At 42.3% G+C, this 72,089-nt stretch overlaps 1 protein-coding gene across 3 annotated transcripts; it reads right to left on the bottom strand.

The window, feature by feature from the left end:
• Positions 1-37,841: 37,841 nt before the first annotated feature.
• LOC148028049 (RNA-binding protein) lies at positions 37,842-62,926 on the bottom strand. Of its 3 annotated transcripts, none has more exons than XM_087689743.1 (5): positions 62,750-62,926; positions 62,559-62,652; positions 62,249-62,480; positions 61,651-61,767; positions 37,842-38,669 (listed from the first exon to the last, which is right to left on the bottom strand). In XM_087689743.1, exons 1-5 carry the CDS (start codon positions 62,800-62,802, stop codon positions 38,545-38,547), a joined length of 621 nt encoding a protein of 206 aa, XP_087545869.1. In that variant the 5' UTR covers positions 62,803-62,926; the 3' UTR covers positions 37,842-38,544. The 3 variants fall into 3 exon arrangements, with proteins under 3 accessions (XP_087545869.1, XP_087545870.1, XP_087545871.1); XM_087689744.1 differs by having other exon boundaries at positions 61,651-61,764; XM_087689745.1 differs by lacking the exon at positions 61,651-61,767.
• Between the last annotated feature and the right edge of the window lie 9,163 nt (positions 62,927-72,089).

Genomic DNA, 72,089 nt, shown 5'->3' with positions numbered 1-72,089 from the left:
GAGAGAGAGAGAGAGAGAGAGAGAGAGAGAGAGAGAGAGAGAGAGAGAGAGAGAGAGAGAGAGAGAGAGAGAGAGAGAGAGAGAGAGAGAGAGAGGGAATTAGGAATTTTGGAAAGTAGAGAGAGGGAAAGGAAAAGGAAAGAGAGATGGATGGGAGATAAAGAGAGGGGAGGGGAGACATAGAGGGCAAAAGGGACGGGGAAGAGGAGAGGGAGTTGGGAAGAGAGAGATGGAGAGGGATATAGAAAATCTTGGAGAGAGAGAGAGAGAGAGAGAGAGAGAGAGGAGGGAACATGTAGATGGAAAAGGGAAGAAGAGAGAAAAATATATAAATTAAATTGTAATTTTAAAAAAAGATTATGTTCAATTTAAAAAGTAAGTAGTTGATTAAAAGTATTCATTTGTTTGATATAAGGGACAAAAAATGTTATGTAGATTTTTACGCATATATTCAATATATGAGAGAGAAAGAGAAGTGGAGAGAGAGTAAGTGAGTGAGAGTGAAATAAATAAATAAATAAATATAGAGAGGGGGGAAGAGAGAGACAGGGGGCTTAGGAGAATAAAAGAGAGAGTGAGGAAGAAAGAGAAATGGAGAGAGAGAGAGAGAGAGAGAAAAGAAAAGAGGGAGAAATATAAATTAAGAGACTACCAAGAGAGATAGAGAGATTATAACATGGCATTATGGATAATCTATTGTTTGTACTATAGCAAAAACTAAAAGTGATGGCGATTGAGGTGCTAGAGATCAAGAGATATATCTCAATTAGCATGTCTCTTATCATTTTAGTTAGTGCAAGTGGGAAATTAATTGAAAATGTCATTTGTCCATAGACCATGTGGCGACGCTATGGTGATTGTCAACCAAAAATCATTGACCATGTGGCGACACTATGGTGATTGTCAACCAAAAATCATTGATCAAGAGATTTCAAACTATGAGTTAGTGATAAGTAAAGTGTATAAAGATGTGCACTAATTGTGGTGCATAGAGAAGCTCTAAGTGTAATATTGTACACTTTATTATTTGTATATGGAAATCTTTATAGGGAGATGATGATTCATCACAAGCAACAAATCTTTTGTACTTGGTAAAAAGAGTCCATGGGCATACCATGCAAAGAGCACTTGAGTAGACATATCTTCTAAAATGCACTTTCTCTGGTGCCAAGGCAAGCATTGCAAAAACTAGGCATGGATTACAGTAGCATACATGTGTATCTCTATTCATTGATTGATGAGCTTAAGATATTGTGGGAGGGAATTATAATGGGAGGCTTGAGCAAGCATTCTAACTGGTGATCCACTAATATAAGGGTCATTCTTATGTGGACCATGCATAACTTTTTTGGGTTTAAATGAGGGAGAGAAAACATTGTGTCTTGTCTAGGGGGATGTCATGCCGTGATAAGTGTCATAACTCCATCGAACTCCCCTATGACAAGGCACACCCCTCCCCCCCCCAAAAGAAAACTATGATCCACCCAACTCCCCTATGATATGGCATACCCTCCCCTCCCCTAGGAAAAAACCCCACTTTTTCCCACCCGCCCTTCCAAAAAACCCCACCCCACTCAACTTCCCTACGTCATGGCACCCCCCCTTCAAAAGTTCCCACTCTACCTAACTCCCCTATAACAAACCCCTCCCCCCCCCCCCCCCCCCCCTTCCCCACCAAAACAAACCCCACTCCTCCACTTAACTCCTACTATATGTCACACCCTCCCCCCTCCCAAAGAAAACTTTGATCCACCCAACTCCCCTATGACATGGCACACCCTCCCCCTCCCCCTCCCCCTCCCCGCTCCCTGCTCCCTGCTCCCTGCTCCCTGCTCCCCACTTTCCCCTCCTCAACACAAAAAACCCCACCCCAACCCTCCTTTTCTTCCAAAAAACCCCACTCTACTCAACCTCCTTGCATCATGGCACACCCCCTTCAAAGACCCCACTCCACCCAACTCCCCTATGGTATAGTGCACACATATCTATTATTGTTTCTTTCTCTAATATCGTGCTTTGATGATCATGTTGATTATATATAGTGGTTGTCGCAGGCTATCACTTCAAGTTACCATGCATGTCATGTGTGTGCACACATATCCATTATTGTTTCTTTATCTAATATCATGCTTTGACGATCATGTTGATTACATACAGTGGTTGTTACAAGCTAGGACTTGAAAAGGTTAGGTAAGATGGAGGCATATTGGCCACAAACAATTGTATAAAACTATGTCATGCACCCTGGTTCCTATCCACTAAAGATAAGTGCACAATGACACAAATCATTAAGTCTATTTTCATGCCAATGAGTGTGATATGCTCTCTCAGATTTTGTTTACTAAAGATAACCAACTAGTAGGATTCAAATCCCACAACTGGCATAACAGATGCCAAGTTTATACCAACCAAGATAGTCACTAACTTGATTAATTCCTTATCATATTTTCTATTTTGCTTTGATCTATAATAGATAATGTGTTTGAATTGGGATAATTCATACTATCAATTGCAATCACAAGTTGTCTCACTCAAAAAATATGTTTGGCCATTTATAAGTTATTGAACTTAGTGTAATGGATCTCATGGAAGGAGGTAATGACATCCTTAATTCAATTGACAAGGAAAGGAGCAATGGAAAAATTTTATCTTTTTGGGAAAGTATTTAGTATTGTGATCTTTGAGAGAGAAGAGGAGGCTTCAAGAGTAAGAGATGAAAAATATTTTTCAACAGTAGTAGCATACATGTCCTCAAGAAACAATAACCACAATTTTGTGGGTGTAAGGGTTGTCAATGTAATGACAACATGAAACCATGATTGATGATTGCATGCTTGTAAGTAGATTTCCACAAGTGGAGAAGAGATGAAAGTATCCACATATGAACATTGATCCTATTTTGCAGCCACTTGGAAGCTTTGAAAGGTGGTGTTGAGAATTTTTGTCCCCCCCTCTCTCTCTCTAAATTCTAGAGGTATTAGAGCTTTCCACTCAATCTTGTCAGGAGGAGGAGATGGTATTCAAAATTAAGAATTCTTATTGGCCTTGAAACATAGAGCATGATTGGAAGCACACAAATAGAAGCAAGAGATACGGGGAATGGAGCAAGAGAGCAACAAATAGAGACAGAGTATGTGGAAACTCCAATAGTCACAATATGTGACCGGCATTTTCCTTATTCTATTGTCACTAAAAGAATAAAGAACAAAGTGATAGTGATAAGCGTCCTCCACTTTGTAGTGTATAGGTGTGCAAGTATAGTGTATCGTAAGTAAATATGAGCAGCTAGGTACATGTGTCTTTAACCCCAACAACCTCCCACTTAAAGGAAAATATGCCTAAGTAAGAATTAAAAGAAAAAAGAGAAAAATACATGTACATAGAGTACAACAAGTTGACAAAATGTATCATCTCATCATATGCCCATCAATCTCCTAAAAGAAAGGCATATCATTCAACTGGGAGACTTTTAGTGAGCAGATTTGTAGGATTCTCTAAGTAGCTTGACAAGCTCAATGGACTTGTCCTCTACCACCTCCCTAATGAAGTGATAGCGCATCTCAATGTGCTTTGTCTTTGCATGGAAGACATGATTACGGGCCAATTGAATGGCACTCATTGAATCCAAATGCAATGTAGGAGTAGTAGTGATAACAAGATCTATAACCAGATGGCTAACCAGAGGGCCTTCTTGTAAGACTCACTCCAACAATATACTCAACCCGAGTAGTAGAAATGCCATGTATTTTTCCACCCTATATATCCAAGAAATATTATCTCCCAACATAGTTAAAGACATACCCAAAGGTGAACTTCCTAATTTGAATCAGTGTAACCCATGACTCCTGTATCCTGGCTACCATAGCAAATGCACATATTTGTTGTGCCTTTCAGGTGTCTCATGATACCTTTCACAGCATCCCAATGTTGCATGCTAGGTGTAGCCATATAACCTGCCACAACTCCCACTATAAATGCTATAGATATATATGAAATGTTAGCCACATTGACCCTCTCATCATTTGACTACAGATAATTGGCCTAACTAACCTTCACATAAGAAGGTAAAGGACAACCAATAGGCTTATTGCCTTGCATATGGAATCACTTTAGTACTTTATGTATGTACTCTTTCTAGGATAAGAAGAGAATTCTCTTGGAGCAATTGCACATAATGCACATACTTAGTATATGTGAGGCTCATCCCATGTCCTTCATCTCAAATATGTTCTTCAGTTGAGTCTTTAAAACATCAAGCTTAACATCATGCGCACTTCCAGCTATAAGAATATCATCAGCATAAAGCACCCAAATAATAAGGCTGCTGTCATGATCCTTTTTCGTGTATAAACATGGATCCATATTAATGTAGGAGTATCTCTATGAATACATAAAAGCATCAAATTTATGGTACCACTCCCCACGTGCTTGCTTAAGCCCATAAAGACTCTTCTTCAATTTGCACACTAGGTGTTCCCTACCTTTCTCCATAAAGCCCTTAGGTTGTTACATATAAATCTCATCATGCAAGTATCAATGTAAGAATGCCATCTTAACATCTAGTTGATAAAGCTCAATATCTAATTGAGCAACCAAGGCCAATACTAATTGTAGGGTAGTCATCTTGGCTATAGGAGAAAAGACTTTATCGAAGTCAACACCATGCTACTTAAAACCCTTTATGACCAATCCAACCTTATGTGCTAGCTTAGGTTGACTAGGGATACTCTTCTATTTGCACACCCACTTGCATGGTAATGCATGCTTTCCATTAGGTAAGAATACTAAATCCCATGTATGGTTCTTTTGCAATGAATTAAACTTAGATTGCATAGCTCTCTCCTAAGAATGAAAATCACTTTTGTGCATAGCCTCATTATAGGTAAGTGGCTCAGTAGAGTCTGTCACCATGACATAATCCATAGAGGGCTCATAGCAATTCAGGAGGACGAGAAGCTCTAGCAAAGCATCTCAAAATTGGTTGTGGAGCCTATATGGCCAATCCTCTCTGTCCAACATCATGATCTTGCACAACATGCGGATCCTGGGTCATTATATCATCAACTCTATGTTGTCTAGCTGGTTGTACTATAATAAGAGGCCGCTCCTAAAATATTACCTTGCATACCTCAACTACCTTCTCAATTACTTAGTAGATTCTCTTCATGAAACACAACCTCATAGTTGGATAACCTTTCAAGCTAGTGGATCCCAAAGACAATAGCCCATCTCACTTGTATTACTATAGCTAAGAAAGATGCATTTGACGAACTTTGGATCTAGCTTGCTATGCTTATCCTTGGAGACATGGCAAAAATCCTTACATTCAAAGGCCCATAAATAAGAATATAATGGAGGTTTTTAAGACCACACCTCCTCACAGTGCATGGGGATTTGTTTATCAAATGAATAGTAGTAATAACTGCTTTAGTCCAAAAGTATTGTGATAGGCCTGCTTGACTAAGCATACTATAGACTCTTTCTTGAATAGTCATGTTCATGCACTCTACAACACCATTCTAGGGTGGAGTGTAAGGAGTGGTCAACTAATACTTAATACCTTTCTCATCACAAAACTACTCAAATGCTTTAGAGGCATATTCACCCCCATTGTCAAACCTTAGGCATTTCAATCTATTCCCAGGCTAGCTCTCAACAAGAGCAACAAAGCACTAAAATATAGGAAAAATATATTATTATTTTCTTAATAGAATAAGCCCAGACCTTATGCAAATAATCATCAATAAATGTCACAAAGTACTTCATGCCACCCAATGACTAACAGGGCATGGGACCACATACATTAGAATGCACAAAAGCTATAGGCTCACCCATGTGCATAGAGCTAGACTTTTATGAGTGTTATATGTATTCCTTTCATAAAGATAATGATCACATCATGATCAAAATGTGAGTAATCAAGAGATAGAAGATACTCCAAATGAATAAGTACTTTCATTTCTTTCAAAGACATGTGCCCAAGGCACTTCATGCAAAGGACCATAAGTTGTTTCAACTAATACATCTATGATGCAAAACTTTGCTTGTCATAAAGATTGCATATTTTCTCCCATAACTACCAGGCATTATCTTTAGGTGCAACAATTGTTTAGACAATGACAGTATAATGGTGAATTTACATAGCTCATCCAACTCATCCCAATCTTCCTGATCAATGCCTTCAAGCTTTACACCCTTGGGTTTTAATGGCTTAATCTGAAGCTTTTATGCTAACACATGTAATATCTACACCTTTCAATAGCTAAAACTTATGCCATCAAGCTTCTCAATATTGAAGATAGCATTGTCATGAGAACTGCTAGCCATTATGATAGAAGATAAGTGCAAAGTACAAGAGCATGGGTTGCTGTATCATTGTAAAATAGCCCCAATAACTAAGCCAAAAACAAGTGTAAACAAGGCAGAATACATGAGTATATAGCTATCCACCAACTGCAACCAATAGACCATCAGATCAAAGTGTCTAATCTCCAAACGAATGCATAAAATAGTAATTACAACAATGTTGAAATAAATACAGTAGTGTATGACAACAACTATGGGAAAACAGACGAAATAACAAGCTCCACTTCCAAGAATATCCAAATAATAATCGAGATATATGACTATAACTAGGAGTGAATAGGAATAAGTGACTAGTACCAAAGATTGTCATGAACTCAAAGTGTCAATAATAGTACATCCCATAGGCATAGACATAGTTATGTAAGAGATCTCAAGGGCAACTATAGAGATTTGTCAAATACACAATTGGCTAAGCAATGAGTAGTGAGGCTTAGTACATAGCCAATACACATGTATACATCATGACAAATTGCTGATGGAGGTAGGTGCCAGTGTCCAAAGCATATGAAGTCAAAGCTACCCACAAGCGGGAGTAACTACATCCAATATCATACAGGAGAGCACATACATGAAGCCAAAGTCCCACAATCTCAAAGAACCAAGGTTTGCATAAAAGATCCAAGGTGCTTCCATTGGAAGTAAATCCAAAATATAAAAGAGCACAACAAGGCTCAATGCATCAAGTACATAACATTGAGGCAATCAAGATACATTGTGTATATATCTAGGAGCATGTGATCCAATCAGCCTCAAACCTACAAGTGAATAAGCATGGAATCAAGTGGCAAAGTGCCCAAATACATCCAATGTAGCTCAAAGCCAAGCTTGAAATGCCACCCTAGATATATCTAAGTACATACATTAGTGCCAAGTATTTACTTAAGCATGTGACATACCCAAGAAGCATGTAAGCCTTCAATACATAGAGCTTTTCCAATTAAATGCTCATTGCCCAAATAGTGCACGATAGTAAACCCTTGCACAAACTAAGCTATTTGAGCTTAAAGAAATCCAATAGGCACCTCAAGGCATTACCATAATATCTAGGCATCAAACCCAAGCTCCAAAGGCATTACATAAGCAATGGGGAGCTCAATACATGCTATCCTAGAGTGTTTATAGTAGGTTTGCATTATTCTCTAGTCAATAGTAGTTGAAGTATTTTACTTCTAAGAAGTGACCAAATGCAACCAATCAATGCCAGGATGAGTTTCAAGTGTTTATCCAAGTGTCCAAGAGTTGGATCAAATGTGAAATCTGATACAAAAAAGGGGGGGCAAGAGGCTGCCCTCATGCTAGATGTGGCTAAAGTCCTTGCTAACTGGTTGAAGCTTAGGGAGCACATTGTAGTGCTTGATGCATCCCCATTGAGGTCCTAAGCAAGCACATAAAAGTTGGAAGAGGGTGGAGCATCAATGGTTACCTTGGAAAGAAGAGGATTGAGCTACCACCAACCTCAAGCTATAGGTCTTTGTGGGTTGAAGCAAGACTAATGAAGAAGCTCCTCTAATGGTAGGCTTTGATACCAGTTTGAAAGGTAGAGCATCAGTGGAAGCAAGAGATACGGCAAATGGAGCAAGAGACAGAGACACACACAATATGGGGAAAATCCAATTGTCACAATGTGAGACTTGGCATTTTCCTTATTCTATTGTCATTGAAAGAATAAATAATAAAGTGACAATGATAGGCACTCACTACATGTAGTGTGTAGGTGTGCATGTACAATGTATAATGAGTAAATAGAGTTGATGTATGGAAGTACTCCCCTTATACAAAGATCAATAGAATTCTTTGGAGTTGATGTATGGGAGTACTCCCTTTATACAAAGATCAAGGGTGGGGAGAGTCAAAAAGCATTCCCAAGGTCCATCAATTCAATAATCATTTCACTACTTTCTACTAAAAGGGAGCGACGGATCGAAGGTTGGACTCGAGAGCTATGGCAGGAGAGTAAGAGCAAGCAAGGGAGAGACTAGAAATGGGAACTCCAACGGTCACAATGTGTGACCGGGCCTTCCTTTATTCAAATTGTCACTAAAAGAATAAAGAATAAAGTGATGGTGACGAGTGCCCGCCACCTCCAATGTGCAGTGGCAGTGATTGTCAGTGTAATAATACACGGGCGGCTAAGCAGAGGCACATTTACTCCCAACAACCCCCCACTTAAAGGCGAATTTGCCCTAGTGAGGAGTGAAAAGAAAAAGAATTAAGATAGTACAACATGTACACATGTACAATAGGATGAGGAAAGACGTCATCTCATCCCACGCCCATCAACCTCTTGAGGAAGGCAAAGCGCTCTGTAGAGAGGCTTTTCGTGAGCAGATCTGCAGGATTCTGGTCAGTCGAGATCTTGACAAGATTAACAGACTTGTCCTCAACGACCCCACGTATGAAGTGATACCTCACCTCAATGTGTTTTGTCTTTGCATGGAAGGCCGGATTCTTGGCTAACTCAATAGCACTCATAGAATCCGAATACAGTGTAGGGATAGCATCAATACCAAGGTCAGCAACTAAATGACCCAACCAAATGGCCTCCTTGCAAGCCTCAGTGGTTGCAACATACTCGGCCTCTGTAATAGAAAGGGCTGTGCATTTCGGCACCCTAGACATCCAAGAAATAGCACCTCCAGTATAGGTGAATACATAGTCGGAAGTGGACTTCCTACTATCTGCATGTCCTGCATAATCAGAGTCAGTGTACCCCACGACTCCTGTATCCTGGCTTCCATAGCATATGCACATATCTGCAGTGCCCTTCAGGTACCTCATGATACCCTTCACGACATCCCAATGCTTCTTGCCAAGTGTAGCCATATAGCGTGTCACAGTACCAATTGCAAAGGCAATATCTGGACGAGTGGCTATCATGGCATACATAAGACTGCCCACTGCGAATGCATAGGGAATCTTAGCCATCTCGGTCCTCTGCTCATCTGTCTGTGCACAATCAGTCTGTGATTACTACCTCTATGACAAGTAGAGGAGTCCCTGATGCCTATCGTGTCTAATGCGCATACCAAGTATGTGAGCGGCCTGTCCCAGATCTTTCATCTCAAAGCTCTTCTTGAGCTGAGCCTTAAGAGCATCTAGCTCATCATGAGCTTTCCCTGTTATCAACATATCATCCACATAGAGTACCAAAATCAATAAAGAACCATCACGGGCTTTCTTCTTGTAAAGACACGGATCCATAGCACTCATGCTGTAGCCCTGTGACTGCATAAAGGCATCAAACTCATGATACCACTCCCTAGGTGCCTATTTCAAGCCATAAAGACTTTTCTTCAATTTGCACACTACGTGCTGCCAGGTTCTGCAAAGCCCTTAGGCTGCTTCATATAAATCTCATCATGCAAGTCCCCATGTAAGAAAGCCGTCTTGACATCCATCTGGTATAAATCCAAGTCAAGCTGAGCAACCAAAGCCAAGACTAAGCGCAGCGTGGTCATCTTAACCACAAGAGAAAAGACCTCATCAAAGTCCACACCATGCTCCTGCTTAAAACCCTTTGCTACCAATCTAGCCTTGTATGCCGGCTTGGGGTGTCCAAGGGTACTTTTTAGCTTGTACACCCACTTGCATGGCAAAGCCTTCTTGCCCGTAGGCAAGGAAACCAAATCCTAAGTGTCATTCTTATGTAGGGAGTCTATCTCAGACTGCATAGTCCTCTCCCAGGAGTGACTGTCATCCCTACCGCGCATAGCCTCATCATAGGTAAAAGGCTCTCCTGCATCTGTAACCAAGACATAATGCATTGAGGGCTGAAATCTATCAGGTGGACGTCTGTCTCTAGTAGACCGGTCTCACGGCAAGCTATGTTGCGTGCCGAGCTACCTGTCCAACACTCTGACAATGAGCATCTGCTGTAGCTGTAGGCTATTCAACTAGCTGTGCGGGAGCTCTCGGCTCCTCCTGAAATATGACCCTGCGGATCTCAACAACTCTCTCAGGCTACCTATGCATTTTGTCTTCATGGAAGACTACATCATGACTGCGGATGACTTTCCGTGCCTGCGAATCCCAGAGACGGTAACCCATCTCGCCTGCATCCCAATAACCAAGGAAAATGCATTTGACACTCTTGGGATCGAGCTTACTTCTCTTGTCCATGGGCACATGGAAAAATGCCTCACATCCAAAGACATGGAGATGTGCATAAGAGAGAGGTTTTCCAGTCCATACCTCCTCTGCAACCTGAAAATCTAAACCACTAGAGGGTGATCTGCTTATGACATGCACAGCTGTACTAACTGCCTCAGCCCAAAAGCTCTGTGGTAGGCCTGCATGGCTAAGCATACTGCGTACACGCTCGTGGATGGTTCTATTCATCTGCTTAGCCAAACCATTCTGGGGGGGGGTAGGGGGCGGTCAACTGATGCTTAATACCCCTCACATCAAATAACTGCTTAAAAGCACGTGAGACATACTCACCCCCATTATCTGTCCTTAGGCATTTTAGCCTATACCTAGACTGGTTCTCAACCAATGTAAGCCATCTCTGAAACACAGCCAAGACATCGGATTTCAGCTTAATGGGATAAGCCCAAACTTTTCGTGAAAAATCATCTATGAACGTAACAAAATACTTTGCACCACCCATAGACTGACAAGGCATGGGCCCACAGACATCCTAATGTACCAATGCCAAGGGCTCACTCATGCCTGGCCTACCAGACTTCTTATGCGTAGACCTAGTCTGCCTGCCATAAAGATAATGCTCACATGAATCAAAACATGCATAATCAAGGGGCGGTAAGTACTACAAACCAGAAAGCATTTTCATTCCCTTCAAAGACATATGGCCCAAACGCGCATGCCAAAGAGATACATGTGGGATAGAACCCACAGACAAAACATGATCAAGGGAAGAAGCTAATACAATTAAGGGGTAGAGACTGCCAGCCTTGGCACCTCTCGCAATCACAAGTTTGCCACGAGTGATCTTCCATGCAAAGTCTCCAAAACATACATGATATCCTACGTCATCAAGCTATCTAGCTGACATGAGACAGCGTGTCAAAGCAGGTACATGACGTACATCCTACATAACAAAACTGCTGCCAGAAGGACATTGCAGCCTAACATCACCAATGCCCACAATATCAAGAGAGCTGTCATCACCCAAGCGCACAGAACTGGAAATAGTATGGTATGAATGAAACCACTCTCGGCAATGTGTCACATGAAAGGATGCACATGAGTCCAAGAGCCAACACTATGCATACTTAGAGTGTTTCTCTGTCATCTGCGAAGCACTAGAAGAGGCTGCTAGGATATAATCATCATCATCAACATTCTCAGGCTGCATAACATTGATCTCTTCAATTTTAACACTGGACTTTGCAGGTACTATGCTGCGATCAGAAGACTTATCCTGCACTTTGTCTTTCTCCTTATCTTTGCGCCTTTCATTGCGCAATTCATGGCATTCTGGCCTAATATGGCCCTTTTTCCCACAATGGTGACAAGTAACATCTGCATTCCTGCCACGGGATTTGCTACGTGACTTCCCACGAGACTTGGACTAAGATTTCTCAGAATCTCGTCCACGGCTACTACCACTGCCATGCTTTCCATATCCATCATTCCTACCTCTAACTGTCATAGCATGAGACACACGAGAGGCATCCAAATTCTTACGGTTAACCTCTTCCTGCAGAAGAGCACTCTCAACATCAGATAATTTCAAGATAGTAGTAGAGGCACATAATGCAGTGCGGAATACATCCCATGACTCATTAAGAGTACCAAGCAAGAAAAGAATGACATCCTCTGCAAAAGTGATGTCCTGCGAAGTCAAGTTCTTGAGTATAGCATGGAACTGGCTCAAGTAAGCAGACATAGTCACATTCTCCTTCATGCACAGATCCATAAGCTGCTTCAGCCAATACGTCTGACTCGCTGGACTTTTCTTGTCATAGAGATTTTTTATATTTTCCCACAACTGCCATGCAATCTGTTCTTCCTCAAAGACATTATAGTGAGCCTGTTCTGTGAGAGACAATACAATAGTGGACTTGCATAACTCATCAAGCTCAAGCCATTCCTCATCTGGCATAGTTGCAGGCGGATGCCCGCTTAACCTCAAAGGTTTGATCTGCAATTTCTCCACCAACACCTGCCAAATCTAGCTCTTCCAATAAGAGTAATTCGTACTATCAAGCTTAGTGATGTTGAAAATAGCATGATCAGTGGACAAACTCGCCATGATGCAGGCTGGAAGACTATAGACAGTTTACTGTAGAAAATGACCAAAAAATCACCAAAATCAAGGAAAAATGGCGAAGAAAGTGGAACCAAAGCTGCTGCCCACCAAGTACTAGTGAAAGTACATCATTTCAGAGTGTTTCAGCATGAAAAATCCATGTCAGTCCATATATATATGCTTGTTGTAATAAATTTCAGATTTCAGTAAAAGACAGCTAATAGTGCCAAAATCAGATCCTAAGGCAATCAGATACTGCCAAGACCAAAGCCGGCATCATGCGGGCATAGCATAAGCATATGACAGTCGATAAGCATGAATCCAACACCCAAGTATGTCATACAAACATATGCCAGTGAGTAGGCATACCCCCCAGGCAACGGGGCAAATGTTCCTGCTACTACCAAAACTTGACACAAGTAGGTGTCAGTTCACAAAGATACGGATCCAAAACTGAGACTTAGCTCATAAGCATACAGTGAACCAAGACATATGATGTATCATCCCAAAAGGTAAGAAGTCCCAAAGTCTCAAGTGTCTGTAAATAACTGCTCAATAGCATGTAACGGCTCAATGCATAAAAGCACCACCTACTCAATGTCTGATAAGCATTCAAGAATGCTCCCACTGGCACAAAAGCCATATGTACGAGCTTAAGAGCTCAAGCCAAGGCAAGACATAGTGCCAATGACATAAGTCCAAGACAATACATCAATAGTACATCCCGAACATGTAGGCGGTAGAGCATCCGTATGTAGCATCCATAAGCATGTAAGACATCAAGTACATCCCAAGATACAACTATGGCAAGCCAATAAATAGCTCAAGTAAGCTCCAAGAATCCAAGGTCAAGCTCAAGCTCAACCAACAATCCCGAATCAAAACCAAGCTCTATGTCGAACCCCAAGTGTCAATACATCACCATATATGTCCGAAACATAGCCCAAAAAGCATAGGCATAAGTATACATGAGTAAAATGACTTCAGCCCAACTATGTACATCAATGATTTACTATTCAAAACTGAGAATTTCAGCACTAAAATCAGCTCCAAATGGTTGCCAAAAAATAGGCATACATTCCCCTAACATCCGAGCATTAAACGGGACCAACCGGGCATTAAATGACAATGTCAAACAAGCTATAGTAGCAAATGTCAGTGTAACACTGTCATAAACTGCCTATGGACTATTATGATAGTCCCAAACCAATGTTAAATCAATCCAAATGCTATGACAACACATCAACCATCAAAACCAAGTATTAAAGCATGTTCATATGCCCGAAATAGAGCCTTTCCAAGTGCCAATGGAGGGGGAGAGCTGATGTCGTGGCTGTCAATGCTAAAGACACATATGGGAGGGCTGCATGATTCCGCCAACTGTAAATGCTAGTCCTGGGGCTGCAAAAAGTGGTGGCCAAGCTTCGGAGGGGTCCGATTAAAGCCAAGGAAGGCCTCAAACAAGCTCCAGCAAGTCTTGTTCAAAGGCAAGTGAGATATGAAGCAAGGGAGCTTCAATGGTGGCTGCCCCAATCTTGTTTACAGCATGAGAAACCTGAGAACTAAAGTAAACCCTGAAGAAAATGATCAAATGCCTTTGATCTAATGCCCTGAAGGTGCCCAACAATGCCGAGAAGGTGCTTGGGAAGCCGGGGAGTAACGGGAGCTCGAAGGAGTCGGATATGGCTACTTAAGTCTCACTAAGGCTTAAAGATTTAATCTTTAATCTCCTACATAGAGGAAGTTCACACTGAGCTCTTCTTTGAATCAGATCTGAACTCGTTTCAACCTCTCTGCAAGCCCTTGTTTGCACCTGTGCTCTGACAGAGCCAAATTCCAGCACACAAATTGCTATACGCAGTCTACACAGATGAAGTATCCTCTTGGAAGAAGACCGACATCAATTTCCATAGCCGTGAAGAAGAAAGATCATTAAAAACCACTTTTTTTAAAAAAAATCAAGCCTTGTAATCCCGAACTTGAGCTACACACATCCCGCTAACAGGATTTTGAGTGTGTGAGGTTGTTTGAAATTTTGCAAGATGATCGATCAAAATATGGAAGATTTTATGGCCAAAAGTGATCTACCGGAACCAACTATGGAACAAAAACTGGACCTAATTATGATGCAACTTCAAGAGGAGCGAAGAGCACGTCAAACTTTGCAAGCTCAATTGGCCAGTCTTCAACGAACTACTACAGATCAAGATGGACTGACACTTGAAGATATTATACGATGTACAATTGATGCAATACTTGAAGCACAATCTATTCGGAAATAAACCAAGATACGTAAAAGAAATTTCAAATTTCATACTTTCAATGGGTCACGCAATGGAAAGACTGTACTTGCTTTTATCAATCATTTTGATGATTATTTCCATGAAGAATGGTATGCCGAAAAAGACAAAATTAAGTGTGTCACTAATCATTTAGTGGATAGAGCATTCTTATGGTGGACTGTTGTCCGCAAAAGCATTGATTGTCCTACTACTTGGGAGACTTTCCAAAAGAAATTTTTGCAAAATCTTTTTCCACCCCAATTCCACGAAAAAGCAATCAAACAGTGGGATCTTCTGCAACAAAGAGATCGCGAGCCTATTTTCCAATATACAGAGCGTTTTGGAATGCTTTATTGCAACTTTGGATGCTCGAAGATGTACTTGAGGTGACCCATAAGCACAAGTTTATGTTTGGGTTACTTGGTCACTTCTATGTGGAAGTGAACATGTTCAAGCCAACGACTCTCGAAGATGCAATTTCCTTGGCCCATGATGCTAAAGACAATTCAAGGACGAGAGAAGCGTCCACAATAATTCTCAAACAATGGTAACTTCAGTATAAAACAATTCAATTCTAATTTTCGAAGATTCAATCAAAATCGTTTCCTTCCATCTTCATTCCGTAAATCTTGGACATGACCCCCTACTTTACCATCAAACACAAATCCAAATCCTAAGCCATCACTTCAGCCAAATCCCAACATTTCTAAACCTCTCGCTATTACCAATAATGTGTCTAAAGCCAAATCCATAGTCTGTTATAAATGCCATCAACCTGGACATCTAGCGGCGAATTGCCAATCCAAAAAACCAACTGTTCACATCAACTATTTGGGAGCGACTAAAGATAAAGACCATGAAGAAATGCCAGATTTTACAGAAGACGATGACGATAAGGGCACTACTTCAGATACTTTACCATGTGTACCAAATCCCCATTCTTTATTAATGATGAAATGTCTTGTGTATGGTAAAGAAAAGATTGTGTTTTTACATGATTATGGAAGTACACACGACTTCATTTCTGTAAAATTGATCAAAGAATTGAAATTACATATTGTTTTCACTCATTATCGCATCAAGGTTGTATTCTTAGGCACTAGATACAATGAAACATAAGAAGTGCGTGACTTAGAAATTAAAATTGGTGATTATGTTGAACGTAAAAATTTCTAGTTGTGCCTCTGCAATCTAGTGACATTATTTTAGGAATGCCTTGGCGTCATCAGTATAATCCCGATATAGATTATTCCACACATATTCAGATGAAATAATTTGAAATAATTTAAAATAATATATCCTAAGTAATTCATGAACATATTATTTCATCTGAATGTATTAAAGTTGATTCTAAAAAGATAGAAGACATTTTGAATTGGCAAATACCTAAAAATGTGCATGAATTATGTTCTTTCTTAGGTCTTGCTAGCTTTTACAGAAAAATTGTGAGAAATTTTTCATTACTTGCATTACCTTTGACAAAATTATTAAAAAAAGGTATTGTGTATCATTGGTCTGAAAATCAACAAAAGTCCTTTGATTTACTGAAACATGCTTTAACTCGTGCTCTTGTATTGTAACTTCCTGACTTTACTAGAACATTTTTCCTAGTAGTCACTGACGCTAGTGGATTTGGAATAGGAGCTGTCCTTATGCAAGATTCCCATCCCATAGCTTACTCCAGTTGCAAGCTTAAACCCTCTAAACTTAAGTATTCTATCTACGATAAAGACTTGCTAGTTGTAGTACGAGCTTTACGTCAATGGAAACACTATTTAATGGGATCTGAATTCATGATTAAAACTAACCAACAAAGTATTAAATATCTCCTTAGTCAGCCACACAAATATCTGATTGACACATTAAATGGGCTGCTTTTATTCAAAATTTTCATCCACTTATCAAATATCAACCCGGAAAAGAAAATGTTGTTGCCGATGCATTGAGTAGAATACCAACTATTCATAATATCTCTGTGATATCTTTAGATTCTCTTATCCCTATGAAAGATACCTATGATCAAGATCCCAGTTTTCAAGCTGATTGGAATAAATTAATTGCCAATAACCGGATTCCAATTGATTCATTGTCTTATGCTGATGGATTTATGCTTTATGAGAAAAGGTTATGTGTAAATATTCTATTTAGATCATTCGTGTTGCACGAAATTCACTGTCCCCCATATCAAGGCCATAGAGGTATTATTTCCACATTATGTACTTTGATTGAAGATTTTTATTGGCCACAGATGGAATCTGATGTTTCTAAATTTGTATTTGAGTATTTAATTTGTCAAAGAGTTAAGAGACACCATGGCAAGCAGTATGGTTTGTTAGTGCCTTTACCAATCTCTGAAAAACCATGGGAGCATATTTCAATGGATTTAATTACTAGTCGCCGAACACTCAAGCTAATCATGATATGATATGGACTATTATAGATCGATTTAGCAAACATGCATATTTTATTCCATGCAAGAAAACATTAACTGCATCTCAAGCTGCTCAATTGTTTTTTAAAACTGTTTTCACTAACCATGGTTTACCAAAAGTTATTATTTCTGATCATGATTCTAGATTCTACAATAATTTTTGAACTACTTTGTTTGCTAACTTAGGAACAAAGATTGATTTTTCATCTGCATTTCATCCTGAAACAAATGGACAAACAGAAGCTACAAACAGCATAATATTAGATCTTTTACGTGCATACACAATTTCAAAACCACAAACCTAGGATACACACTTGCATTTACTTCAATTTGCATACAATAATACACCACATACAGCTACACGAAAAGCATCTTTTGAAATCATTTATGGAAATAGATTGCATATACCTCTTACTTCATGGTCAAACAAAGTTAAAGCTACTGATGATATTGCCCACATGCATGCTACTATTTTTGATGAAGTTAAAGATATGATTGTGAAAGCCCAACAATCATATACTAAACAAGCAAACAAGAAAAGAAAAGCTATGAATTTCACAGTTGATGATTACGTATGGTTATGAATTGAAAAGCGAAGACTACAAAGTGTTGAGAAACACCATGTTGTAAAGTTAGCTCCTAGATTTTATGGACCCTTCAAAATCATTCACAAAATCAATGACAATGCCTTTAAATTAAAACTACCCCAACACTAGAAAATCCATAACACTTTTCACATCAGTTTGTTACGACCTTTCAAAGGCCAATTACCTGTCCATCCTGTTTATGAAAATCCTCCTTTATTAGAAGAAGAAACTGAAATCCTTGAACCTGAGACTATTGTAGATACCGACTTTATGACCACTAGAATCGGCCGTAGATATTCTAGATATTTTGTGAAATTTAAAATCATCCTATTAAAGAGGCTCAATGGATGCACGCTCGTGACCTAAGTGCTTACCCCTCACTGCTCGCTCCACATTGAGCTAATAGCAATTGAGGACAATTGCTATCCCACCCTGAGGGTATGATGCTAGGAGGCATATTCCACGATGGATTCCATGAGGTTTTGCGGTGGACTCCGTAAAATTATATTTATTTGCCGAGGCTCGTACACAAGGTGGATTCCTTGTGCGAAAAGTCGATGGGGGCACCTGTCCTTTTTGGGCGTCTCATTAATTTAATGTGCAAGTGGGTGATTTCATAGCGGGTGATCCCGCAAAACACCTGCAAAATACATATTTAAATTAATGGACATTTATGAGTTTAGAGTGCACACTCGTATTAAATTAAGGTTAGGACAGGGTTCCAACCTATTTATTTATTTTATAGCTGAAGACTGCTAGCTATTCACTTTTGTCGATTTAATTTTATTATTTTCTAACAATTGTGAATGCTTCAGTTGATGTGTAGAGCAGGTGGCGGTGGCACTGGGAGGCACTGGGCGATAGCGTGTATTCAAGTTATTTAGAAGAAATTATCATTTTTTATGGGCGCGCATCTTAGGCGTGGCGCCAATATTTATTTTGACGCGCTTATTTATTAAAGCGCTTGACATATATTTATTATTTTTTATGTGCATGATGGGCGCACAATTTAAATATTCATTATTGGTCATTATATTTTGGCACAGTCCGACTCTTGGGGTGCCAAACCGCTTTATTCTTTATTTGGACAAAAGCAAACACAAAAGCTAAACCGTACTAATTGTGGATTTGGGCTATTTTTGAGCTTGGAGATGAATAATATATGAAATACATGCTTTGTGGAGCGCTCACACAAGGCATGGGGGGAGATTGTACCCAATTGGTCTTCTTGCTTCATGTCATACAAGCCTTCTCTCTTGGTTTTTGAGCAAAAAGTAGAGTTCTTTGTTCTTGGGGACCTTCCGGCGCTCGGTATGTACGCATACAGCATCCGATTTTCGCACCACAAACTCTCCCTCTACATTTTTACATGACAATCCTACTCATATTGGACGTTTGTCTATAGCTAATCTAAGGCTTCCCATCTATAGGCAAAAACTAATTCCTCCTCCCCCATACGATATTGAATAGCCCCTAACAACTCATCTCTCTCACTCCCTAAATTGGTTTTAACTTAATAATCCAAGATGCTTTCTACACACATTCCCTAGATTGGTGTTAGCAACTCTAGGTAGCTTTCTAATGACGGCCATCCTTCTATCTAATATGGTGCTAGTACATTGCATGTCGACTTTCCTTCATGGATCTATTGACATCATTAGGACTTTCAAATTGATGCTCACAATTAACACCTTGGCTAGCTTGGTTAGAAACATTGAAAAAGTGGGGTGGAGCCCTACAAAAACTAATGCTAGTATATCACATATTGGCTTTCCTTCATGGATCCGTTAAAAGCATTAGGACTTTCAAATTGATGCTCACAGTTGGCACCTTTGTTGGTCTAGTTAGAAATGTTGAAAAAGTGGGGTGGAGCCCTATAAAAAATGACGAGCTTTCTACTCAAACCTTGCAAAGTCTCTCATCTAGCAATGAGAGTGAAACCCTAGCAATTAATTCATTGCCTTGACAATTAGTCTCAAGAAGTATTATCATGCTAAGGGGATGGTTGGAATTGTGCTGAGAAGCATTAGGATCTCACAACTATTATACTCTAACAACTTTGCTTCTCTCGACTCTTTCTCTATACAACTTGACACCTCTTTCACTCAACATTGTATCCCCTCGACATGAGAAATATATTGGTAGTATGGAATGTAAGGAGATTATTTTGAAGACAAGGCTATTGAAAGGTTGTCACTTGCTCTTCATGATGCCCCAAGTTAGTTGAGATCATAACAATATTGCAATCCCCTTTTTTAATCCTAGAGTACATTATTTCTTCTTGAGGTTGGAGACACACTTCATGTTACCTTCCTCATTCATGAACATAAGCAAGGGTTAGCCTAGAAGAGTTCTTAACATGATCCTTTTTCCTTACTGGACAATCGTTGTACGTGCAAGGGTAGAAAAAAATACATCGCATTAAAGGATTGCACAAAAAAATCAACATCTTTTACGGTATCTTTGATAGTCAAGGCTCATTGTTCTAGTTGATGTGCAATAAGCAATGAGGAGGTTAGTATTCAATTAATGTGCTAGTTGTAAGATCTTGGCAATATGGTGGGTTGCTTACAGCTTTCATGGCTCACTAGATTTGCTTACATGATGGAGATTAGGGCATACCTAGCTTTATCAACATTGTGTATTGATGACATTTTTAGCTTGGCATATGGATCTACCACCCCTTATCTAATAGATTGCAATGAGATTTTCCGCTCCCTATCTAATTTATCACCTGTAAAACTAAGCCACATGTCACAAAAAGATGATACTACTCCTATGTTGTTACATTGAAGATATCCTTCTCTTTGATTGTAGTTAAGGTCTTATGATCAAGATGACCATGTGTCACCTTGGCAACTAGAATAAGGCACTTAACTAGATATGGTGAGAAAGGGATGGCAAAAAGGTCATGCCTTTAACATCTACAACCGTTAACCAATCCCCTTGCAGTGCTACTGATTACTAAGTTGTAAAGGAGGTATGGACTAGGAAACCTTCATCCTATGCTCATTTGTGCATCTTTGGTTGTGAGGCATTTAACCATGTTCCCAAGGAAATGCACAATAAGCTAGATCCTCATTCCTTGAAATGCATCTTTCTTGGTTATGGGGTGTCAAGATTGTGGGAGAGAAGGAAGGAGTCTCACTTGTAGCTTTCTTGCTTGCACAATGGGGGAATACACACAAGGGTGGAGGCTGAAAACAATTTTCCTCTTCTTAGTTGTGTAAGCCAAAGAAGGGTCTCAAACCAAACTCAACTAACTAAGGTGGCATACTAACTGAGCCACGAACTAGAGTAGATAAGGATAGCTGTCATCTAGCTATTATTCATGGGCGGTGTACCAACCGCATTTGCAACTGACAAATCGGTGACATAAATGCACAACGGTCACCCTGGCATATCACGAGTGGAGCTCGATATCTCAACACTCCCCCTCGAGCTCAATCCCAATTCCTGCACACCAAGCAGGTCTCTGAACTTGCGCAGCTTCTCTGCGCCTAATGCCTTCGTAAATATGTCAGCTACCTGATCCTCTGTGCTGACATAAACTAGATCAATAAGACCTAGTAAAACCCTCTCCCGCACATAGTGATAATGCACCTCAATGTGCTTTGTTCTAGCATGATAGACTGGGTTATTTGCCAAGTGTATACTGCTCATGTTGTCACAATAAATGACAACTGGCCCATCTGTAGACTGATGCATATCATAAAGCAGCTTATGTAACCAAGCTACCTCACATGCAGCCATTGCTGCACCCCTGTACTCAGCCTCTGTGCTCGACAAGGCAACTGTAGGCTGTTTCTTGCTGCTCCAAGTGACTGCAGCACTCCCAAAAGAGAACACATATCCACTGGTAGATCGTCTATCAGAAATGCTACCAGCCCAATCAGCATCAGTGTATCCCTGCAACTGTATCTGAACCCCAGTCTCATAAAATAGTCCATACTGCAATGTGGACTTCACATACCTGAGTATACGTCTAGCCGCATCCAAATGCGGTTTCCTTGGAGCCTGCATAAACTGACTTACCAATCCAACAGCATAGCTCAAATCTGGCCTGGTAATAGTCATATAAATCAAGCTTCCTACTATGCATCTGTACATAGTAGGGTCTTCCAGAAGCTCACCTGCATCTGCGCTCAGCTTCACATTCTGCTCCAAAGGAATTGAAATAGGCTTACAGCCTGTCATCCCATATTTGAACAGCATGTCCAATCCATACTGCCTCTGCAAGAGCTGTATCCCACTTGGTGATCTAATCACCTCAATGCCCAAGAAATAACGCAGCTCTCCCAAATCCTTCATCTCAAACTTCTGCTTCAATAGCATTTTCACATGAAGAATATCTTCATCACTATCACCTGTCATAATCAGATCATCAACATAAATGACAAGTAGCATAATACCTTTCTCTGTTTTTCTCACATAAAGTGAGAAATCTGCCTTGGAAATCTGAAAGCCAATAGTGACAAGATACTGTCCTATCTTGTCAGACCATGCTCTAGGTGCTTGCTTCAAGCCATACAAGGCTTTCTTCAACCTACGAACAAACTCAGGATGAACATCATGCACATAACCTGGTGGCTGCTCCATATATACCTCTTCTTGCAAATCACCATGCAAGAAGGCATTCTTTACATCCATCTGATGTAAAGACCATCTCTTTGATGTAGCCATAGCAATGACTGCTCTTACGGTTGCCATCCTTGCAACCGGACTGAATGTTTCTTCATAGTCAATGCCATATGTTTGTGCATATCCCTTGACTACTAATCTTGCCTTGTATCTGTTCACAGAACCATCTGCATTGTGCTTCACCTTATAAACCCACTTATAGCCAATTGCATTCTTACCTTTAGGCAAAGGTACCAATTCCCATGTAGCATTTGCTTCCAAGGCATCCATTTCTTCATCCATGGCTTTCTCCCATTTTTCTTTTCCCATGGCTTGCTCAAAAGAAGTGGGTTCTGGTTCCTGTATCACTTTGACCATATATGCATAGTGAATGGCTGTAAATCCATCATATTTCAGCCTATCCACAGGATACCTAGCTCTCGTAGACCTGCGCAAAATAGGTTCACTCCCAGGTACTCTCAAAACATCCCTAGTCTTCCTTACTCCATGTGTAACAATAGAATGAATACCCAACTCATCATCAATGCTCTGTTCTGAGCCACTGGATTCACCATCCACATAAGAGTGACCTGCATTCACATCAAACATGGGCTGATCTACCTTCTATTTTCCTTTTCGTGAGACCTGCATACCACTATTTGCACTGCCTTGAGAAGATTCTCTTGATCTCAATCTGCCTGTCCATGGCGAAGAATGTGAACCACTGCTAGAGGACGCTCCAGGTCCACTAATATTTTGTGACTGCTGCTGTAAATTCTGTGCAGCATTACCATTTTGTGCATCTACATCATCTATCACATTTACTGGTTTATACCAACTACTCATCTCATCAAAAATGACATCTCTACTCACTGTAAACTTACGAGTAGAAGGGTTATAGCATCTATACCCTTTTTGCTGCAGAGAGTAACCAATAAAGATGCACTTCTCAGCTTTTGGATCCAACTTGGATCTCAACTCATCTGGCACATGTACATAGGAAATGCAACCAAAAATTTTCAAATGAGAAATATCTGGTTTTCTACCAGTATACCTCTCCTCTGGAGTCATCCCATGGATTGCTACAGTGGGAGTCCTGTTCATTATATAGACTGCTGTAGCAACTGCTTCAGCCCAATAAAAATCTGGCAGATCTTTTTCATTGAGCATGGCACGAGATACCTCTCCAATATGCCTGTTTCTCCTTTCTGCAACTCCATTTTGTTGTGGGGTATGACTGCATGAATATTGCTGCTTTATGCCATGCTCCTGCAGGAACCTTGCAAACTCATTTGAGATGTACTCTCCCCCTCTATCTGACCTTAGGCATTTTATTTGCAGGAATATTTCTTTTTCAACCATAGCTTTAAGAGTTTTGAAATGCCCAAAAACTTCACTTTTCTTTTTCATAAAATACACCCAAACTTTTCTGCTATAGTCATCAATAAAACTGACAAAATAATGACAGCCTCCAAGAGATGCAGCTTTAGTAGTCCACACATCAGAGTGGATTAATTCCAATGGCTTCTTACTCTCTTGAACATGTCTAGGAAATGGTTTCCTTGTGTTTTCCAAACTGACAGGCTTCACATACCTTATGCATTTCTGCAACCTTGAATTTAGGCAATCCTGCAACAATATTTTGGGCCTGCATTGATTTAAGTCGCTGTACATTAACATGACCAATGCGTTTATGCCATATATCAATATCTGCAACTACATCGGTCCCATGTGCAAACATTGCTGCACTCAATTCAGACATGTCTGCATCCAATGTAAACATTCTGCCCTTCTTCTTTCCTTTTGCTATCAAGCGACCTTTATTTTTCATATCCTCAACAAAGCATCCATGAGGATTAAATCTGAACTACAAGCCCTGCTCAACCATTTGACCAACAGAAACCAGATTCTTGGTGATATTCGGGACATAAAATACATCGGACAGGTATTTCTTTTTCCCATCCTGCATAGACAAAGGAATTTTTCCAATCTGCACAATCGGATGTGCAGTATCATCACCAGTCTCCACAAATCCTGGTTTTTCCATTTTCCTTGCATCCTCCATCCATTTTGCATGACCTGTCATGTGGTTTGATGCACCTGAGTCAACATACCATACATCGTTGCTTTCTTCTACACTTGTCACAGAATTGTTCATGTGCTGCACCATAAACAAATGCTCATTTCTGCCATCACCCTGTCTACTAGAAGATGCATAATTCCCTTGTTGCAGTTTTCCATTCATTATGTCATTCTGCTTTTTATAGCAGTCTTTAGCCATATGACTCATTTTACCACAGTAGTAGCATTCAACATTAATGTTTGCATTTTGGCCTCTTTGCCATCCACCACGACCTCTTTGGCTCCCCCTGCCTCTAGAGTTACCACGTCCTCCTCCATAGGACTGGTTTTCTTGAGTTTGCTGCATATTCTGATTTCTACCACGGCCTCCAGATCGGCCTCCTCTACCTCTGCCTCTACCTCTTCCAGCATTTGAGTAGAAGACAGCTTCTTTTGAAGTTCCTCCTGAAGAAGATGCACCACCATTTCTCTGCTCCTCAGAAATTAGAAGAGCAATCAACTCCTCAAAATCAGGAAATCTTTCACGAACTGAAATGGATGTCCGAAACTGTGCATAATCCTTTCCTAGACCATTCAAGGTCACAGAAACTAAATCATCATCTTCCACTGGCGACCCAATGGAAGCAAGTGCATCTGGAATCTTCTTCACCTTCATGTGGTAGTCATTGATGCTCATATTTTCTCTTTGCACATTATGCAACTCTTGCTTGAGCTGCATTTTCCTGGCTTGCGTATTTGTGCTATACATTTTTGACAGAGTATCCCATGCCTCCTTTGGCGTACTTGCATCCTGAATATGCACAATCATAGAGTCTGAAATATTGATAGACAGCCAGTACATAACTTTCCTGGCTCTCTCATGCCATGCTTTGAATGCCTGCATTTGCTGTTGATTGGGAACATCAGGAAGAACTGGTTCTTCTTCATTTCCTGCAACAAATTCCCAATATCCTTTTCCCATAAGGAAATTCGTCATTCTAAACTTCCATGCTTGGAAGTTGTTCTTGTCAAGCTTTTCAGTTACAATCTGTGAAAGAGAATCAGACGCCATTACAGAACACTGCAAAAAATTCTGTCACTGCAAAAAACACAGCTTCACCCTCACAAGGGCAAATCTGCAAAACTGGCAAAAGTGGTATTTGACCACACAGTCACTTCCTAGTGACGATTTTGCATAAACAGGAACCAAGTATGATTCTGTAACTCGCAATGTCTCTGCGCACAAGCATACGATGCAATTTCTACAGTAACTTTTCACCGACCTGTAGAACAGTGGCTGCACAGCATAAAACTGGGCCTTTTCCTGAGTGCGTGCAGAAAACTTCCGCCTCCAAAACAGGCCCTGAAATGGCCTCAAATCAAAAAAACAGGGTCGCCAAAGGCTAAAGCCCTCTCCCGCAGCATATACTGCCCTCTTGCTTCACCGCGAAGGGCGTCTCAACCTGAGACAATGCACTCTTGCAATTTCTGACTGTGCTACCTGCAGAGATCTGCTCCCAAAACAGAAAATAAAAGCAACACTGCTCCTCTTACCAAAACACCGCGAGCTTGGCTTGCTTTCTTGAGCTCCTTACCACGAACAAGGCTCTGATACCATGTCAAGATTGTGGGAGAGAAGGAAGGAGTCTCACTTGTAGCTTTCTTGCTTGCACAATGGGGGAATACACACAAGGGTGGAGGCTAAAAACAATTTTCCTCTTCTTAGTTGTGTAAGCCAAAGAACTCTCATACAAAGAAATAGAAGAACCCTATATATGGGTCTTAAACCAAACTCAACTAACTAAGGTGGCATACTAACTGAGCCACGAACTAGAGTAGATAAGGATAGCTGTCATCTAGCTATTATTCATGGGCGGTGTACCAACCGCATCTGCAACTGACAAGTCGGTGACATAAATGCACAACGGTCACCCTGGCATATCACGAGTGGAGCTCGATATCTCAACATGGGGATGTAGGTGAGATGGAAAATCACCTATGGGATCCATAGGATCCCAAGGCTTACCGCAACCATGATGTCATTTTTCATTAGGAAAATGACACCAAGGCTTACCGCAACCATGATGTCATTTTCCATTGGGAAAAGATGCATAAGCATCCTAAGTAGGTGGTTCATGTATGCAAAGTGATCTTTCAAGAGGAACCTCTTACTCCCATACAGCTAGCTAGACAACTTGTAGTAGAGCTGATGCTCCAATGGTCCTAGTTCACCTGTTGTACAAGATCAACTTGTTTTCAACCTGAGTGCTTTTTGCCCTCCATGGATTATGTTATGGTGATTGATGTATGTGAGTCTCTCTCTTATGAGATGAGGCCATGAACAAAGATGATGGTCACTCATGGGACAAGGCTATGCAATCCAAGTTTGACTCCTTATAAACTAACCATATGTGGAATTTGGTTCATTTACCTAGTGGTAAGAAGGCATTGCCATGCAACTAGATATACAAGTTGAAAAATATCATTGGACACCCCAAGCCCGCTTATAAGGCCAAATTGGTAGCTAAGGGTTTCAAGCAAGAACATGGTATTGACTTCAATGAAGTATTTTCTCTTGTGGTTAAAGTGAGGTGCTAGCATTGGTTGCTCAGCTAGATCTAGACCTTTATCGAATGGATGTAAATACAACTTTTTTACATGGGGACTTGCAGAGAGATCTATATACAACAACCTAAGGGCTTTCAAGAAAAAGGTAGGGAACACCTAGTATGCAAGTTAAGAAAGAGCCTTTGATATTTTTATACATTCAAAGGGATATAGCCATAGTGCTATGGATTCATGTTTATATAAAAGAAGGCTCATGATAGTAGCCTTATGATTTTGGTCCTCTATGTGGACGATGTGCTTATTGCTAAGAGAGCTCATGATGAGCTAGATGCCTTGCAAACTCACCTCAAGAAAAGCTTTGAGATGAAGCACATGGGACAAGCCTTGCATATTCTTGGGATGTGTATCATGCACGATCACTTTAAGGGGTTCCTTTATCTATCACATAGAAGCTGTGTATCCAGAAAGTCCTTGAGTGGTTTCATATGTAGGATGGTAAGCATATTGGCTATCCTCTACCTTCTCATGTGAAGGTTAGTCAAGCCGATTGTCTACAATCTGATGAGTAGAAGGTCAAGATGGTCAAGATTCCTTATGCCTCCACTGTGGGCAATTTGACGTATGACATGATAACCACTCATCCTGACATAACATTTGCGATGGGAGTTGTGGCACGCTATATGGCTATACCTAGCCGATGGCATTCAGATACCATCAAGGAAAATGAGGTACCTAAAGGGCACATTAGCTATGTGCATATGTTATGTTATGGTGGCCAAGATACAAGAGTCATGGGGTACATTGACTCTCATTATGCAAAACGTGTAGATTCCACCTTTGGCTATGTCTTTACCGTCGTTGGAGGTGTTGTTTTTTGGATGTCCAGGGTGCAAAAATGCATGGCCCTCTCTACTACCAAGACCGAGCATGTTGTAGCCACCACTGAGGCTTGCAAGGAGGCTCTTTGGTTAGGCCATCATCTGGTGGCAAGTCTTGGTATTAATGATGCGGTCCCTACACTACATTTGGATTCTATCAATACTATCCAATCAGTCAAGGATCCGATTTTTTATACAAAGACAAAATAGATTGAGGTGCATTACCACTTCATCAGAGAGGTCATTAAGAATAGTATGTAGACCTTATCAAGAGCTCAACTAACCAAAATCCTATAGATCTTCTCATGAAAAGTCTCTTAAAGAAGCGTTTTGCCTTCCTTAGGAAGTTTATAAGCATTGGATGAGATGACATCTTTTCTCATCTTGTTGTACTTATGTATGTTTGTGCTTTGTTACTTTTTTTTAATTGTCTCCTCACTAGGGACACATTCACCTTTAAGTTAGAGATTGTTGGGAGTAAAGGTGCTTGTGCCTAGCTGCTTGTGATTTACTACACTAACAATACCCGCGCACTTGTACACTGCATGTGGTGGTCTTGCTCTTGCTCCTTCCACTCGTGTGCTTTCACTATGGGCTCACTCCCTTCACATGCTATTCCACAAGATTGCCATGCCAGCTTGTTTCGAAACTACCAATAGGTTGAGAACTCCATTCAATAGTTCAGAGATAGTTTGTTTGCCTATCTATTTATCTCTCTCCTTTGATACCCTCAAGGCTTCAGTTCCTCTCTCTACTCAATGTCACTGCCTCTCCATGGCTATCTACACACAAATACACACACACACACACACACACTCTCTCTCTCTCTCTCTCTCTCTCTCTCTCTCTCTCTCTCTCTCTCTCTCTCTCTCTCTCTCTCTCTATATATATATATATATATATATATATATATATATATATATATATATATATATATATATATCCTCAGATTTTCACAACCATTCTCTCTCCCCAACACTTAACATAAGGTGGATAGTAATGTTTGTGTTAACACAAAATACAATGTTAATAAAAGTAGTATTCACATAAATATTAAATCAAAATCACAATAACATTCAATATCACATTAATATTAAAACTCATGATTTGATAACATTAACATTGAGTATTAAATCAACAAAAATACTGTCCATCAAAATATTGATGCTTATCCTCCGGGCCACAAGAATTCAACTTCAATTATGGTCTACCATAGCCCTAGATATTAGGGGAGATTTGGGCTCACTTTTGGGCCTTCTAAGAAATGTCATATCATTGTCCTATTAGAAAAATGTGACCCACAGATAACTAGATCCATTGTACCTCAAAACTATATCAATCATATAATATATCATTGGAAAGGCCTTGATGATAGGATTTTAATGCACCAACCTCTGACATTTATATACTCAAGTTAAGATCTCTCAACCAAAAAGTAACCTCAAAAGTTCTGTAACAATAGCCTCACCCTCATTGCTCCTTATGAAATATTCCTAGAATACCAAAGCTTAAAAGGCCCAAAAGTGAGTCCAAATCTCCTCTAATGGTGGCAATTGCTCGAACTCCAATCATTAGAATCATAAAAAACTCTTGTGTACAAGCATTACCCCAACACAAAACCTAAGCATAAGTACTAGACAAGAAATACCACTCTCAACACATGTCCACCATACATGCCCTTTCCGCTAGCACTATCCCATACCATAATAAATGAGATAAAAGCATATTGCAAGGCATGAACCATCATGATTCGATGAGAAAAAGTGATTTTGTGCATGTCATTAGATATCATGTCCAATTGCAGGGTTGATGCTCTAATACTAATGAGACATCCCCCAAAAATCAAACCTGCACATGAGACATGACATAAACTATATCCACAAATAAAAGGGACTAGATATCATTGTTCACCTCCTAGCCATAGAGCCAAATAGGCTCACTCCCAAGCTTGGGAGCTATCAGTCCTCTCGATCATGACCACATCTCAAGGGTTGTTGTCCCACACCACTAGCCCACACCAACTTGGTGTACAGATGCATCGGCCAATGAACCAAGAGTCTAAAAGTGGTGATCACATAATGAATGTGCACAATAGGGCCTTGAGTCCTATAAATAATAATCAATTGCTTTAACCTTAAAGTGTCATTAATGCTTTGCACTAAGTCACTTCATGGCCACTATGTGCTACTAATGCCTATTCAGATGGTCTAAGAGCCACACATACACACACGCACATTGACACACATACACAAACACATACATTACTTGTCCTTGCCTTTCTTATTCACACTTCATAAAAATTGGCACATATATACAAATATACACTTTACTACTAAGACTTTTCCGCTGATTCACATGCACAATCACTACTAGGATGCATAATCCCTCCTAATTTTCTCATGTATGAACACAAACATATGTACTATGGTTGATACTACTATGCTAGATTTGCATGACAATAAGTAACTCTATAATAGCTTTCATTAGTCATTGGAGAACTTCCTACACGAAGCATGGTTACTTATCTCCTTCCCCCAAGCATTATCACCCCTTTCTTGGGGATAATCATAATTGGTTGAACATCTATACTCTCTTATATTGTATTGTATGATACATATTCTTAGTTGCCTTACACAATAGATTTGATCCCATGTTATGGTATTTAAGCTCCCCCAAAAACTTTGAATCCCCTTTATAAATTTCTCCTCTACTTCTTACAAGTCTTCCTCCCCTACTTATATGCTCTCCTTTTCCATGCAAGGGACATTACTTTCATCATACAATCAATCTATCCAAGATGTTACATGGACAAAATACAACCAATGAGATTGTTGTGGATTAGGATAGAAGATTATTTGTATGGAACAATCAAGAACCAATCATTGTTAAAATATATTTGTGGCCTTCAATTGGCTGTTTTTTTTTTTTAAGTATATGCATTTGCTCACATTGACTTGACAAGACAAATGCATCTCACAAATCATTCCACTTCTACTTAGATTCTACCTGTAGGAATCCCAATGGCGCATGTGAAAGGTAGCCTTTGCTTCTTCCAACACTACTTGAAACCATTACATGTCAAATATAATCATGGGAAAGCTATGATAATCTACTAAAATCACACTTTGCAAGTTGCCAAAGTACTCCATCTCATCCACTGCAATATTTGGATCTATGGCCTACCGTCAACTTTTTTACTCAAACTGCACCATGATACCACAATCTGTCATCAAGAACAATTTGTTGATGCCCTCTACTCAAAAATGTTGTCCACGTGACAATGCCATGCTATGGACTTTGTATTGTGCATTGAAGGTTTAGGGTTAGTTGTCACTCACACTTATTGGATACAACAATGACGAAAGCACACATTTACTTTTGGACTACATTCCTTGGATAACTCCCACTCCTTTCCTAGGACTACCTCAACTTCACGTGATGCTTTTCTTAATACCTCATGCAACCACCTCCCAGGCATGAATTGCGGCAAATTGGCTAGTTGAGTTGATGGATGACTTGGGGATTCGTGTGGATAAACCAGTCAAGCTCTATTGTGATAACATGTGAGCAGTGTGCTCCTAGTAAGCAATCGAGTTTATCATGCTAGGTCAAAGCACATAGAAGTACATTACCATTTCATCAAGGAAATGATGCTTGGAGGCAGGATTGACCTCATTCATGTGAAGATTGAAGACCAAGTGGCAGACATCTTTACCAAATCACTTGGTAGAGATACATTTACTCATTTTAGATTGCTTTTTGGCATACATCAAGTGACTTGAGCTTGAGAGGGAGTGTTGAGATATGCAAGCTCAGTTAGTACTTCAACATGCCCTTGTTTGAGCCCAACAAATGCCCTTTCCCTTATGGGGTTTGGCTTGCACGAAATCCACAAAACCTAATAAAAATGGAAATTGTACTAAATTTTCATATGTGGTGTTTAATTTTCTTATGTGTTTTATCAAATATCTCCTATGACATTATAGAGCATCGTGTCAACTAAAAAACTAATAATGTATTATCATTCGGCTATGTAGTTTGGTATAATACACATAATATTAACACAATATTTATAACCAAAAGTCTACAATGCTCTATCTTGTTGTTCTTCGATCGGATAGCCTAAGAATCTTATAAGGCAACCAAGGCATCATTCATGCTCTCATATCATGGAAGCATGGTTTTCACAACTATTGAAAATCTCATGGTATCAATAAATGGAATGAACCTACTTGGTAAATAAGAAGGGTGAAGAGGTCAAGCTAATCAAAAGTGTGTTAATCCGACAAAGTTTGAATATATATAGTGGTGCAATTTCTCATAGAGAGGGTTTTGTAGGGGTTTTTGCTCCCAAAACCCTCTCTATGAGAAATTGCACCACTATATATATATATATATATATATATATATATATATATATATATATAGTGGTGCAATTTCTCATAGAGAGGGTTTTGTAGGGGTTTTTGCTCCCAATCTATTCAAACTTTGTCGGATTAACACACTTTTGATTAGCTTGACCTCTTCACCCTTCTTATTTACCAAGTAGGTTCATTCCATTTATTGATACCATGAGATTTTCAATAGTTGTGAGAACCATGCTTATATATATATATATATATATATACCAAAAGACAATGAAAAGTACTTCGTAAGATTCTTGTGACATACAGTTGATTAATGAAGATGACTATCGTATTACCATTTAACTTTGGCGGCCAGCAAAAGTGTACAATAGAGACAATTTATGAAGACAACTTAAACATAAATGTAAGCATATGAAAGGAAAGATTGTGTACAAAAATATTTTTATTAACAATGGACAACATGCATAGTATGTGATCCAAAAAGGTATGTCAAGATAAGGGTAGAGGAGCAAACTACTATCAATAATCCAAATAGGCCCACATATAAGTAAGAACCAATAAACATGCACATGTCATAGGTGCAAATATTCACTCCTAGTTTCCTCCTCTTCAACCCATACACTAAATTACCTTTGTCAAGTCCATGCTAGGTATATTACATATACTTTGTTGCAAGTGGTATGCCATTTGCAAACTAAGAATGGAAGGAGGCTTCAATGTTTGGAAGGCATCCTAGCAAGAAAGGAGGGGATCAAGGAAATGTATATATGTATATACATGTTTGAGAAAACACGAGGAGATGGGGGGGGGGGGGCCGTGAGATGAGTTCCCAATCCTTCTATAAAGTACCCAAGGATTATTCAAGTACATCAAAGGCTATACATATAGGCTACCTATAAGAGTAAGTGGATGTATTAGTGGTCCATAGTGTTGGGATAGTGGGCTTGTTAGTTTGTAGTATCCATGTATCATAATTCATAGCGTGTTAGGTAGTAGTGTATAAGGCATGTTAGATTATGCATCCATGTTAAGCATACATCTACATTGTAGCATACTTGCAATTGATGGAAGTATTGCAAAAGGGGTTTACAAATTATGTAATCGTATGGTAATCCATGTCTATTATGGTAAATTATGGCCCTATGGTAAATTGTGACTAGTATGTCCATAATCCTTCAAGCTCACATTATAGTGTAGACAAAATAGTCTATTGTTTATTAGCCCAAAGGTAAGGATGCCATGGTTAAACCATGGTATGTCATGTAATGAGATTATTTTCCAACATCACAAGATATGACAAATCCTATGGTTGCTTTTGTGGGCTATGAGTGACTTGTAGTATGTCATACATCATTGCAAATGGAAAGAAGAAGGTAGGGAATGTTGGTTGAATGATAAAGTTATTATGCAAAGACATAGATGCCCATTATCATGTTAGGCAAGGGCCATAGCTAGGGTGCCTATGCACCTATATAGCATAGGTATGGAAGCAAACCAATTACCTCTTAGCATGATGGCTATTCTTCATAAGACTACCACAAAAATTATAACTCGACAAAGATAGAGAAGATTGTGAGGCCATTAATAAGAAGAGCTATGAATATTATGCTCTATGCAAGAATTAATAGTTGATTCAATAATATGAGTAGAGGAAAAACAAGAGCACTACATATTTTCTTACCTAAGGTAGGGATACTATGCCATTATAGATAATAGATAAGGATTAAACATATGTAATCAATCCACAAAAACAAGTTTTTCTTTGAAGGACCAAATCGTCACTACCTATAGGATTAAGATAGTTCGATATGTGATCAACATTGATACTAAGGTAAAATAGAAGACTCAAAGGATACGCAAAGGGTGAATATGGTAATAAAATACTCCATAGTCTTTGATTAATTTGGCTACAGTCATAGCAAATCACAAGCCACTACCATGGAGCGATATAGAGTGTGGTGTTGCCACCAAGTAGAAGTGGCAATGTCAATCTAAGAGAGAGACATCATGAGGAGGGAGAGACCACTACGACAAGGGAATGTAGGTGATTATTTCATTATGTGGCCTTTAAATAGAGATAAAGAGAGATGTTTTTTTATTGAGGAAGGGAAATTACAAAAGCATATCTTATCTTCTAAAAGAGCTCTTGCAAGAGGGTGGATGAACATCCAAGGTGAAGTTGGAAGTGGGGAGAAGGACAAATTGTTAAGGTCACTTAATTGGGGAGGAGGGTTATTAAATTGTAAAATTCAAAAGGTTAGACCAAGTTGTTTAAAAAGTGTTATATAGTAATCGAGTTAGGGTTCTTTTTTAGAGGTTTCTTCAATAATGTAACTATTAATTGAATGTATGTATGCATTGTGGTCCTAAAAAGCTTAACTTCTCATTTTCATATGCTATTTTTGTTGTATGAACTAAGATTTTCTATTTAATGTTTGTGCAACAAAGTTTTTATAGCCTAACAAGCTTTCTTTCTAAAAAGTTGTTTTCAAGTTAGACCAAGTTGTTTTAAAAGTGTCATACAATAATTGAGTTAGGGTTCTTTTTGAGAGGCTTCATTAATAATCTAACTATTAGTTGAATGTGTGCATTGTGGTCATAAAAATCTGAACTTCTCATTTTCTTTTTTTTTTTGCATGATGTTTGTGCAACAAAGTTTTTATAGGCTACTTAAAAATTTGTTTTCGTGTGCCATGTTGGCCCTAAATAAGATGTTATATGCTTATGAATTAAAATTTATCTAGAACGAGCTTTCTTATCTAGAACAAAATTCTACACACATATATATGCATTTATGAATAGATATTCTTTTCATAGTAAGGAAAGAGAGAAAATTTTGCATTGTATGTATTGATACTTGTCCTGCATAATGCATTAGAGTATAGTAATATTAAGGTTTTTAAATTAGAGCAAGCATATAGGCATTGCGTTTCTTCTTAGTATTGCCTTTAAATCAAGTATGCTATATTGTTACAATTTGTAAGATTCTAAGAGAAGGGGGTTCATATAGGTCGATATTAGACAAGAATACTCGAAGAAAGGTGTAGAAGTAAAGAATAGAAGGGAAATTAGGAAAAGAGTTACTATGCCAAATCCCATTTGCCTCTCAAATACTATTGGTGGATGAAGCAATGTACACCAAAAGCATATGTCGCGTGTCGCGTGTCGCATGTGCATGTCACATGCATGTGCATGTGCATGTGCATGTGCATGTGCGTATGCGTATGCGTATGTGTGTGTGTGACTACCAAGCATAGATGTATACAACAAGAATGTATTAAACCCAACATAAAAAGACTATTATTCTTAGATTCAAGGTCCGCACAAATACTTTGATAGTTTTCTATTAGCATAGTGTATAAATTTCCTTTACAAGTCTACACAATGCCCTTTTGCATAACACAAAAAGATAAGCCTTGCTTGAAGGTGTCATAAGTCCTTTGAAGTTGCTATTCTTTATCACTTAAGACAAGGCAAGGCTACCTTGTTTGTCATCATGGCTATTAGAAGGTTAGTGCTAAAAGATGCTCATGTAGAAGAGTCACAAAGTTCTTGAACAAAGACCAAACTATTTCTACTAGTCTAGTGACAAATTACTATTTTAAATACCCCAAAGTGGCACAATGGTTGATATAAGTATCCATGTGGTTTAGAATCATACTAAGGGAAGTGCACTTAGTGCTATATGTGTGAAAACATATCCTTTAGGCAAGGTGGATTTAATATTGGCAAGGTGAAACATTGATGTTACAAACAAGCTATGAAAAAGGTAGCTTTTATGTAGATAAGGTAGTCAATCTAAAAGAGGACCCCTAATTGGTGGAACAAACAAGATGGCAATATACTTGTGTGCCAATCAAGGGTTGAACAATTGCTACTAGCTAGAAGTCATATCTAGTCCTTGTAAAATATTACACGGCACAACGAACAGAATCGAAGAAAGAGATAGAGAGTACACAACAGATAAGAGGAGAATCAGTAAATTCTTTAACTCCAAACAACTGATACAAAGATGGCTCTGTCCACCCGTGCGCTTCCACTGTGTGAAGCTTAGATGGCGATCTAGACAGAAGATAAGTGAAGAGCTTAAGGCTAGCTGGAACAACCACTAACTGGGTGAAAGATGAGTGTCTGATGGCTGCGAAGGGGTTTAGCTTTTATAGCCCACGAAGGTCGTTAGGTCGACCTACCATATGAGCCTCCACTAGTCGATCAGGAAATATTCCAAGGAATATTCCCTTTACCATCGGGCCAGGGGTGCTGCCCCCGGACCCCCCAACCAAGGACTGCTTCCGTAGCCCCCGAACCCCACAATAGGGGCCCCTTTTAACTCCCTTACCACGCAACTCAATGCAATGTGCCTCGAGTTGCTACCAGCTTAACCACTCCGTCTAACCCAAAGATTAGACCAACAGTCACCTTTTTGCCATCCGATCACATAGACCTCATCTGATATACAAGTCAGGACTCAACCAATGTCCGGGCTCACATTTGGCTTCTCCTCATAATGGGGGCCTTACAACTTTGAGCACCATGGATCATTGGTAGCACCTAATGAGGGTGGGGCATTGATCATATCTAACAGTCTTCTAGTATACCTTACGATTGTGTCATCTCAAAGCCCTATGAACATGCCATGTAAAACAAAGGGCTCCTTTTACACTACTAGAATACCATGCCATACAAATGCAATCTCTCATGCCTTGTTTGTTTGTATCCTGAAATGTGTTTATTTTTTTCTAGAGCTCCTCTTGCACTCCTCCTTAACTTAACTCCATCTTCAATCTAGCTATGTAGCCACCTCTAATTCTAACTTAACCAAACATGCGTGCACTTTGACTATATTCTTTGCTTTCCGTGTGCTACCGCATTAGTGCACTTATTCCTTACATGGGCTTAGCTCTCAAGTCAACTTAGAAAATATTCCAAAGACCATCATAAAAGTTTTTGGTTTCATCTTGCAACTAAGGCAAGAATTGAAATCTAACCCTCTCACCTAGGTGCTACCCTTGCCCTTGGAAGGGAGGTGCTAGTGATGACCTAAAAGGGAGCTCTTATGTAGGGCACAAGAACTAAGGTTTAGGAGAGAGAGAGAGAGAGAGAGAGAGAGAGAGAGAGCACTGAAAAGCATAGTTGGTAGTAGACTAAAGAGCCAAAGGCAAACAAGTTGCGAGAGAAGAAAAACACTTGAGATGAACTATGCGCACATGTGTGCATGTATGTGTTGACTACAAGGTTCAGATCAGTTTGAGGGGAAACACCACATGCACACGTGTGCATGTGTTTGTTGACTACAAGATGAGACTAGTATGAGGGGAGAAAAACAACCCATGTGACAATATCTAAGAATCTCACACCTCACATGATTTTGAGATAAAAAGCATCCAACAAAAACAAGGCCATGTAAAGAGAAATCATTGAGGAAATATTTAAATAATGCATGATCAGACGCTTTTTTTAATTGTAGTTTATTTTACTAGTTGCATGGTGTTTTTCCATACAATGAGTAGAAAGATACTCATTTTTGCAATTACCCATCCTTTGCAACAAGGACTAGCTATTAGGATGGATACAAAAGTACATATGATGGTTGAGAATGCAATTTCGGTAATCTTGATTACTATAAAACAAATTGGGCTTGTACTTTAAACATGACACCACCTATGTACTTTCCTCGAGAATGTTGCTAAGCACTCTTTGCTCCGTATGCATGATCCCAAATCATGTTCATGTGGTCATGCATGATTTACAACATAATTTGATATTAATAGACATATTGTGTTGCTTAGTTTCATCTAAGCAACAGAATTTGCAATGTATGCACTACCTTAAGACCATTTTCACGGCTAGAGGTTGATGAGTAGGGCAACTTTAAGTAATGCCCATTGTGCTTCCTTGCATGTTGAAACATCTGATTACAACTGAGACCAGGACTTAAGGGATGTAAGTAAACGGTGCAAACCATTCTTGTAGACGGCTCTAGTTCCCAAGAAGGTAGAGCAAGAAGGCCGTTACCCAAAATCGTTTGAGTGCTTCTGTTTTGATGGTAGGGCAAAAACCTTTAACAACGGAGTGGTAATGAGAAACCTTGAGGTTTGCATATGGCATGTAGCTTGCAAATGTGAGGCGCTCAAATCTCTGAGAAACCGACACAAACGTTGATGGGTTACTCATAGGTTGCTCCCGAGAGAGTTTCCAAGGCTCATAGATCCAACACCTTCCCATTCATCAACGCCTCCCAACTGTCCATCCAATCCGACCATTTCCTCATCCCAAAAGCCTGCTCCATCGCTATCTGCACAAACCACATTCGAGCAAGCCCTTCATGTAACATAGTATACAGATATAACAGGAGCGAGTAGACTTATGGTGACAGACGATAATCATGGTCAGTAGGCATCCGTGATAATCATAGTAAGTAGACATCCATGCTGTCGTTAGATCTTATCTTTCCCTGCACAAGAACCTCGCAATATCAAAAATCCAAAGATTGAAGCGTTGCCCTGTTGTTTTTTACATAGTTTTAGATTTTGCTAAATGTGTGGTTTCCACAAGATTGAAGAGCTTGTTAAAACGTTTTTTTGCTGTGACTATACCTCCGACAAGAAACCCAATCTGGAAGCATGTGAGTCCTAAGAGCGCACTAAACAAGGGGATGTATGCAGCTCCCAGGAGCTTTCTATACTTCGGTTACGCACTCTTACGATACTCTAAAGTATTCATATTGCTACTTCCTTTTCTTTTTGAAAGAAAATGGCTTTCCTGGCTACTTGTTTTCCTCTTGAAATTTCTTGACGGCTACTGATACAAGAGAAAATGTATTTCCTTCTGTTTTTTGTCTCCTGTATTAATCCTTTTTATATTGAAATGAGGGTTTTGTTTGAAGACTGTAGGTACAATGTCTTTTCTTTTCTACAAAAGAGGAGTGGGGCAAGGTTAAGAGTGAACTGTGGCATCGGGAAGGGAAGCTTAAGACCTACAATCACAAAGAAAAATCTTAAAGGACCTCAGTCTATTGGCTTGAATATTATGGCCCCAAAGCCTTGCACCCTTTGTAATTTTTCTTTATCATTATGGAATTGCCAATGCGACTGTTATTGCTCCAGAAGCCCTAATCGTTGGCTTTCCAAACTCAAACTCTCTATAGGCCAATCCAATCTAAATATTAATAGATATACAGTACGGTAACACATGCCTCCGTCTGCTCTCACCAACCAAGACTGAGAACACCAAATTTGAAAAAATGGCTATGATTTGATACATGCAAAAGAAGACCAATTTGTCAAGCATAAGAACTTGCCAAATACTCGCTTTTACGACAAAATCTATCGCAATAGATTTCTCCCAAATGCAACAAATCACACCAAAAAAGCACAAAACCTCACAGGAAATCATAAATCAGCTCCAAAGCTACTCAAACAGCTCCAAAACTGCATTGCCTAACCTGGTACAGTATTGCCTGCAGTAAGAACCATCATTTGCCTTGCAACTGCCATCACTTGCTCTAAACACTTTGCTAGGCTCTAAAACAACATCGCTGGCATCAAAAACAACTTCGCCAACATGATAGACAACATCACCGGCATCAAACCGCTTCATCAACATGGTAGACAGCATAACCAACAAGGTAGACATAATTGCTAGTTGGTAGACGGCACAACCGATACTTGAGCAACCACAAGCAACGAGAGGCGATGCATGTTTAAGTGGCAGCCACAATTTGCCTTGATACAGGCTTCAATGGCTTAGACCCGCGGAAAGAGAGTTCCAAAGATACATCACATCCTGATATCGAAGATGAGCAATGAGCGAAGCTTGATAACAATGGGTGAAAAATCAAATCGATCATGTGCACAAGGAACGTGACATACAAAACACCTACTTGAGATGATGATGTTCGCAAACTACAACATTACCACCGCCTAGAGAGCAGCATTTTGATATTGTGGCAAGTTGGAGATGCAAGGTATCTAGGCAACGATAACGACAACATTGACTATTGAGAAAACAAACACAACAATTGCCAAGTCCTCTAGAGCTGTCATGGAAGAGCAATAAGCCCAAACGAAACAAAGGAGATGGCATTGCAACAAGAATGATGACACGAGGAGCCACAAACAACACCACCTCCCCCGAAATGGAGACACCATATGCACAAGACGAGGGCAAGCATTCCAAGATGGACCAAAGGCACATGGCGATGGATGCCGAGGATGATTGCCACTATGGCACTTAAATGTAATGGATAGAATGACCATGCTACAATGGCACTTAAATGTAATGGATGCCGAGGATGATCGCCACAATGGCACTTAAATGTAATAGTCATGGGTAGACCATAGAATGTTAGAGATTGGCATTCCCTGACACGTGTCAGGTCGGACAGTTTCTGTACGGTCGGTCGCATTTAATGCCGACATGCATTATTTCATGTATTATTTGTGGCCTACTTATTGGTCTCAGTTTCCACACTTTTCCTTAGTTGTGTTCTCAAGTTTTCAGGCTACTGACCATGGAGATTGCCTTCAAGGTTCATGAAGTGTGAGATCTTCGAGGTGGAGACATACACAGACATACTCTCTTCACCCCTGCATATATCTGCATCCTTAATACTTATACAGCATTCTTCACTGCAGATTTTCTGCGTTTCATTCTCTCTCTCTCTCTCTCTCTCTCTCTCTCTCTCTCTCTCTCTCTCTCTCTCTATATATATATATATATATGTATATGTACATATATATATATATGTATATGTACATATACATATATATGTATATGTACATATACATATATGTATATATGTATATACATATATAGATGTATATATGTACATATACATATACATATATGTATATATGTACATATACATATACATATATGTATATATGTACATACATACATACATACATACATACATACATACATATATGTACATATATATGTATATGTACATATATATATATGTATATGTACATATACATATATGTATATATGTATATACATATATAGATGTATATATGTATATGTGAAGTGTGAGATCTTCGAGGTGGAGACATACACAGACATACTCTCTTCACCCCTGCATATATCTGCATCCTTAATACTTATACAGCATTCTTCACTGCAGATTTTCTGCGTTTCATTCTCTCTCTCTCTCTCTCTCTCTCTCTCTCTCTCTCTCTCTCTCTCTATATATATATATATATGTATATGTACATATATATATATATGTATATGTACATATACATATATGTATATATGTATATACATATATAGATGTATATATGTACATATACATATACATATATGTATATATGTACATATACATATACATATATGTATATATGTACATATATATATATATGTATATGTACATATATATATATGTATATGTACATATACATATATGTATATATGTATATACATATATAGATGTATATATGTACATATACATATACATATATGTATATACATACATACATACATACATACATACATATATATGTGTGTGTGTATATATATATATATACACACACACACACACACACACACACACACACAATAGTAACATAGCAACATGGAATGGGGAATAGGGAATGGGAACGGAAACAAAATAAAAAGGGGGGAGTTCCCATTCCGGGAATGGAGAGGAAATGGGACATTTTTAAAAAGGTAAATTTAAGACTTCTCCACAATTCATGAGTATTCAAACACATTCTATACATCATACTACCATTAAAAATAATAAACAATGCATCATATGGACCAATCAATGCTAAAGTAAGTACATTCAAAGTCTAAAGAGATAAGACTCAAGCCATAAATGTCCAAAGACTGAAATATATATCATAATACATATTATGAAAGAGCCGAGACCCAAGTGACAAGACCAATAGTAGATACATCATAGAAATATGAGAGTGGGGTCACACGTAGACCTACCAGACCTTTTAAATGTCAAGTACGTTGAGCTTGAGTGGTGTGATATGCTCTTTTTCCTTCTTACTTACTAAAATTATAGCCACCTTTACTTCGAAATGCAAGTAGAGACTATACGTGTGGCATGACTCTCAAGCCAATTTCTCAAAACAATGCTCAAAGATGGCAAGCCAAAATCACAAGCTACATCTACGAACAATCCCTACATGTGTTCCACCTAAACAGGTATCAAGAAGAAACAACCATTTATGACTTTGGGCTGTAAGAGAGATATGCACAATGTTGTGTGTGTATGTGTGTGAGAGAGAGAGAATGTATGTGTGCGCATGCGCATGCGCATGTGTGTGTGTAAGTATGTGAGACAACTAGAAGGCTGGTGAACAAGTTCCCAAGAAGGCCGATAGATGGTGCCCCACCAATTGATGGAGAAAACAAACATGTGGAATGTGGCATTCCAACAGTCCTCCAAGTTGGAACGTTCCTTGTAGGAGACATTGTCAAGAATGTGACAAGGAATGTTTCAAACAATAGGAAAATATTTCCAGTTCCTATCCATCAAAGCAACATTCCCTCATTCCAAGCCCCCATTCCCTCTATCCTTGTGGCTATGATTTAACTTTATAAGTCCTTTTGCTGTTCTAAATTTTCATCTTTTGGGATTTTTATCTAAAGTTGCCTTTTGGGTTCTACAAGAGCCAAAAAAATAGCCAATAATTATGGATTTTATTTAGGCCAGATCTTCAATGACTTGACTCACTCTTGATCTTTTTCACTCCACCACATTTGGAGCACACCTACCATCCAAAGCTTCTCCTACACCACAAGCAATGTCTCATTCCTTACTTTACAACACCAAAGAAAGCATGCATCTAAGTGTTATAAAGGAGATCAACAACTTGTATTTCAATTATGAACTACATTATAAGAAACGTGAACTTTCAACACTCCCATGGTAGCTCCATGTTCTCTCTTATTTGCAGCTTGAGCCCCCTTTTCTTGGACCAACATGAAGCAAGAGACAATTGTTGATTCCTATCTTAAGACCAAGTTCAAGTCATTCTCTATTAGTACCATACGAGGGTCATTCTCTCCACATCTTTCTAACTATGATGTCTCTTCCATTATGACCAAGTTCAAATCACTCTCTATTAGTACCACGTGAGGATCATTTCTCTCCACATATTTCTAACTATGATGTCTCTTCCATTATGATGCATCTTTCATTCTTCATAAAGTACTCAAGCACCTTGCCTTGCATGTCCTTCAACATCAAAATTGTTATAAGATCCGAGATACACGCTCAAGTTTCTTATATACTTAAAATATATATGATAAATATTATGCTAGCACAAAGAGAGAACAGATGAGAAGAAAAATGTAGAGAGAGAGAGAGAGAGAGAGATTGACAACACACTAGAGATTGGAAGATAGGCCAATCCTCCCCCTTGTGGAGTTATATTATTGACAAGGAGCAAGCTCCTCCGTTACACATAAACCAATTCTTACTTATAGATCTTAGAAACAAGATCACGGTTCCTTACACGATATACAACCGACTAACACTTACACAACTTGGAAGTTGACACCTTTTAATCCTTCTTGAGCCTCCTCTCCTACACAATATGTGTAGGACTCTCCTCTTGGAGCTTGATTTCAACAGCTCCACAGCACTTGATTTCAACAAAGCTTCTGCAACACTTGCACCTTCTCTTTTCCTCTTGGATGCATGAAAAGTGATGCTTCCTTCACCTCTTTCACACCCAAGAAGAGCCTCCTCTTTTATAAGCTTTCAAGAGCTTCTCTTCTTGGAGAGAGACTTGAGTGCCAAGATCGAAAAGATTGATCTTCATGCAAGATGTGGTTGTTCCAAGACCTACTCTGCAACACCAATATCGAAATCTCTCTCTATGTGTTGCTTGAATAAAAAAACGTTCAACACAAAAGATGTAGATCTCATGATTTTTGATAACCCACGCAAGCCATTTTTAGAGATCATCTTTCTATCGCGAGATATTTTAAAAATGGATTCACCATGTCGATTTTAAGAAAAACAGCTTTTTAAACTATACTCTTAACTTGTGGTCACGCAACCATCTTGAGCCATAGATAAGGAGAGTTCATTAGATTGCCTTGAGCCTCAACCTTAAGATTAAATTCCACACAAAAGCTTGTGTCATTTTGAACCTTAGAGAGAGAAAATCACTTCTCTCCTCACTTCCAAAGGATCATATCTCTGGTCTTTCTTAGTGAGAGAATTATCTCTCTTATATTTCTTAATTAAAGAAAAGACCTTAAACCTTGACTTGGACGCGAAAAGATGATCCCAAATAAATGCAATGCTCATTACACACAAGTAAACGTTTCCAGACATCCTCAGATGCACACATAAATACATAAACACAATGCTAATGTACTTCCTTTTCTTAGAACTCAATCCATCTTCATTTTGTCAGAGTGCAGCGGTGCGGAAGCGTAGGACTGAGAGAGAGAGAACGCAAAGAGAGAAGGGAGAGAAAGAGACAGTGTACACTGAAGATCTGCTGTATAAAGAATGCTGAATACAAAGATATACACGGGCGAAGTGCGCTGGACTGCGTGTCTCCACCTCGACGATGCGACCTGCTGTCCACCTCGAAGTCTGCTGCAGTCTGCACTGTCTGCTGTCTGAAATCTGCGAACAGAGACAGAGATCTGCACGGCACCGGTCTGTAATCTGCAACAGAGAATGATCGCCAGACTACTGAAAACGTCAGCAATAAATAGGCGAAAATCTGCCTGGAATGGGGCGCCAAAAAATGGCGCAGCCTGATAAAAATCAGCTACAGGCAGTCGGACTGCCACGTGGCAGTCCGACTGCACAGTCCGACTGTGCAGCTGGACTGTGCAGCTGCTGCCTGAAAACAGGCTATGATCTCTAACACCCCCTCTCAGAGCCTGGACAGGGCAGAAGCCTGAGGGATCTGGAATGTTGCCGAAGTAGAGCCTGAGGAAGCGCCTTCGTAAACAAATCCGCAAGATTATCCTCCGTCTTGCAATACTCCACAGTGATGGTCTCATCCAAAAGCTTTTCTCGGATGAAGTGGTACTGGATCTCAATGTGCTTCGTCCGGGCATGAAAAACAGGGTTCCTTGCCAAGGCAATGCAACTCTCATTGTCACATCACAGCAATGTAGGACGAGTCTGGGGGCACCCAAGCTCCTCCAACAATCTCCGAAGCCACACAACCTCGCATGTGGTGGAAGACGCGGCCCGATACTCCGCCTCAGTAGACGAAAGGGCTACCGTGGGCTGCTTCTTGCTACTCCAAGAAATAACACCTGCACCCAAAGTAAAGCAGTAACCTGTTGTAGACCGCCTGTGGTCCACGTCACCGGCCCAATCCGAGTCGCTCCAACCTGCAAGTACAAGATCTGACCCATCTGTCCCTGCGGGGTAATGAATCCCCAAATCAGACGTCCCCCTCAGATACCGAAGTATCCTCTGAGCAGCCTGCCAATGCACCGTCTTAGGTTCACTCATGAACCCTGCCAAGAGCCCAACAGCAAAACATAGATCAACCCTGGTGTTGAGAAGCCAAATCAAAGACCCTATCAACTGTCGATAGCGGGAAGCATCCGCCAAAGGAGAAGCTGAGTGGGAAGTGGCCTTCCAGTTCGGATCCATAGGAGTAGAGAGGGCCCGACAATCTTCCATCTCAAAAGACACCAAGAGCTCCTGAACATATCTCTGTTGGGAGAGAAAGATCCCCCTCTGAGACTGAAAAATCTCATGTCCTAAAAAGAAATGGAGTAGCCCCAAATCCGTCATCTCGAACGTCCGATGTAAAGCTGACTTTGTCTCTTGGACCTGCTGTGCATCATTACCTGTGACAATCAAATCATCAACATATAATACAAACAGCACACAACCATCCTCGGAAGTATGAACATACAGCTGCGGATCGGCCTTGGAGCGCCGATATCCCAACTGAGTCTGGAGGAACGAATCAATCTTCTCGTTCCAGGGATCGTGAATCAAGGAAGGTTCTATCATCTGGATATGAGGAGAACGGCATTTACAAACTGAAGTCTTCCACTGCCCTCTCTACTCTTCTTCTTACCTCACAGTCACAGTCTGAATTATGGCATGCTCGGTTTGGTCACCTGAACTATGACTATCTTCGGAAGGCGTCACGGGGACAGCTTGTTCGAGGGTTGCCGGATATAGTGGTGAGCCAGCAGCCATGTGTCTCCTGCATACGGGGGAAGCAGCATAGAGATGCCATTCCCCACACCGCTTCGCGGCGGTCTACTTCACCGATGGAGTTAGTATCTACGGATCTATGTGGCCCTATGAGGAATGAGTCCCTGCTTGGGAGCTCGTACTTCATGCTGATCGTGGATGACTATAGCAGGATGACATGGGCCTATTTTTTGGCACTAAAATCGGAAGCTTTCTCGCACTTCAAGGATTGGTTTCTCTTTGAGGAGAACCGATCAGGCCGGAAGTTGAAGACCTTGCGATCCGACAAGGGAGGTGAATTTGTCTCTAATGAATTTGCTCGATTTTGTGCAGATAGAGGAATTCACCAGGAGTTTGCCAATACGAATACTCCACAAGAAAATGGTATTCTCGAACGGAAGAACCGCAGTGTGATCGAGATGGCGCGCACCATGATGGAGCAGCGACAGACCCCCCAGGTTCTGTGGGCCGAGACTGTGGCTACTGCAGTTCATATCCTTAATCGATCTCCTACTTCGGCCGTGGAAGGGATGACTCCATTTGAGGCGTATTTTGGGTCGAAGCCAGATGTTTCTTACTTTCGGGTCTTTGGGTGTGATGCCTATGTTCACATTCCCAAAGCTCACCGTGACAAATTCGAAGCGGCTTCCCGCAAACAGGTATTTGTTGGCTACAGCTCCCAGTCCCAAGGCTAACGACTGCATGATCCCGTCAAGCGGGATGTATATACTAGCCGTGATGTGCGGTTTGTGGAGGTTCCGGCTTCTTCAACGGGTGAGGAGCATCCCGTTCTTGGAGAGCAGCCTCCTGGCTTTGGTTCTTCAGATGGGAAAGTCTACAGGTTGAAGAAGGCCCTGTATGGTCTCAAGCAGGCCCCGCGAGCTTGGAACGAGAAGATTGATTCGTTCCTCCAGACTCAGTTGGGATATCGGCGCTCCAAGGCCGATCCGCAGCTGTATGTTCACACTTCCGAGGATGGTTGTGTGCTGTTTGTATTATATGTTGATGATTTGATTGTCACAAATAATGATGCACAGCAGGTCCAAGAGACAAAGTCAGCTTTACATCGGACGTTCGAGATGACGGATTTGGGGCTACTCCATTTCTTTTTAGGACATGAGATTTTTCAGTCTCAGAGGGGGATCTTTCTCTCCCAACAGAGATATGTTCAGGAGCTCTTGGTGTCTTTTGAGATGGAAGATTGTCGGGCCCTCTCTACTCCTATGGATCCGAACTGGAAGGCCACTTCCCACTCAGCTTCTCCTTTGGCGGATGCTTCCCGCTATCGACAGTTGATAGGGTCTTTGATTTGGCTTCTCAACACCAGGGTTGATCTATGTTTTGCTGTTGGGCTCTTGGCAGGGTTCATGAGTGAACCTAAGACGGTGCATTGGCAGGCTGCTCAGAGGATACTTCGGTATCTGAGGGGGACGTCTGATTTGGGGATTCATTACCCCGCAGGGACAGATGGGTCAGATCTTGTACTTGCAGGTTGGAGCGACTCGGATTGGGCCGGTGACGTGGACCACAGGCGGTCTATAACAGGTTACTGTTTTACTTTGGGTGCAGGTGTTATTTCTTGGAGTAGCAAGAAGCAGCCCACGGTAGCCCTTTCGTCTACTGAGGAGGAGTATCGGGCCGCATCTTCCACCACATGCGAGGTTGTGTGGCTTCGGAGACTGTTGGAGGAGCTTGGGTGCCCCCAGACTCGTCCTACATTGCTGCGATGTGACAATGAGAGTTGCATTGCCTTGGCAAGGAACCCTGTTTTTCATGCCCGAACGAAGTACATTGAGATCCAGTACCACTTCATCCGAGAAAAGCTTCTGGATGAGACCATCACTGTGGAGTATTGCAAGACGGAGGATAATCTTGCGGATTTGTTTACGAAGGCGCTTCCGCAGGCTCTACTTCGGCAACATTCCAGATCCCTCAGGCTTCTGCCCTGTCCAGGCTCTGAGAGGGGGTGTCAGAGATCATAGCCTGTTTTCAGGCAGCAGCTGCAGGCAGCAGCTGCACAGTCCAGCTGCACAGTCGGACTGTGCAGTCGGACTGCCACGTGGCAGTCCGACTGCCTGCAGCCGATATTTATCTGGCTGCGCCATTTTTTGGCGCCCCATTCCAGGCAGATTTTCGCCTATTTTTTGCTGACGTTTTCAGCAGTCTGGCGATCATTCTCTGTTGCAGATTACAGACCGGTGCCGTGCAGATCTCTGTCTCTGTTCGCAGATTTCAGACAGCAGACAGTGCAGACTGCAGCAGACTTCGAGGTGGACAGCAGGTCGCATCGTCGAGGTGGAGACACGTAGTCCAGGGCACTGCGCCCGTGTATATCTTTGTATTCAGCATTCTTTATACAGCAGATCTTCAGTGTAACCTGTCTCTTTCTCTCCCTTCTCTCTCTGCATTCTCTCTCTCTCAATCCTACGCTTCCGCACCGCTGCACTCTGACATGGTGTCAAATCACCATTCAGGAAGGCCGACTTCACATCCAGCTGATAAACAGGCCATCTCCTATCGCCAGCCAAAGCAAGAACAGCTCTAATGGTTGCCATACGAGCTGTAGGGGCAAAGGTGTCATGACAGTCAATCCCTGGGCGCTGGGCAAAACCCTTAGCAACAAGGCGAGCCTTGTGCTTATCCAAAGTACCATCACTGAGATATTTGGTCTTGAAGACCCACTTGACTCCAATCACCTTCTTCTTCGGGGGGCGTGGCACAAGTGACCAAGTGCCATTCCTCTCAATAGCCTCCAACTCAGCGTCCATAGCTTTCTTCCATGGAGCGGACTGTAAAGCCTCCTTCACGGAGGTGGGCTCTCGATCCTGCATAACTCGGAACATCAAACCATAATTGGAGCACACAAGCTCCGAAGAATGCGCCTGGTGCCTCCGTGAACGCCGCGGACCATCCTGCGGTCCCCACTCCTCAGGAACCCCCTCGATCCCTGAATCACGGAGTGTGTCACGGGCCCAGCGAGGAGGAGGCCGAACCTCCCCTCGTCGTTCTCCATCAGTAGAAGACTCTGGAATGTCCACCGGTGGTAACTCCTCAGAAGGATCCGGTGGAACAGTAGACTCTGTGTCAGAAACAGAATCATAATCAAACGGCACAGGCTCCAGTGGAACTGTAGAAGGAGCCAAACTCTACCCTGGATCTCCAAGAACGGGATGCTCCTCACCCGTTGAAGAAGCCGGAACCTCCACAAACCGCACATCACGGCTAGTATATACATCCCGCTTGACGGGATCATACAGTCGGTAGCCTTGGGACTGGGAGCTGTAGCCAACAAATACCTGTTTGCGGGAAGCCGCTTCGAATTTGTCACGGTGAGCTTTGGGAATGTGAACATAGGCATCACACCCAAAGACCCGAAAGTAAGAAACATCTGGCTTCGACCCAAAATACGCCTCAAATGGAGTCATCCCTTCCACGGCCGAAGTACGAGATCGATTAAGGATGTGGACTGCAGTAGCCACAGCCTCGGCCCACAGAACCTGAGGGGTCTGTCGGTGCTCCATCATGGTGCGCGCCATCTCGATCACACTGCGGTTCTTCCGTTCTAGAATACCATTTTCTTGAGGAGTATTAGTATTGGCAAACTCCTGGTGAATTCCTCTATCTGCACAAAACCGAGCAAATTCATTAGAGACAAATTCACCTCCCTTGTCGGATCGCAAGGTCTTCAACTTCCGGCCTGATCGGTTCTCCTCAAAGAGAAGCCAATCCTTGAAGTGCGAGAAAGCTTCTGATTTTAGTGCCAAAAAGTAGACCCATGTCATCCTGCTATAGTCATCCACGATCAGCATGAAGTACCAGCTCCCACGCAGGGACTCATTCCTCATAGGGCCACATAGATCCGTAGATACTAACTCCATCGGTGAAGTAGACCGCCGCGAAGCGCTGTGGGGAATGGCATCTCTATGCTGCTTCCCCCGTATGCAGGAGACACATGGCTGCTGGCTCACCACTATATCCGGCAACCCTCGAACAAGCTGTCCCCGTGACGCCTTCCGAAGATAGTCATAGTTCAGGTGACCAAACCGAGCATGCCATAATTCAGACTGTGACTGTGAGGTAAGAAGAAGAGTAGAGAGGGCAGTGGAAGACTTCAGTTTGTAAATGCCGTTCTTCTCATATCCCGATGATAGAACCTTCCTTGATTCACGATCAAGGACTCGCACTGTAGAACTGTCAAACTCCACCAAAAGACCAAGGGAGCAAATCTTATGGACTGAAAGGAGATGGTACCCCAATCCTGGTACATGCAAAACCTCTGAAGTATGGGTGCCACCTCGTCCATCCGGAATAAGCTGCATCTTACCCCGACCTGCAATAGAAACAGAAGAGCTGTCTCCAATGAGAACCTGCCCACGCGAAGGTCGCAGCTGGGCAACACCATCTGATGAAGGAGTCATGTGCCGTGAGGCACCACTATCAATAATCCACTCTCGAGATTGGGAAGCCGCCATCGCAGCATCAGAAGCACTCGGTGAAGCGTCCTCAATGACAACTAGATGTAGAAATGCAGCTGATGAGGGTGCAGCCACCGTTCCAGAATCCTTGGTTTCCTTCTTCTTGGTGTCCTTCGAGTCTTTGTCAGGGCAATCCTTCTTCCAATGGCCAGTCTTTCCACAAATATGGCATGTGGAGTCTTTGTCCTTGTTCTTCTCCTTGTCCTTCTTGGACTTGTTATCCCCCTTCTTCTTCTTTTGGTCCTTCCCCTTCTTCTGAGAGGCTTGACCTGTCAACGCCTCCGTCTTGGAAGCATTCTGTCCCTTTAACTGTTCCTCTTGGTCCAAGACCATAGGAACCAACTCCTCCCACCGAAGAGTAGACTCTCGCCCCGAAGCAATAAGGGCAGAGTAGAACGTACCGAATCGTGGCGGCAACTGGGACAAAAGTGTAATCGCCATGTCTTCGGAGGAGATCGGCTTCCCCGCATTCTGAACCTGCATCTGTAGCTGCCTTAGCTTGTTAATGTGTTCCCTTAGCGAAGAAGACTTATTGACGGACAAGGTCCGCATCTGTACCTCCAAAGAAACCCTCTTCATCAGGGTCATCCGATTGTACATTTGATCAAGCTCCAGCCATATCTCACGAGCCACCGTCAAGTGCTCGATGTGAGCGATCACGGCTGTAGTTCATGATAGAAAGAGAAAGGATCGAATCCTGGCATTCAGTTTGTCCCAATGAGACTGGGCCCTGGCCAACTCCGCACGAGCATCGGAAGAGAGTTTGGACTCATCTCTTACCGAAGGCCGGTCAATATCTTCCTGAACCAACTCCGCCAAATCATAGGACTCCAGTATGGCCAACATCATAACGCGCCAAATCCGGTAGTTGTCGCCGTCGAGCTTCTGATCTGTAGGAAGAGCCGGTAGGACAGGCACCTTCCGGTCCATAATCGCCTGGAACTCCAAGTCCATCTCTGTAGACATCTTCACCTGCAATGCCTTCTCAAACGCAAAAGCAGCCCCCTCTGACTGGGTAAACTCAGCCTGCTAAGGCTCTTCAGCGTCCCGAAGCTCCTTCACCCGCCGGAGGCGATGAAAAAGCAAAACCTGCACTTTTAGGTTGAAAACTCAAACTTTCTCCGCGTCAAACAGCAGTAAACAGCAGCAAATCCACCACCTGTACTCCTTTCCTGTGCGCCCACACTCGTTTCAGCCTTGTTCCAAGGCGCAGCCCTCCTGTCTGCCCTTAAACGCAAAAAAACGCAAATTTGTGTCGCGATGGAAACTCCTCTTCAGGTTGATTCTGCGCTCAGTCAGCCCTCAAACACTGCTCTGATACCATGTCAGAGTGCAGCGGTGTGGAAGCGTAGGACTGAGAGAGAGAGAACGCAGAGAGAGAAGGGAGAGAAAGAGACAGTGTACACTGAAGATCTGCTGTATAAAGAATGCTGAATACAAAGATATACACGGGCGCAGTGCGCTGGACTGCGTGTCTCCACCTCGACGATGCGACCTGCTGTCCACCTCGAAGTCTGCTATAGTCTGCACTGTCTGTTGTCTGAAATCTGCGAACAGAGACAGAGATCTGCACGGCACCGGTCTGTAATCTGCAATAGAGAATGATCGCCAGACTGCTGAAAACGTCAGTAAAAAATAGGCGAAAATCTGCCTGAAATGGGGCGCCAAAAAATGGCGCAGCCTGATAAAAATCAGCTGCAGCCAGTCGGACAGATGCGGACCTTGTCCGTCAATAAGTCTTCTTCGCTAAGGGAACACATTAACAAGCTAAGGCAGCTACAGACGCAGGTTCAGAATGCGGGGAAGCCGATCTCCTCCGAAGACATGGCGATCACACTATTGTCCCAGTTGCCGCCACGATTCGGTACATTTTACTCTGCCCTTATTGCTTCGGGGCGAGAGTCTACTCTTCGGTGGGAGGAGTTGGTTCCTATGGTCTTGGACCAAGAGGAACAGTTAAAGGGACAGAATGCTTCCAAGACGGAGGCGTTGACAGGTCAAGCCTCTCAGAAGAAGGGGAAGGACCAAAAGAAGAAGAAGGGGGATAACAAGTCCAAGAAGGACAAGGAGAAGAACAAGGACAAAGACTCCACATGCCATATTTGTGGAAAGACTGGCCATTGGAAGAAGGATTGCCCTGACAAAGACTCGAAGGACACCAAGAAGAACAAAACCAAGGATTCTGGAGCGGTGGCTGCACCCTCATCAGCTGCATTTCTACATCTAGTTGTCATTGAGGACGCTTCCCCGAATGCTTCTGATGCTGCGATGGCGGCTTCCCAATCTCGAGAGTGGATTATTGATAGTGGTGCCTCACGGCACATGACTCCTTCATCAGATGGTGTTGCCCAGCTGCGACCTTCGCGTGGGCAGGTTCTCATTGGAGACAGCTCTTCAGTTTCTATTGCAGGTCGGGGTAAGATGCAGCTTATTCCGGATGGACGAGGTGGCACCCATACTTCAGAGGTTTTGCATGTACCAGGATTGGGGTACCATCTCCTTTCAGTCCATAAGATTTGCTCCCTTGGTCTTCTGGTGGAGTTTGACAGTTCTACAATGCGAGTCCTTGATCGTGAATCGAGGAAGGTTCTATCATGTGGATATGAGGAGAACGGCATTTACAAACTGAAGTCTTCCACTGCCCTCTCTACTCTTCTTCTTACCTCACAGTCACAGTCTGAATTATGGCATGCTAGGTTTGGTCACCTGAACTATGACTATCTTCGGAAGGCGTCACGGGGACAGCTTGTTCGAGGGTTGCCGGATATAGTGGTGAGCCAACAGCCATGTGTCTCCTGCATACGGGGGAAACAGCATAGAGATGCCATTCCCCACACCGCTTCGCGGCGGTCTACTTCACCGATGGAGTTAGTATCTACGGATCTATGTGGCCCTATGAGGACTGAGTCCCTCCTTGGGAGCTCGTACTTCATGCTGATCGTGGATGACTATAGCAGGATGACATGGGCCTACTTTTTGGCACTAAAATCAAAAGCTTTCTCGCACTTCAAGGATTGGCTTCTCTTTGAGGAGAACCGATCAGGCCGGAAGTTGAAGACCTTGCGATCCGACAAGGGAGGTGAATTTGTCTCTAATGAATTTGCTCGGTTTTGTGCAGATAGAGGAATTCACCAAGAGTTTGCCAATACGAATACTCCACAAAAAAATGGTATTCTCGAACGGAAGAACCGCAGTGTGATCGAGATGGCACGCACCATGATGGAGCACCGACAGACCCCCCAGGTTCTGTGGGCCGAGGCTGTGACTACTGCAGTCCACATTCTTAATCGATCTCCTACTTCGGCCGTGGAAGAAATGACTCCATTTGAGGCGTATTTTGGGTCGAAGCCAAATGTTTCTTACTTTCGGGTCTTTGGGTGTGATGCCTATGTTCACATTCCCAAAGCTCACCGTGACAAATTCGAAGCGGCTTCCCGCAAACAGGTATTTGTTGGCTACAGCTCCCAGTCCCAAGGCTACCGACTCTATGATCCCGTCAAGCGGGATGTATATACTAGCCGTGATGTGCGGTTTGTGGAGGTTCCGGCTTCTTCAACGGGTGAGGAGCATCCCGTTCTTGGAGATCCAGGGGAGAGTTTGGCTCCTTCTACACTTCCACTGGAGCCTGTGCCGTTTGATTATGATTCTGTTTCTGATACAGAGTCTACTGTTCCACCGGATCCTTCTGAGGAGTTACCACCGGTGGACATTCCAGAGTCTTCTACTGATGGAGAACGACGAGGGGAGGTTCGGCCTCCTCCTCGCTGGGCCCGTGACACACTCCGTGATTCAGGGATCGAGGGGGTTCTTGAGGAGTGGGGACCGCAGGATGGTCCGCGGCGGTCACGGAGGCACCAGGCGCATTCTTCGGAGCTTGTGTGCTCCAATTATTGTTTGATGTCCCGAGTTATGCAGGATCGAGAGCCCACCTCCGTGAAGGAGGCTTTACAGTCCGCTCCATGGAAGAAAGCTATGGAAGCTGAGTTGGAGGCTATTGAGAGGAATGGCACTTGGTCACTTGTGCCACGCCCCCCGAAGAAGAAGGTGATTGGAGTCAAGTGGGTCTTCAAGACCAAATATCTCAGTGATGGTACTTTGGATAAGCACAAGGCTCGCCTTGTTGCTAAGGGTTTTGTTGTGCATCATTACCTGTGACAATCAAATCATCAACATATAATACAAACAGCAAACAACCATCCTCGGAAGTGTGAACATACAACTGCGGATCGGCCTTGGAGCGCCGATATCCCAACTGAGTCTAGAGGAACGAATCAATCTTCTCGTTCCAAGCTCGCGGGGCCTGCTTGAGACCATAGAGGGCCTTCTTCAACCTATAGACTTTCCCATCTGAAGAACCAAAGCCAGGAGGCTGCTCAACGTAGATCTCCTCCTTCAAATCACCATTCAGGAAGGCCGACTTCACATCCAGCTGATAAACAGGCCATCTCCTATGGCCAACCAAAGCAAGAACAGCTCTAATGGTTGCCATACGAGCTGTAAGGGCAAAGGTGTCATGACAGTCAATCCCTGGGCGCTGGGCAAAACCCTTAGCAACAAGGCGAGCCTTGTGCTTATCCAATGTACCATCACTGAGATATTTGGTCTTGAAGACCCACTTGACTCCAATCACCTTCTTCTTCGGGGGGCGTGGCACAAGTGACCAAGTGCCATTCCTCTCAATAGCCTCCACCTCAGCTTCCATAGCTTTCTTCCATGGAGCGGACTGTAAAGCCTCCTTCACGGAGGTGGGCTCTCGATCCTGCATAACTCGGGACATCAAACAATAATTGGAGCACACAAGCTCCGAAGAATGCGCCTGGTGCCTCCGTGACCGCCGCGGACCATCCTACGGTCCCCACTCCTCAGGAACCCCCTCGATCCCTGAATCACGGAGTGTGTCACGGGCCCAGCGAGGAGGAGGCCGAACCTCCCCTCGTCGTTCTCCATCAGTAGAAGACTCTGGAATGTCCACCGGTGGTAACTCCTCAGAAGGATCCGGTGGAATAGTAGACTCTGTATCAGAAACAGAATCATAATCAAACGGCACAGGCTCCAGTGGAAGTGTAGAAGGAGCCAAACTCTCCCCTGGATCTCCAAGAACGGGATGCTCCTCACCCGTTGAAGAAGCCGGAACCTCCACAAATCGCACATCACGGCTAGTATATACATCCCGCTTGACGGGATCATAGAGTCGGTAGCCTTGGGACTGGGAGCTGTAGCCAACAAATACTTGTTTGCGGGAAGCCGCTTCGAATTTGTCACGGTGAGCTTTGGGAATGTGAACATAAGCATCACACCCAAAGACCCAAAAGTAAGAAACATCTGGCTTCAACCCAAAATACGCCTCAAATGGAGTCATCCCTTCCACGGCCGAAGTACGAGATCGATTAAGAATGTGGACTGCAGTAGCCACAGCCTCGGCCCACAGAACCTGGGGGGTCTGTCGGTGCTCCATCATGGTGCGTGCCATCTCGACCACACTGCGGTTCTTCCGTTCGAGAATACCATTTTCTTGTGGAGTATTCGTATTGGCAAACTCTTGGTGAATTCCTCTATCTGCACAAAACCGAGCAAATTCATTAGAGACAAATTCACCTCCCTTGTCGGATCGCAAGGTCTTCAACTTCCGGCCTGATCGGTTCTCCTCGAAGAGAAGCCAATCCTTGAAGTGCGAGAAAGCTTCTGATTTTAGTGCCAAAAAGTAGGCCCATGTCATCCTGCTATAGTCATCCACGATCAGCATGAAGTACGAGCTCCCACGCAGGGACTCAGTCCTCATAGGGCCACATACATCTGTAGATACTAACTCCATCGGCGAAGTAGACCGCCCCGAAGCGGTGTGGGGAATGACATCCCTATGCTGCTTCCCCCTTATGCAGGAGACACATGGCTGCTGGCTCACCACTATATCCGGCAACCCTCGAACAAGCTGTCCCCGTGACGCCTTCCGAAGATAGTCATAGTTCAGGTGACCAAACCTAGCATGCCATAATTCAGACTGTGACTGTGAGGTAAGAAGAAGAGTAGAGAGGGCAGTGGAAGACTTCAGTTTGTAAATGCCGTTCTCCTCATATCCACATGATAGAACCTTCCTCGATTCACGATCAAGGACTCGCACTGTAGAACTGTCAAACTCCACCAGAAAACCAAGGGAGCAAATCTTATGGATTGAAAGGAGATGGGACCCCAATCCTGGTACATGCAAAACCTCTGAAGTATGGGTGCCACCTCGTCCATCCGGAATAAGCTGCATCTTACCCCGACCTGCAATAGAAACAGAAGAGCTGTCTCCAATGAGAACCTGCCCACGCGAAGGTCGCAGCTGGGCAACACCATCTGATGAAGGAGTCATGTGCCGTGAGGCACCACTATCAATAATCCACTCTCGAGATTGGGAAGCCGCCATCGCAGCATCAAAAGCATTCGGGGAAGCGTCCTCAATGACAACTAGATGTAGAAATGCAGCTGATGAGGGTGCAGCCACCGCTCCAGAATCCTTGGTTTTCTTCTTCTTGGTGTCCTTCGAGTCTTTGTCAGGGCAATCCTTCTTCCAATGGCCAGTCTTTCCACAAATATGGCATGTGGAGTCTTTGTCCTTGTCCAATTCCTTGTCCTTCTTGGACTTGTTATCCCCCTTCTTCTTCTTTTGGTCCTGCCCTTCTTCTGAGAGGCTTGACCTGTCAACGCCTCCGTCTTGGAAGCATTCTGTCCCTTTAACTGTTCCTCTTGGTCCAAGACCATAGGAACCAACTCCTCCCACAGAAGAGTAGACTCTCGCCCCGAAGCAATAAGGGCAGAGTAAAATGTACCGAATCGTGGCGGCAACTGGGACAATAGTGTGATCGCCATGTCTTCGGAGGAGATCGGCTTCCCCGCATTCTGAACCTGCATTTGTAGCTGCCTTAGCTTGTTAATGTGTTCCCTTAGCGAAGAAGACTTATTGACGGACAAGATCCGCATCTGTACCTCCAAAGAAACCCTCTTCATCAGGGTCATCCGATTGTACATTTGATCAAGCTCCAGCCATATCTCACGAGACACCGTCAGGTGCTCGATGTGAGCGATCACGGCTGTAGTGCATGATAGAAAGAGAAAGGATCGAATCCTGGCATTCAATTTGTCCCAATGAGACTGAGCCCTGGCCAACTCCGCACGAGCATCGGAAGAGAGTTTGGACTCATCTCTTACCGAAGGCCGGTCAATATCTTCATGTACCAACTCCGCCAAATCATAGGACTCCAGTATGGCCAACATCATAACGCGCCAAATGCGGTAGTTGTCGCCGTCGAGCTTCTGATCTGTAGGAAGAGCCGATAGGACAGGCACCTTCCGGTCCATAATCGCCTGGAACTCCAAGTCCATCTCTGTAGACATCTTCACTTGCAATGCCTTCTCAAACGCAAAAGCAGTCCCCTCTGACTGGGTAAACTCAGCCTGCTAAGGCTCTTCAGCGTCCCGAAGCTCCTTCACCCGCCGAAGGCGATGAAAAAGCAAAACCTGCACTTTTAGGTTGAAAACTCAAACTTTCTCTGCGTCAAACAGCAGTAAACAGCAGCAAATCCTGTGCGCCCACACTCGTTTCAGCCTTGTTCCAAGGCGCAGCCTTCCTGTCTGCCCTTAAACGCAAAAAACGCAAATTTGTGTCGCGATGGAAACTCCTCTTCAGGTTGATTCTGCACTCAGTAAGCCCTCAAACACTGCTCTGATACCATGTCAGAGTGCAACGGTGCGGAAGCGTAGGACTGAGAGAGAGAGAACGCAGAGAGAGAAGGGAGAGAAAGAGACAGTGTACACTGAAGATCTGCTGTATAAAGAATGCTGAATACAAAGATATACACGGGCGCAGTGCGCTGGACTGCGTGTCTCCACCTCGACGATGCGACCTGCTGTCCACCTCGAAGTCTGCTGCAGTCTGCACTGTCTGCTGTCTGAAATCTGCGAACAGAGACAGAGATCTGCACGGCACCGGTCTGTAATCTGCAACAGAGAATGATCGCCAGACTGCTGAAAACGTCAGCAAAAAATAGGCGAAAATCTGCCTGGAATAGGGCGCCAAAAAATGGCGCAGCCTGATAAAAATCAGCTGCAGGCAGTCGGACTGCCACGTGGCAGTCCGACTGTGCAGCTGGACTGTGCAGCTGCTGCCTGAAAACAGGCTATGATCTCTGACACATTTATGTGTAACTCTTAGGTTCTTATGTACACTCTTACACTTGGCAAACACTTCTTTCCCCCTTCATAACTTGTAATGCCTGTACCAGATATCCCCATCACAGTGCTTTGATCACCCCATTAAGTGATGCACTAAGAATACCGGTTTCTAAATGGTCTCATGACCATGCTAAATCATCATCAACACTTTTAAAAAAATGAGTCATTAATTTATTGATATAAACTTATTAAATAAAAAATGTGTAATAAGCAATCAATTTAGTGACAAAAATGCTGCCGAGAGGAGGAGCTTGCTTCTTTCTCACCTTCAAGATCAAGTTGAGAGAGAAGGTGCTTTTCCACTTAGTTACTAGTATGTATAGAAGGTGGTTGTTCTTTGTGTTCAACATGAACTTTTCTCCCTTTGTGTATAGACCATCTCCTTTGCATTCTTACATGTGGGCGAATAAGTGAAAACCCCCCAAATAGAGGCATTACCCATGCGGAAGCCCACTACATTGCGTGTCCCAACACCGATCTTATATAGTATTGTGTTTTGTAATTTGGATGCTTGACTAGTCAAAAACCCTATTGGCCGTGAAACCCCTTGTATTGTATGTATGGAGTATTTATCTACTTCACGAATGGTACTGATGGGCTCCATTGTCCTCTTCATCATCGAGCACAACTGTCCATCAGCACAACCCACTATTGCCCCCACACCTACTCCATATTGAATCTTGTTGCTTAGGAGCTGCACACTAATGTCAATTGCTTGAAATGCAAGTTTTCCACCTGCCAAATCATCAGTCACCCCCGAGGGCTAGACTGCTGCATCTTCAACCTCCTGATACTACATTGCTGTCCGGCATCGGCATCGAGTTTTGGCTGCCGTCACACATCTAGGATCTGTTCGAGTGCCGTAGCACTTGTTCTTGCTGTGTGCAGCATCTATAACCCAACTTTCAGCCCTTGCACAACCAAGACCACCTACCTCAGTGAGCGTACGTAACCCATGTACTCCACCCTTTTCTTAGAGCCTCAAGTTGGCACACCTCTTGAAATTGGCACCAATCCCACATCCATTGTATTTCTTACCTCGTAGGGCAAAGCACGTTGTACTTAGCCTTCCATTCTTATTCATTTCCATAGCAGAATTCAGTTTTTTTTTCTCAAGTTTGTGCTCTTCGTGCTTATGTTCAGCCCTGTTGTCTTCATAATGAGCCTCAATGAAATCCTTCTTGTCAAGGTCAAATTCATCAACTTAACATCTTTCATTAACAAATAAAGTTATGACTAATGAGCACCGCTAAATTCAGCTAGAAGAAGGCTAGGCAATATCAAGGTAAACTAACCTAAACTAGGGCAAGGATGGGCTAATCAGTACATGCAATGAAAATGCACTTCTGGTTAGATAGCCTTTGGTTTAAATCTAGCTCAAAGAGAAGCAAAACACTTTCAAATTGATTTGTGACTAAGCATAGCAGATCCTTGAATACAAGTAAAAAAGTAGAAACCTAACCTTGATAACCATGGTGAAACTATCTCAAGAGATGGATGAAAAACAAAACCAAAAGCATCACGAAGTGTAACTATGGTTCCTACTGTAAGAATTGTGCAACCATCTTGCAAAAACACATACATTGCCTTGCTTAACTTATATATGGAGAAGACATGACCTCAAAGTTACCGACCAACAATTTCATGAGCTCCTTGACGCTAGGGTAACAATGGCAATAAAGTTGCACTTTTGAGATCCTAACAAGACAGTGGTAGGCCAAACACCTTTGCAAGTTGCATGTTAATGTATGCTTTGATGGACAGAACATTCACATGAAACATCAAATGCATTTGCATCTATATATAACTGGCATGGCACATCAAGTACATTTGAATATGCCTAAACCAATGCTCTTCCTCAATCAATGTACTTCCAAAAGGCTGCCAACTTAGATAATTTTCCAATCAAGCTGCAACTAATGTATCCAACACAGATAGCTTACAGTGAAACCATCTTAGTTTCCTATGCATATGGGCTCACAAATGATGCAATGTGTATGACAAAGATGATCGCATCTCACAACCGGTAGACTAGTAGGAAACACGAGTTCTTTTTATCAAATCGACAAAAGAACATCATCTAGAATGCTACTAGAGGCTAGGAGTCAATTAAGTCTTATTTTGGTCCACTATGCTGTCTGGTTGGCACTTATCAACCTAATGCAATGGATGCATGCAAGACTTGGAGTGATCCTAGGCTGGTCCAATTGGGATGACTCTCAGCTGGTCCATCTAACAGTAATCCAACTCAGCCAATCAACTTCTACCAATATCATTTCTACAACTTGACTGCCAACCCCTAAGTTTCTGTACACCATTAGGTTTGCCCCAATAATTGCTATTAACAAAGTAAAAGATCACTGTGCACAAGATGCACTGCAAATCTTCTTTCCTGCATCTGAAAACAGGGGCATGCATTGTTCACTCACAGTGGTTATAAATGACTTGGGTTTTATGATGGAAGGATGCCATCCCAACATGTGGCCGGGTACTGGGATCATCTCCAAGGACAAGCAGATGCCTGGACCTCTTGAGATCGCGACCTTCTGCAAGAAAATGGTAGGTAGATCCACATGAATAAAAAAAATCCAGGAATGGGAGCACAAGAAGTTTTAGATCAATTCCCACAATAATTATTGCAAATTACAACATCATGAGCTTCTCTGAGGGAGGAATTGGATACCTAGCTAGTAACTGGGGTAGGGGGTTGTCAGCTCAGGATGGGGGCTGCCAAACCCCTGCCACTTAGCACACTGAGCTAGGTATGTGGTGCCTCGCAAGCAGAAGCCTGTGATGTTGAACATTACATGAAATAACAAGGGAAAAGAAACTCTTCTCCCACATGGGAAAATGTGTAAAACATATTGTGAAGGTTTGCATGAAAAGATTACCAGGAATGGGGAAGCATGATCCCCCCTTGCTCAATTCAGTTTCATGAAGAAATAAAAAATGACAGCTCTTTTGACAAATTTTAGAGGAAATGAGCAAACAAGAATGTTTGATGTGTAGCCAAACGTATGGGTATACCTTGGGTGAGCCTGTGCCTGCGTACTTTTGTAATCTTCTTTCTGTTCCGCTCCTCCTCAGAAGAGGAATAGGACTTTAGCTTTGATAGTCTCTGACTAACCAAGCTATCACGCACACTTACATTGACTGCTACTGCTGATTCGATGGAGCTATTTGCGATTTCTTCATCAGCATCACGATCGTCTTTCTCTTTTATACCTCTTTTAAGACGATCTCCGGCCTCGCTTGCTGCCTGATGTCAATCTATCAGAAGGACGGAGTTAAAGGGAATCATCAAGAAGGTGGAGAGAAGAGCAAGGGGAGCACGCACAGATGTAATGGGATGCTTATCGGTAGCGGAGGAGACCAGCTTCTTCCTACTGAGAAAGTCCACGAGTGATGCCTGAGAGACCTTGTTGCTTGTTCTGGTTCAGTTAGGAAGTTGAATTAGGTACAAATTAAAAACACGATGTGATTGAAGGAAGAGGAAGAGGCACAGAGAGAGAGAGAGAGAGATAGAACCTGTGATCAGAGGAGAAGAGCGAAACGATCGACCTCTGCCCGCACTGCCGCATTTTGCCTGCTATTATGACTGGCTGGCAGCTGCACGCACACCGCTCTCTCAGACTCTCTCTCTCTCTCTCTTTCTCTCTGTGTCTCTGTCTGTCTGTGTTTCACTTCTTCCCGCCAAAACGTTCTAAATTTCCACGATGTAGGATTAGGACATGGGATACGAGTATTTCATCTGCCGCTTAACGAGAGGTGGGGGGCGGGTGCCACGTGGCAGTCCCCACCTCCCCTCATGTCTACGGTAAGAGGGGGTCTTTAAGGAGGGGAGAGTGGTGATCGACGGCCCCCTTTTTGCCCCCATCACATCCGATCATCTAGGCCGTCGATCACCGTTGACTGCGAAATTCAATCGTGGGAATGTCTTGTCGCCCGGCTCCGCGCGTGCCCTGCTTCGAATCTGCCCGGCCCCGAAAATGTCCGGACTCGCGCGTAGCCTCCTCCGAATGTGCCCGGCTTTGGAAGTGCCCGGCCTTAAAAGTGCCCGGTTCCGAATGTGCCCGGCCTCAAAAGTGCCCGGTTCCGAATGTGCCCGGCCCCGAGCGTGCCCGGTCTCGAAAGTGCCCAGATCCTGGGGTGCCCGGTCCCGGCCGTGCCCGGTCTCGGAAGTGCCTGGATCCTGGGGTGCCCGGCCCTGCTTTTTTATTTTAAAAAAAGGGAACAGAGTTTAAATTCGAATGAAAAAACCGGGCTTACACCACCTTTGAAGCAACCCAGTACGTGCGCGATATGCATGGAGAATTCGTGCCAAGCTTAATCCAACTGGATTTGTGCTTGATCTGCAAAGATGGAGAATGCAGTTAACTGAATTCGTGCTTGATCCAGCTCGATGCACTGAATGAATGGATAAGGTACATTTGAATGCTCGCACCACCTTCGAAGCACCCAACATGCATGGAGAATTCGTGCCTTGATCTGGATGGAGAATGCAACTGTTGCTTGATCCGGATGCGCTGATGAATGGACAAGGTATATTTGAATGCAAAATGCAACTGAATTCGTGCTTGGTCTGGATGCACTGAAGGGATAAGGTACATTTGAATGTTTGCACCACCTTTGAAGCACCCAATATGCGAAATGCATGGAGAATTCGTGCTTGATCTGGATGGAGAATGCAACTGAAATCGTGCTTGGTTTGGATGCACTGAAGGGATAAGGTACATTTGAATGCTTGCACCACCTTCGAAGCACCCAACATGCATGGAGAATTCGTGCCTTGATCTGGATGCACTGAATGGATAAGGTACATTTGAATGCCTGCACCACCTTCGAAGCACCCAATATGCGACATGCACGGAGAATTCATGCCTTGATCTGGATTCGTGTGTGATCTGGATGGAGAATGCAACTGAAATCGTGCTTGTTCTGGATGCACTGAAGGGATAAGGTACATTTGAATGCAAAATGCAACTGAATTCGTGCTTGATCCGAATGCACTGACTGGATAAGGTACTTTTGAATGTTTGCATGGCAATGGATTCGTGCAACGGAATTCGTGCTTGATCTGGATGCACAGAATGGATAAGGTCTGATCGGCGATGCATAGAATCAAGTGTTCTGCAAAGAAGGCAACCCCCCTGCTAAGTAAACACATTGTAATCCTTGCAAATGGCAGGCTCCATGGCATATGCTTCTGGAGAGGATCAAATTCCAGTAGACATCATTGACAATAGTGGAGAAGATTGCATGTCTTTAAATGTATACTCCTCAGATGCTGATTCTGTTTCTGAAAGCAGCGAGGAATCCAATGCAAGGAACAACTCCTTCACAAACGACCATGATGCTTCAAGTGATAACCGCAAATGGCCACACACAAATGTGGCTAACGCGCAAGATTTCCTGTCATCCAAATATTTAGCCCTTACAAGGCCGCTGTATGAGACAATGACTCAGGATATTACTGGCACAAATCATGCAACCATCAAGAGCTTGAGGCATGCATGTCCATACAAGAGCATTGATATACGAAGATGGCGAAAAATAAAAGAGAATGTATGCATTGTTGCGAACAGCTGTTTGTGCTTGAAGTCAAAAGACAAGCTTTACATTGCATGGATCAAAGAATGGTCTGATATCGTTTGGGATGCTCACTTCGATAGAGATCACGGATGTCACAGGAGCTTGGCTGAAACTCTCAGCTTTCTGAAAAGGCATTGGTGTACAGATATCTTGCATCATGGGATTCCAACAAGCTATGTGACTGCCCTGGTTGATGCTTGTGCTTGTCAAAAAGTGTGCCATGTATCTACTGAAGAGTTTAAACATACTTTGCTGGCCCAAGAGAATGCGACTGAGACATTTCAATGTCGGATAGACGAGGTGCAAGAAGTGTTGGCAGAAATTCAAATCAAGCACAATAGTCGGCTAAGAAAGGGCAGGCCATGGAAGAGAAGCTGCCCGGATGTCAGGTATGAATGGTACGATTGCCATCGTAGCGGTAAGCCCAACAGAAGAGGCACAACTGTGCGAAGACCTAAACAATCCAAGCGATGTGGCTGTCCCTTTCGTGTGAATGTGGTTTACAAAACAGCGCTTGACAGGGCTACAATATTTCTATACGCAGATCACAAAGGGCATCAGCCGGGTACTCGTAGTGACAGATACAATCTGGCCGTGCACGAGAATGTAATGCGTCATTGTGTGGATGATTTGTTTGATGTGGGTTCAGTTAAACACGTAGCAAAAATGAGCTCAAAGAAAGAAACATGGTAGATGTCTAGAGTTCCTCTTTTGGATAGGGCAAGACATAGATTCTTTACGATACCAAAAGAGGTTGCTCAACTGGCATACAAGTTGCGGATGGGAAGTCAGGTGTCTGACAATGATTGGGTTTCAATGATGCACGAGTGATGCACGAGGCATATAAGTTGAAGGAGGCTGGCAAGGTGTTGTATGTGCAGCCATATGATCCAACAGCTGAAAATGTGGCAAAGCAACCATTTATTTTGATACTGCAAGACGAATGGATGTTGGAAATGTGCAAGCATCTGTCTCCTAACAATGCATGGGCTCTAGATAGCACTTTCAAAACCAATATGTTCGGTCTTCCGTTGCACGTAGCCGTCGCACCAAACCATATTGGGCACGGGATTCCTTTATGGCTCATGCTGTGTTCGGTTGATCCAGGGACTGCATAGGAGATTGCTGCACTAACAGTAACCATCAAAGTTGTATTCGCAAGAATGGATCACGTGAGACCAGCGGCGGCTATTGTTATCGACAAGTCTCCTACAGAGTACTCTGCCCTTCTTAATGTCATTGCTGAAGATCCACACTGCTGGCAGTCCCATGATGCTGAAAGACAGCTTGTAGCATGCAGAATTTTACTATGCTGGTTTCATTATCAAGAAAGCTTGGGTAGAAAACTTGTTGCCAAAGGTTGGAAGCGCTGATAGAAACTGCATGTACAAGAGAATGAGTCAACTAATGCATTGCACAAGTGAGAAAGACTTTGACACATTGTTTGATGCAACCATGCGCGAGTACTCACAGTTTCCAGATGTCACAAGCTACATTTCTCATGGTTGGTGTGGTAGAAGCTCACAGTGGCGATATATGTGGCCCAAATTTGGGCGATTGTTTTACCATGGAAACGTTGACACGACAAACTTGGTAGAGCGATTGTGGCAGTACATTAAGTACACCTTGCTAGATGGAAGGATCAATCGATCCATAACTGAGCTTGTGCATGCATTGGTTGGTGATAGTCAAACGGGCACAAGGATGGGTGGAACCGCTCTTGAATGGTTCAAGATGAAGCAGGGGATCGCAGAGTCAGGCAGACATGCACACAGAGGGGCATCCAAAGACCATGCAAAGCGCTTGCAAGGGGGATACCGTATATGCAAGCGCTTCGAACTTGACCCATCTACTGTCCTAGTGGTTAGTGAGAAGTCCATGCTGTTCAAGGTTTTAAGCGAGTCAAACTCGGACATTTGGTACAATGTTTCCGTGCAAGCAAGTTACTGTGACTGCCTTGACCAAACCACAGAATGCAAGCACTTACTTGGGTTAAGACAAATTTTACATACAAAATTCTTACATCTTCGCGATGCTCTTCCTGTGGTTGACCATGTTATGTCCATGCGAGGAGCATTGCCAGTAGTTGGGGTGCATGAAGATGTTGATGCTGACGTGGATATCATGGAACCGCAGAAAGATGCATGTCTGCAGGCTGAAATCAGCGTGCTACGTCGGAGTTTGGAAAGGCTTGAGGACGTAGCAACCTCTTTATCTGCTATTGATGTCAGGGGCTGTATTGAAAACATGAAAGCATTGTAGAGCCATATAGTTAGATTGCTTGCCCCTGGAACCATTGAGATGCCATCCGGGGGAAGTATTCGGCAGATCCAAGCAAATGTGACGGAGACAAGACTCGGGCATGGTGCAAAGAAGAGTGATGTTGATCCGAAAATTGGAATCTCACCTAAGCGGCCAATGAATCAGACAGGCCGACTGCCAAAAAAACATAAATGAGACCGTAAACGAATCAGGTTTCCTCAGCAAGATCGTATTCAGTGTCCACATTGTTGTAGCAAAACATTAATCACTGACTGCCAGTCCACATTTGCTTACAAAACATGTGATGCAATGCTGCCTTTGGGTGCTAGAGATTGCAATGCAGAGATTGCTCGTAGCACATTGACTGGTCTTACAATCACTGCATTCCATGGCGATGCAATGTTGTGGAATGGAACAATTGCAGACATTACGTTTCCAACCGAAGGGGGGGAAAGAAGCTTTCTTGTTCAAATGTCAGGTGCCAGCTCAGTGGAGGCAATTAGGGCCTCCAAATGTAGGTTGGTCCCCCGCTATGGCCTCTAAGTAGAGAGCACGGCTCCTTGGGCCACGCACTGCTTGCTGTGTCCCAACTTTTGTCTGAAAACGAACATGTCAATTTGTTTCTTTGTGGCAGACTATATGGACTCTGTGGTCACAGATCTCTAAGGCGGCAGGGATGTCCATTGAGTCCATAGCTTTTTGTCATATCCTTTGTTGATGTTTTTGCAGCATGCATTTCAGCTAGCTGCAAGTGCCAGGTCTAGTATGCCTTTCTGGCATGTGGTTGTTGTTTGATTCTGAAAACTCTGCAATCGTTTGCATTTGGTGGGGAACTTTGCTGAGAGATGACAATGATGATGATACGTGGGTCTTCTGATTGTCACACCCCCAAGCTGTTGAATAGTTGATTGCTCTTCACCAGCTATTTGCTTGTGGGTTTGATCGCAGCTCAAAATGTGCATTTGTCTATATATGGGTGCTCACTGTTGCAAAGTTGATACTGGGGCTATCTGTGGCCAAGTCTTCTCTGAGCTGCATGACTACCTCTGGTATACAGTAGTTGAGTATTCTGATATCTAATGAAAAGCAGAAAGGCAACTATGCAGACCCCAAGGATATTGTATGCATATTTTTGAGGGAAAACAAGATTGAGAAACGAGATAATCAACTGCATATTGTATGCATATTCTCTTTGGCATTGCGTGATAATCATGTCAGCGTGACACAGTCTACAGCAGTTGATTATTCTGATATCTAATGAAAAGCAGAAACGCAACTATGCAGACCCCAAGGTCCTCTCTTTTGGTGATGATACCATGTGAGAGTGCATAATGGAAGAAGACACGGAGAGAGAAGGGACGAGAGTGACTGCAAAGAGAGAAGAGAATGGATGAAGAGATCTACACTGCACTCCAAAAGAATGCTAAATACAATGTGGACTGATCAGTCCGTGCACGCAGCCCAAACCATCAGCATCGAGCGAGGGCACTGGATGAAGCTAATGACAGAGAGAAGCACCGGATGAGGGAGGAGTACCACTGGATGTCGGAGAGTGCTGAAATTTGCAAGACAATGTATCTGCCAATAAATTGGGCCAGCTATAAATAGCTGGAAATTACCAAAACTAGCCGACTGCTGCAAGGACATGTCAAAAATATGGTGGACCTGCTCCTGGTGCTGAACTCAATGCAACGATTGATCAAAAATGGCAAATAATTATGATCCCTTTGAGTATGATGTGTTATGTCTACCACTGATACCGTGTCTACCAAGTATTTTGATAGTGTTGCTTCTAAGCAGTGAAGCACATTACATCATGGTATGTCCTATTTATATTCTTAAAATGTACACCTAATAGGGGTTCTGTCACATGTGCCAATGATGTCTCTTAGTTGTCAAAGGCATTGGAAAGGTCAAACTTGCGTCAGTCTTTGGTGATGTATTTGCATGTGCTTTATGTCTCACTGATAAAGAAAAATCTAGCTTCTGTTTAGCATCGCCAAAGTTGGATGCCAAGTTACTTTTGATGGTACCTGTTGCTTGGTCTATGTCTTATGCATGATAGCGGTATAGTGTTTACTGGGACTCTTGCCAGAAGCTTATATATTCTCAATGCTTATGGCAGAGAGGCTGTTTGTGGATGCTTTTAGTGGTGCTGCTATGTTTGTGGCTTCTCTTGGATTTGTATGCATCCTTTTCAGACCTAGGCAAGGCCTATAGGAGTAAAAATATATTTTAAGATTAAAAGATTAGGTTCTTTTGGGATATGTGCATGTACTGCAAAAAAGTTTAGCAGTCCAAGCTAGAGACAAGTGGTGAAGTTTGTGGGTTCACACAACATAATGTACACATGATCATCAAATATATTGGAATTCACAAATGCATGTCAATCTATCACATCTTTGGTGATTGCTTAGTCCAACCTGGTGGTTTACCCCTTGCGAAACTCCATTTAATCTTAGCCTAATATTATCAAAGTATGAGTGTAATGTTTATGGTTATGCCATTTTCTGTTGACTGTTTTTGAACTTCAAGAGTACTGCACCTTTAGAGAGCTCTCTATTTTATTGTAAGCGATTTTGATCAATTTGAAGGACCTCAACTGCCTCATGAACTTCTGGGAGGGTCCTTAAGACTCCTTCGAGTCCGCTCCTATGCATGGTTTTAGTGGAAGCTGAGATAAACCATTCGGCAATGCTGAGGTGGTTGCTATGATTATATTGCTGGACTTGGTATACATTAACTTCAAAATTACTTTTAAGATTCCTTCTGTTTCTGCTGCCTTGGTTTTGTAAATCTCAAAAGTGCTGATTGCCCTTCTTAAAAGCTAGCTGCTCCTGTGTGTGTGAGTCAGCAGCCTGTTTTTCTACATTCAGATTGCTTGACAGCTCTATGCAGCATAGTGTTGTATCATCCCTCACAATTTTTTCAAAGCCTTGCTATTTTGTCAGCATGATGCTGAGGAAGGGCTTTGGGTCTATTTCGATCTTTTAATATATTCTGTGGGTCAATCTCTATGCACTGGAGTGTTTCTACATTTAATGAAAAGCTTAAAGGCAGAAATTCTTTCCCGACTGTCAGAATATGCTTTTAAGAACACAATGTCAGAATTCAAGAACACAAGATGATTGTCTATTGGGATTCTAGAGTTTTACTATTTTACATTTCAGTCTAAATTTTTGGTTTGACAGTGGAGTTATTTTTCATGACATGTTAGCCATAAACTTTGGATTTCGGATATAATATGTATGTGATTTAAGCTTGAACTTTGACTGTTTGTGTACATGTGGAATGACGACATCTATATATGGCTAATTGGTTCTTATAGGTGATTTGAACTTTGACTGTCTTTGTGAACATGTCAAATGACAGCATATATATGAGTAATTGATTCTTACAGGTGATTTTATAGATTCTTGAATCAAATTTGGACTGGTGTTGGTGGATTTTCTGAGACAAGTCGGCATGCGTGTATTTGTTTAATATATATGTGCTTATTGTTCTTTCCCTATTTTGCTGGGTAGGGGCAAAACAAATAGCAGGCAAGACAAAACACTGCATACATGAGAAAAATTGTAAGGTTTGAAACACGATACACCTATAGGAAATGGTCCCTATGCTTCCATCATTGAGATGTTGTTCCTAGCATCTATCTGGCTGCTCCAGCTTGATATCGCCTATAACACCTGTAGTTGATCTAGAAACAAGTACCATTTCAGACTAAATTTTGAGCTAGCCATAAATTCACAGAGACACTGGCTTGGCGGTTTGTTGTCTTCCAGTTTTAGTGATGCATGCCAGACTTTATGCATCATGGGTGCTGCTGCTCTGTCAATGTCCTTCCTGCCATATCCTTGTGGTGTTAGGTTGCCCCTAATTAAAACTACTGTGTCCATAAGCTTTATAGTCTCTTTGTAGGCAGGCAACAAATTTTGGGACAATCCTGTGGTAATCTATGAGCCTGTTTGACAAGGATTATGTTGATTGACACTGTCAAAGGCTGTTGAATTGATTGCGGGACATGCATGTGTATACCATGTGCACTCCACACATGTATGCTACATGCATACATACACACCCTTAATGTGCACCATGTAAGTGTGTACTGCTTGCAATATTAGGTAGGTTGAGGTGCTTGAATATTTTGCTAAATCTCTTGACTCCTGAGACATCTACTCAACATAGGCTTTTAAACTTTCAATTCCTAAGTACCATAAAGTTGCCTGCAAAAGTAATTGTTTGGCATGAGATGATTCCTGTTATTGAAGATCATGATTTTACAAACAATACTTTTTCTAAAAGGTTTGCCTCTGGCCATGCGAGAGCTGGGATATCCATTTATTAAGCATGATGTCTGTTTTGGTGCCTTGAACAGTTGTATATTTCCTATCTGCCAAACACGTTTCATACTTGTTGCCATTTTGGTAGACTCTTAGTTAAAAGATTGGATCGTGTTTACAACGTGTTGTTTTAACCTATTAACATACGTATGCTAGCACCTTTTTCTCAGTGAGACCACTTTTGCAATCAATAGTAGTCTATTTTGAAATGGTGTTGATAGGTGTAGTGGGTCTCACTGCAGGTCCTCCTAGAGCATGATATTCTACATCTCTGCCAATGTTAAGCTTGAGGTGTGGCTAAGAATGGAACTGGCTGTTAGACTTTGGACAACTGGTGTTCTCGACTTGAGGATAAACTTATGGTTATCATAGGAAAAAGGTTAAACTGCCATTTCTGAGACAAAGTTAGTGAGACAACTTAAATAAATCAACCGAGCCCCCTCCCTAGCAATACAATCGCGATTCACCAATGAATCACCTATATGTAGCTCTGTCCATTGTGATGCCCCCTGATGATGTCCCTAGATGACACTTTCAACTCTGAGTGTTTCACTCGTCTTATTAGCAAGCATTTGATATTTCTCTTTTGTGGCAGTCCCAGGTAAAGTTACTTAGTGCCACCTGAATATAGCTGCTAGCATATTGCCGATGCACCAGATTAAATGCCGTAATGG

This window comes from Lygodium microphyllum, chromosome 12 (assembly GCF_053477565.2).
Source record: "Lygodium microphyllum isolate KBCC chromosome 12, Lygodium_microphyllum_v1.1.10, whole genome shotgun sequence".
NCBI lineage: Eukaryota > Viridiplantae > Streptophyta > Polypodiopsida > Schizaeales > Lygodiaceae > Lygodium > Lygodium microphyllum.
The sequence above is the reverse complement of the archived record's forward strand: the minus strand, read 5'-3'. Positions and strand labels throughout refer to the sequence as shown.

Coding starts and splice junctions, on each gene's coding strand:
- LOC148028049 (XM_087689743.1), bottom strand. CDS start 62,802: ATGCGGCAGTGCGGGCAGAGGTCGATCGTTTCGCTCTTCTCCTCTGAT. Junction 62,653..62,749: donor CTCTTCTCCTCTGATCACAG/GTTCTATCTCTC, acceptor TAACTGAACCAG/AACAAGCAACAAGGTCTCTC. Junction 62,481..62,558: donor ATAAGCATCCCATTACATCT/GTGCGTGCTCCC, acceptor GATTGACATCAG/GCAGCAAGCGAGGCCGGAGA.